The 72,089-nt window shown below is 42.8% G+C and overlaps 2 protein-coding genes and 3 long non-coding RNA genes across 5 annotated transcripts in view; 2 read left to right on the forward strand and 3 right to left on the reverse strand.

Annotated features, from left to right (window-relative positions):
- The window catches only part of LOC306919377 (uncharacterized protein), a gene marked incomplete at its 3' end in the record, with an annotated part of 19,924 nt that extends 17,400 nt beyond the window's left edge, over window positions 1-2,524 (forward strand). The window contains exons 7-10 of the mRNA XM_079532167.1: window positions 1-33; window positions 796-849; window positions 1,101-1,887; window positions 2,332-2,524. The exon at window positions 1-33 is cut by the window's left edge and continues 279 nt beyond it. Of these exons, the coding sequence (XP_079388293.1) occupies window positions 1-33; window positions 796-849; window positions 1,101-1,887; window positions 2,332-2,524 (1,067 nt within the window). The remainder of the gene's footprint in view (window positions 34-795; window positions 850-1,100; window positions 1,888-2,331) is intronic.
- A 4,449-nt stretch (window positions 2,525-6,973) lies between these two features.
- On the forward strand, window positions 6,974-7,737 carry LOC306919315. Its single transcript, XR_013789511.1, has 3 exons — window positions 6,974-7,168; window positions 7,260-7,325; window positions 7,416-7,737. It is a non-coding gene; the product is annotated as an uncharacterized lncRNA (long non-coding RNA).
- A 22,822-nt stretch (window positions 7,738-30,559) lies between these two features.
- Window positions 30,560-36,497, reverse strand: LOC306919327. The gene is made up of 4 exons (XR_013789517.1): window positions 36,104-36,497; window positions 32,107-32,199; window positions 31,724-31,855; window positions 30,560-30,676 (listed from the first exon to the last, which is right to left on the reverse strand). It is a non-coding gene; the product is annotated as an uncharacterized lncRNA (long non-coding RNA).
- Window positions 36,498-48,196: 11,699 nt separating this feature from the next.
- Window positions 48,197-53,085, reverse strand: LOC306919378 (uncharacterized protein; the record flags this gene model as incomplete). The annotated part of the gene is made up of 4 exons (XM_079532168.1): window positions 52,671-53,085; window positions 49,481-49,597; window positions 49,109-49,237; window positions 48,197-48,348 (listed from the first exon to the last, which is right to left on the reverse strand). The coding sequence occupies exons 1-4, from the start codon at window positions 52,963-52,965 to the stop codon at window positions 48,197-48,199; spliced, it is 693 nt and encodes a 230-aa protein (XP_079388294.1). The 5' UTR covers window positions 52,966-53,085.
- A 7,955-nt stretch (window positions 53,086-61,040) lies between these two features.
- The window catches only part of LOC306919489, a 14,318-nt gene continuing 3,269 nt past the window's right edge, over window positions 61,041-72,089 (reverse strand). Inside the window, exon 3 of the long non-coding RNA XR_013789555.1 lies at window positions 61,041-62,244. This is a non-coding gene — a long non-coding RNA (uncharacterized lncRNA). The remainder of the gene's footprint in view (window positions 62,245-72,089) is intronic.

Here is a 72,089-nt window from a genome sequence, read left to right on the forward strand (position 1 = left end):
CTACCATGAACACTCACAACTCCACCATAACAGGTGTGTGAGGTCAAAAATGGTAAATGGTGCATTTATATAGCGCCTTTATCCAAGGCGCTTTACATAGTGTGCATCACATTCACACACCTTTACATAGATTGTGCATTACATTCACCCATTCACACACACCTTTACATAGATTGTGCATTACATTCACCCATTCACACACACATTCACACACCTTTACATAGATTGTGCATTACATTCACCCATTCACACACACATTCACACCCCTTTACATAGATTGTGCATTACATTCACCCATTCACACACACATTCATACACCGATGGCGGAGGAAACCATGCAAGGCACCAACCTGCACATCAGGAGCAATGAGGGGTTCAGAGTAGCTTGCTCAAGGACACATCGACACTAACCCTGGGGGAGCCCGGGTTCGAACTGGCAACCTTGCGGTTACCATCCGGCCACTCTACCGCTGATCCACCGCCGAGGTCAACACTACTCTCCCACCAACACACACACAATATCGACTATCAAACCATGTCCTTGACACGGGAGGTAGAGCAGGCCGCCTGGCAACCGTTAGGTTCCCGGTTCGATCCCTGTGGGCTCCCCCAAGTCCAAGTGTCCTTGAGCAAGACTCTGAACCCCTGATTGCTCCCGATGTGCAGGTTGGTGCCTCGCATGGTTTCCTTTCTTCCTCCGTGTGTGTGCGCGTGCGCGTGTGTGCGTTCGCTTGTACAAAGTGCCTCGGATTATTTCAAGTCTCATTGGTCTAATTGTCTCTCTGCTGTTTCCAGTCACCATTAAACAGGAAGTGAAACAGCAAGACCACACCCACCGCTGTTTCTCTGGTAAATAATTATAATAATATTATTTCTCTGGACCTCCTGGTAAATGCTGATGTCTTTTACTCTTTACTATCGTAAAGTGCAGAGGAAACAATCTCACTATTAACAATTTGAATGTGTTAATTACACTTCATTTAAATGTCCTGTGCAGTCTTATATCTGTATGGAAGTCATGTTGTGACATGCTTGCATGTGTATTGAATCTGGTCTGGTTTTTTCTTTCCCCACCTCCCCTCTCCTCCTCCCCTCCCCAGAAATGAGGACATCAGAGAAACGCGTCTTGGATCACCTGTCCTCAAACGAAGACGCAGAGACCACGGGGAAACGGAGGAGACTTTCACCGTGTCCCGACGGACGCAAGCTAGAGTTGGTCCTGAACTCGCTCAAAATACTCGCTTCCTCCAACTTCAACCTGGAGTCTCCGCCACCGAGCCCAGACTCTGCTCCCTGGTCCAGGGGACACAGCACGGCCCCTGCTGTGTCTACGGAGCCCTGGTCCAGGGGACACAACACGGCCCCTGCTGGGTCTGTGGAGCCCTGGACCAGGGGACACAACACGGTCCCGAAGCCTGCCGACGACGACCGCGAAGTCTATGCCGACCAGCAATACATGTCGCAGGTCGACGTCATCGATCGTGACCGTCCTCCGAGACGCCACTACGGAGCAGCCGCCGCCGCTGTGGGTGAGGAGGACCTCCTCCCCGTTACCGCCAGCCCGCGGCGGCTGGACTGTAACCAGAACCTCCTCCCCGTTACCGCCAGCCCGTGGCAGCTGGACTGTAACCAGAACATCCTGAACGAGGCTGAAACCGGCACCGTTAACCCAAACCCTCTGGACGTCGGCGCGGTCGGCCCGACGGACCACACGGCGCAGCACCAGCGGTTTGCCGAAACCGCCGACGATCGTGGCTCCGTCGACCGGCCCTCCGTAGCCGCAGTCGACCCCAGCGTCTCCCTGTGGCCAGCCGCTGCCGCAGGCTGCTTTGGGACGCCCGTGTATCCTTACAGTCAGCTCTTCCAGAACGCTTACTTCACACACGGGTTTCCACCCGGGACCGCGACCCAGAACCCTTACTTTTTTTTAGGTCCAGTTCCGTATGGAACTGGACCTGAGGGCGTTGTTTCTCAGGTTCCAGGGCTGCGGCACCAGGCTGTGTTCTCACAGTATTTCGCCTACAGTGACGATGATGATGGTGGTGGTGGTTCTACTGCAGGATTAGACCCAGTCCCTCAGCGGTGGGGGGATGGTGGTGGTTCTACTGGAGGATTAGACCCAGTCCCTCAGCGGTGGGGGGATGGTGGTGGTTCTACTGGAGGATTAGACCCAGTCCCTCAGCGGTGGGGGGCAGGACAGGATGGGACGTCTGGAGGCACGTCAAGGACTGCCAAATTGACACTTCTATTAGCCCCACAGACCCCCATTTGAAAAGCTAGTTTGCGTATGTGACTGTGAAGTGCGTAGGAGAAGCCTGTTTTGCTTCTCAGGGAGCTGACAGAGAGGGAGAGCAGCCTCCGCAAGCTGACAGAGAGGGACAGGGAGCTGACAGAGAGGGAGAGCAGCCTCCGCAAGCTGCCTGGGATTGGCTGGGATCCAATGCTTCAGTTATCGGATGCTACGGCCAAACAGCTCCCCTGGGAACCAAAAGTCACCGCTTCTGGAATGAAATCAAAGAAATGATTTTGAGCCGACAAAACGTGAATGTGCTTTAATATTCTAATAAGTCGATTGATGAATTGGTCAACGCTGTACACTGCCCAGTTTAAGGAGAAGAATGTCATTGTCAGTTGTTTGAGACAGTATTGATGAAATAGAGAATCTGTGATCGAATCTGTGATCGAATCTGTGATCGAATCTGTGATCAAAGCAGTCCACGCACACTACGGTTTATTATTTTGGCATTTTCAATTATTATTAGTTGCATGTTTCACATCCTCTACAATAAATAATACAGGTTTGTTGACACGGTTCATGTCTTTACTTGTATGCATAAAACAAAGGCTTCTCACTCTCTGTATTTCTGTTATTCATAAATTGTGACCGTTCTTTTTTTTTATGTCATATGAAAGCAGGGAATCATAGCTTCAAATTGACATAAACACAGGCATGAAAGGTTCACTTCTGTGGACTTTAACATTACACCTAGCTACATGTTTAAGCATTTATTTCATATTTACATGTCTTCTGTGGACTCTAACATTACACCTAGCTACATGTTTAAGCATTTATTTCATATTTACATGTCTTCTGTGGACTCTTAACATTACACCTAGCTACATGTTTAAGCATTTATTTCATATTTAGAGGTCTTCTGTGGACTCTAACATTACACCTAGCTACATGTTTAAGCATTTATTTCATATTTACATGTCTTCTGTGGACTCTTAACATTACACCTAGCTACATGTTTAAGCATGTATTTCATATTTAGAGGTCTTCTGTGGACTCTAACATTACACCTAGCTACATGTTTAAGCATTTATTTCATATTTACATGTCTTCTGTGGACTCTTAACATTACACCTAGCTACATGTTAAAGCATTTATTTCATATTTAGAGGTCTTCTGTGGACTCTAACATTACACCTAGCTACATGTTTAAGCATTTATTTCATATTTACATGTCTTCTGTGGACTCTAACATTACACCTAGCTACATGTTTAAGCATTTATTTCATATTTAGAGGTCTTCTGTGGACTCTAACATTACACCTAGCTACATGTTTAAGCATTTATTTCATATTTACATGTCTTCTGTGGACTCTTAACATTACACCTAGCTACATGTTTAAGCATTTATTTCATATTTAGAGGTCTTCTGTGGACTCTAACATTACACCTAGCTACATGTTTAAGCATTTATTTCATATTTCATATTTACATATGTCAATTTCAGCTCTGACATTTATTTCAGACATGTCGTCACAAGATCACTTTTTCTCCTCTCCTGAACATAACTTTTAGTCTTGCCGCCATGACTGGGATTAAAGGATTGGTGTTTAAAACTTTCAAAATAATTCAAAATGTGTCATTTGTTCACAACAATATATATTTTAAAAAAATATTTTAACTGCATGTTTTGCATTTTCTTTGCATCTTCGTTTGATGTTTAATCCGAATTAAAGCAGGCAGCGTGCTAGGACCTTGTCTATGTGATCCAAAGGTTGTGGTTTCAAATCTTTCTGCTTCTGTACTGTGAAGTCATAATGTGGCCGGTTTAAGACTCAGCCCATGGCTCCAGACATAATGTGGCTGGTTAAGACTGACCCGTGGCTCCAGACATACGTGGCCGGTTAAGACTCACCCGCTTCCACGTGCGGTTACGGTTAGTAACGTCAGATTATTGTGACCTTGATATTAGGGATGGGAATTATCGATTAACCGTTAGTTCATAAGCGGCATTTTCTTTTCTTAATTTTGCCGCACCCACAGCTGTAGTTGTATGATAAAGGGGGAGGGGTTAGGCTGATAGTGTGGTGTCACTATATTACTGTTTATTTCATTGGCCCGTTAGACTGTCAAAGGTTCAGCCTCCAGGAAGAAACCCTAAATATAAAGTTAATAGACCAATTATTTGTTTACAAACATTGGGACTGGGCGCACGGGTGACTGTTTCATGTAATCAATTCCCAACAGATCTCCAAACCTGTTTTGGGGAGCGCTGGTTTCAGTCCATTCAATCTCTCTTGTGTGGCTAGTGAGATGCACCCTAGGAGACATTTATACTTCAAAGCGCAACAGTATTGCGCACAGAGAACAGCTGATATACAAGGCAAGCGACTGTTGTGAGTGTAGAGGTATGCGTGCGCGACACCATCGCGGGACGATGCATAGGTTATACTTGATGGGCTGCAGGTGCGCGTGCAGCCATGGACAACCAGGCTGCTGCCGTGATGAGCGCACCTCCTGTTCTTATGACAGCGACTGGAGGTGTGGTTTTGAGGACAACTGATTTGAATTGCTATTATTGTTCAAACACAACAGAAACCAATGGATTATATATTTGAAGGGCGAGAGATCACAATAAAAACCCTAATCATTCTTCCTCCACACTGGGATAAAACCATCATCTGAAAGTTTGATGGGGCATTTTTTACACGTGCAGTTAGACATTTTCCATTGCATCTTATGAGAGGTGGTGCTCTTCTGCTGCCGTTATGCGCGTGCATGCTGTCATCAGTGTGACGTCGTCTGTTAAGGCGTCTATACACCATTGCACATAAAAACAACTCCAGGGTGTCTAATGAAGTACTGTCACCTCATAGACACATGAAAAACTGGAAAAATACAAATATTGTGGCACTCCATCTTTAAGCTTTTTCTCCGCACATTTTGGGAAATATGGTAATGTGAGGTCATTTTGAACACGCTAAATAACCCAGATCCTGATTTAGATGATGGTTAATTCGTTCAACATTGATGAAGTGTTGAATATTTATTGATTCACTCAAATTGTATAGGGTTCTAGTGGCTAATGTTGATGGCCCAATATAATATTTGATAAATTGTGCCAATATTTGATCAAATGTGCCAAAGAGGGGTACCCAAGTACATTATCATGAATTTAGCCTTTTGGTATGCACATCAGCTGATGCAGGTGAAGTGGGGCCATACTGCATCGGAACCATTATGTGTTGGGAATGGGGTCAGACATGGGGGGATTTTATCCATGTACAGATTTATTTAATCTGTACATGATGATCTATCTAGTAACCTGAACCTCTGTAAAACTGGCTGCATGTGTTACCGGTAATCCTGTTGTGAACCTTCTTATGTACGCGGACGACTTGGTTATCATTTCCCCGTAGTGCAGGCTTACAGGAGCTTTTGAGGATTTGTTCCCAGTATGGTATTGACTTTAATATTAAGTATAATGCCAAGAGGAGTAGCATCCTGATTGTGCTGAAGTAAAGAGGATAAAAATGCAGTTTTTCCTAACTTTATTCTCAGTGATAACATTCTCCTTGTCTGCAGTGAGATTAAGTACCTCGGTCACTATATCTCTGATGACCTCACAGATGATAAAGACATTCATATAGTCCAGTTCCCTATGTTCAGCCATATGAGTTCGTAGGCTGAAGACGAAGATTTTTATTTTTCGAGGTCGGTAAAGCAGCCATCTTGGAGCTTTAAAAATGGCTACTTTCAAAAACGAATTTCTCAATATCTCGCCTCCTAGATGACCTAAAATCAAGATTGCAGTGGTTAAATCTACATGTTTGGGGGCAAGTAATCCAATGGAGCTGATTACATTCTATATGAGGCATGTATGGGTGGGTATTTCACATTTTGACATGATATATCACGTAAAAATGCTAATTTCCCACATTGGGGAACCCCCTTTTTTAGATTTCTTCATTTGCCCTGCTATAAAAGGTTGGCCACCAAAAATTCAAAAAATATTAAAAAAAAAAAAAAAAAAAAAAAAATTCTCAAAATTATCTCACGGGCCAGATATTATTTCTGGGGGGCCAATTTTGGCCCGTGGGCCGCCTGTTGCCGACCCCTGGCAGAGGTGGGCAACTTTGACGATGGCGAGGGCCAATATAATTCCACACTCACTCCAGAGGGCCACATTGCATAATACTTAGTACATAGTAAAAATAGCCTATCTACAAGCTCAAAACGTCTCGCACTGCGACGCGTTTTGAGCTTGTAGATCGGCTATTTTTGCTATTATTTGAATTTAAATCCTGAATAAATTGTTGCTATTTTTGAATTGGAATCCTGAAAAGTAACATTTTTAATTGTGGGAATCAAGGTAAATGGTGCACCTACTGCACCATTCATGTGACCTAGTCACATGACCAGCAGGAAGTACAAAAGGCTGGTTCCTCCTAGTAGAGAGCCATTTTGACTCTGCTGCAGAAACTGGTGTTCATTCTCATGGAGGAAGCATGGTAGGCCAAAGCTGTTTGTTGCGGCACATGCTACGTTTGGCCATTGTTTTAGTATTTTAGTCTTTATCGATGTTTTATTTGACCTTATTTAAAATGTGGGAATCAAGGTAAATGGTGCACCTACTGCACCATTCATGTGACCTAGTCACATGACCAGCAGGAAGTACAAAAGGCTGGTTCCTCCTAGTAGAGAGCCATTTTGACTCTGCTGCAGAAACTGGTGTTCATTCTCATGGAGGAAGCATGGTAGGCCAAAGCTGTTTGTTGCGGCACATGCTACGTTTGGCCATTGTTTTAGTATTTTAGTCTTTATCGATGTTTTATTTGACCTTATTTAAATGTATTTATTTGTATTTCAGTCTTTAACTGACATTCATCATACACAAGTGAAGTGACCTGCTGCTGTGCTCAGACCGAGAGACTGGTAAAACAGTACACATTTCTATGCACTGCATGTGTTTGTATTTGTGTATTTAAATGCAGCTTTCTAATCACTTCACTGTCTTCTCTTGTAGCTGTGATGATGTTGATGTCCCCCTTGCCCTCACATTGATTGCACTGTTAATTCACTGCAAATCAAAGTAGGTTTTATTGTTTGTTCTTTTAATGATGTGAATACAGTTTGTGTACTACTAGGGCTGGCACTAATGTGTTTTTATGTTCCCTTAAAGGGACCAGTCCAGCCACTGTTTTCCACTGTTATTTTACCCTTTTGTTTTGTTTATTTGAAGTTTGTATTTAGTTTATAGTTAGGGCACTGTATGTTTGGTTCGCTTTCCTATTGGCATGTGTTAATTGTTTCCTCTATTGTCTGTTACAGTGTAACCCTGTTAAAGGCCGGGTCCGCCCTGCTGCACACGACACTTTCTCCTCCTTTGGGACTGCACTGTGGGACCTTTGGGTTTTTATTGGTGTGTATTTGTTAACCCCCTGCACTGCATGTTTTGTATTGATTTTATTGTTTGATTGATTTGAATTAGTTTGGTGCTAGGCCTGTCCCCTTTCTTTCCCCATTTTATTGAGTTAGTTCTACTGTGTGCACGGGCCGACCCGCCCTTCTTTATGATAGCTAAATACTTGTCACTTTATCATTATCTTGCCTTACTTACAGATTGCCCTAACGTTTTACTGTGAATAAAGTGTTTATATGTTTTCCACAAATGCCTCTTGTACTTAAATTGTTCCTGTTAAAGGGGAAGTTGGTCAGTTATACTAGATAAGGTGTACATCTTTTAGGGGTTCCTCCTGTCCCCCTCATCCAAGCGGGAGGTGGCGTAGTCAGGCTATTTGTTCCAGTTACTACATAATGAATTTCAAATGCCTTTAATTATAGTTATGTTAACATTATGAACTAAATACAAATACATTGGACATAAAAAAAAGACGATAACATTTTATACTATATAATACTCATTAAGATACTAATCTACTTATCAGTATTCCTGGTATTAACTTGAAGGCAACGTATTAAGTGAAGGCAACTGGTGGCCCCCGGGCCGCCAGTTGCCCATTCTAGACCGACTACACAGAATCTGCACCTGGCTCGCTGATAACAAACTATCTTTACACCTGGGAAAAACTGAATCCATTCTCTTCGGATCTAATAGTAATCTCAGCAAGGCAAATGGCTTCTTGGTTAGAGTGGGTGACAATGTTATCACACGTAAAGATGAAATTACCTACCTAGGTTCCATCCTGGAGGCTAATCTTTCTGGTGATAAAATGGCCACCAACGTAATCAAAAAAGTCAACCAAAGAACAAGATTCCTTTACAGGATCTCCTCACTGGTCAACAAAAACACCTTGAAGACCTTAACAGGAGCCCTTGTACAAGGTTTCTTTGACTATGCATGCACCTCCTGGTACCACAGCACCTCAAAGGCCCTCAAAACTAGGCTCCAGACTTCCCAAAACAAACTGGTCAGGCTCCTACTTGGCCTCACCCCCCAAACCCACCTCACCCCTGCCCACTTTGACAGGCTGGAATGGCTTAGGGTCGACGTACAGCATCTTGCAATGGGTCTGGTCCACAAGATTCGATACACCACCAAGATACCCATGTACCTGTCTAGATACTTCCTTAATGTTACCGAAGTCCACACCCATAACACCAGAGGAAGTGCAACGAACCATGTACAACCCAGATTCGGCACAAACAAGGGACTAAATTATTTTCGCTCCTATGCCACCAAAATGTGGAACGCCCTACCAACAGTCATTAAGACATGCAAATCCCTTGACTCCTTCAAAACCACTCTCAAAGGGCACCTACGGACGGCTGCAATTCAAAACTGGCCTCCGTAAAATCTGAATCCACCGCCCACCCCTTTTTCCCCTCACTGTATATGTTTCTTTTCCCTTTTTACCTCCCTTATGATGAATTCCTGTTCTGTTCTTTGACTATATAGAAGTGTCTATTTGTACGTCTCTAAATGTTGATGAATTGAACAAGGTGGACCCTCTTGTAAACAAGTGTAATGCTTAATTGGGTCGTCCACTCACAGTTAACAGTCTTTGTATTGAGTTTGTGCTTGAAATGTACTGTAATTCTGCAAACTGTTAATAAATATTTCAATCAATCAATCTACATGTCACTGTAGAGAAGTGTGTCAGACAAATTGGGCTGGTCTAGTTCATTGAAATAATTCCACGACTGCAGCTTTAACTTAGAGGCATTATACAGGTCATTCATTCACATGAAGGATGGATGGACAGGAGGTGATAGGATGAGGTTTGCTCTGAAAGCAAAACCTGTGAAATATGGGGTTTCCTGAAGTAACGATAGCTCGTAAGGGGGCATGGTGGCACTTTGTCGAGCTTGGGCGGCCAATCGCGGTCCTGGATTTTCGCTGGGACCGAGAACGCCTGCACTGAGAATCAGCCAATCACAACATGCCTGCGCTGGAATGAGAAACCAAAAGCCAATCACAAAAGATTCCGGCTGCAAGAATCTCAGAGAACGACATGGCTGGATAAAAACAAATCACACGTGACCACAACACGACAGCACCTTCAAGACAACGCAACAACATAACAATAACAATGTTTGCTTCGATCATCAAGTCAGAATGACCGTGAGTTAAATCTATATTGTTATTGTTTTGTATAATGTGACACGTTGTGTCTTTTGCATAGCGTATTGCATAGCCCATAGCGTATAAATGACTAGAATGGACCATCAGAGCGGGTGAGGGCCCGTGGGGTTTGCCACATTATAAACTCAGGAGTTTTAATTCAGCACAAAAGTTCGGTGCAATAAACGGAGTTAACAATGTGACGTTCTAGGAGCCTCACATAGCCAGCCTTCATCTGCCTGTGCAATGCATGTCCACGCATGATATGACCCTTGTAGTATATTTGTACGTCTCTTGTTATGATGAAATGAAAATGGTGCACCCTAGCCCAAACATTTAGACTCTCGTAGGTTTTTTTCGATTCTGACGAATCTCTCTACAGAATGGAAAAAAACCTCTACGAGAGTCTAAATGTTTGGGCTAGGTGCACCCTATTGTACAAGTGTAATGCTTTGTGTCGTCCACAGTTAACAGTTTTTGTACTATTGAGTTGTGCTTGAAATGTACTGTAAATCTGTTTACTTCAATCAATCAATCCCTCCCTACGAGTCAGTTAATGTAGGCCTAATTTACGTTGCCTGATCGATATCTGATCCGTAACATTACAGGCCATCAATGTGATTACTGGACTCTCGTTGTAATGTTACTCAAGACCTGATGTCTGTCTGATTATCTGATGTGATTAGTCAGTCGCAGGTCGAGTGGGCACCCTGTATATTCTGGCTACACCGTGCTTTGTGAAGTGGTTGGGCAATGTAAAGTAGGCCTATAGGCTATGCAAAACATGATCAATGCTTTACATATTATTCAATCTATCAATCAGACATAAATGTAAAGATAGGCTACATGGACTGCCGTTATATCATCGTAATTGTACTAGGCTAATGTTCCTGAATCAATAGGTGTCCCCAACTGTAGGCTACACAACACAGATTTCAATTTCAGTTATTTTTGTTAGATTTGTAGCTCAGTAGCCTATAGCAGAAGACAAAGGCTTAATAGTCAAAGTTTAATGCAGTGGGTTTCAACCCATCAAGGCCCATTATTTAGTCAGCATTTGAGCCACGGACCACCATTTGATGACATATAGCCTCTCAGACCCAAAAAAAGAATATTTGTTATTGTTGGATGAGATTTTGTCCACAAGTCCATGCTGTATTGATGTTGCTACCATTAGGAGAGATAGCAAACGTTGATCAAAATAACAATTGTTCTACATTCTCCAATTGTGTAGACGTCAGATTTTTAACAAAACTGTAACTCTTGAGAGTGTAAAACACATACGGGTCCTTTTGGTTTCATTTTACACTCTCAAGAGTTAAAGATCTCTCCATTTGGTTACCAACTCTCCATCATTTAGCTGGGGACCACCTGGAACCCCCTCAAGGACCACTGGTGGTCCCCGGACCACTGGTTGAAAACGCAGTGCAGTTCTTCGTTTTATAGCCAGATCTGATCACCTTTCAATGCAATGGCAGGCAGAGATTCTTGACTTTTACACAGGCTCCATTCATGCAGCATATTGAGGTAGAATGTAAGAAGGGAGAATATGCTAAAGTCCAGTAAAGAGTTCATACCAAGCATATTCTAACTGTTGGTTTGTTTGTTGTTGTTGTTGTTGACTTCGCTGTTTTCTTCAAGCATGCAGAATGGATCCTTCATTCAGAAAGGAGAGGGATGGCTATCCGTGTCTCGTAGACTCTTGGCCAGCCACAAAAGCCAAACGGGAGAGAAGGCCATGGGTTCGATCCCTGTCACCAGAGAGAGTAAGGCAGGCTGCGCTGGATGCTGTTGTGCGTCTTGGTGGGGACACCAACAACAAAAATAATGTTCTGGGGCAATACGTGTTGACATATGGGGTTTACAAAGGCGAGACATTTAAATGGTTGGCTGAAAATGCTCTTGGCTATGCTGCGTTTCTGGTGAATGCTGTGCGACTGGAGCAGTCGGGGGAAAGAAATAAAAGAAACGAGGACATAAAGAAGGAGAGCAACCAACGTGCACTCGCCGAGTACATCTCATCGTATGCTGAGGGCCGTTGGGCCATTGAGAAGAAGAGGAAGGAAAATGGCAATAAGATGAGAAACACTCATCTTATTGGTTCAACCTCATCACAAGCAGCAACCTCCTCGTCACGGCAAGCCTCAGTGTCCACACAAGGTTCAACAGCCTCAGTATCCACACAAGGTTCAACCTCATCACAAGCAGCAACCTCCTCGTCACGACAAGCCTCAGTATCCACACAAGGTTCAACCTCATCACAAGCAGCAACCTCCTCCTCACGACAAGTGTCAGTGTCCGTATCCTCACTGCGTTTCTTACTGACAGGGAGTAGATCTCAGCAAAACATTGACAAATCTGTCAAGCAGCTGTTATCACAGAAGAAAAGTTTAAGCCTTGTAAGTTTACAACTAAAACATTGCTTTTGTTTAACATTGAGTACATTTTCCCCATGGTCTTCCCATGCTCAACTCATCCAATGTGTATCCCGTGTAGTCCTTGCTATAGTGACTCATATACTGTTGCCATGTCATCCTTTTTAAGCTGTTCCTACCACGTCCACTGTGAAATCCACCACAGTTCTAGGGGATGTCTGTCTGTCTGACAGCGAGATGCTATTAATCGATGAGGCAGGCATATCACGTATGTTTTTTATGAAATTGCACGCACGCACATACTCTCTTTCTTTCAGGAGATGTATGTAGAATCTGCTGCTGCTACAGGTACATCAACCATGGCCATAGCAGAGGTTTTCCCAAGCCCTCAGCAGACAGAGTCAATCACAGCACGTATGTATTTATATCAATACCTGGACTGTCTCTCTCACACACACACACACACACACACACACACACACACACACACACACACACACACACACACACACACACACACACACACACACACACACACACACACACACACACAATCTTTCCATGGAGGAGTTGTAGATGTTTTCATATTGTAAAATCTTATTTTAATCTTTTTCAGCTGTTCCTCCTGCTACATCCTCAACCACAGAGGCTGTTTTTCCAGTCCCTCCACAGACAGCAAGTATGTATTTATATCAATATCCTTCTATATATCTCTCTCGCAGACTCATTTATTTATTTCTTACGATACATATATCCTCAGGCTCATAGTCATGCATGTGATTTGAACATGCATGTGTACATATCTATTTGGCCAAGTAATCAGCAGTCGAGATATTAGTCTTTATACCGGTAGTTTAGTTTATAGACAGGACCATGATGATATCCTGAGTTTGACACCCCTTGAAGTAGCCAGGCAGGATACATTAATGTTTGTCTCACTACCATCAGACAGGTTAAAAGTAAAAATAAATAAAAAAAATAAGAAAGAAAAGGCAAAGAAAAAGTTCCACTGCAAGAGTGTACATTGTTACTAAATGGACCCTGATTTACACTTCAGTCATACCTTTCTTACTCCCCAAATGGCCAATTTACTCTACAAGTGTAGATCGGCTATTTGATCAGTGTATGATCAGTGTCATTTTATTAGTATAATGGTGAGGTAGCCTTGTCTCCACTCACTGGAGCTCGTTCAAAGATGTATTTCCAACACAACTGTCATGCAGAAACCCCCAGTAGCTATAGTCAAATGTTGGTAGATTTAATAAATGAATGTGAAATGGCTATTTTTTTATGACTGTGACTTTTGTGCCCGGACAAGCAATGTGGTAAATTATATTTACTTACGAAGTGACTCAATACGTTAATTAACTCTTTTTTTTATATATATAGACTATGGGTTTATGTATGTCTTCATTCGTTCCTTCATTTTCTATTCTTCTTATTATCTGCTTCATAGAGAGCGGAATTTGCCTTTATGCTGGTTGGAAACCCCCCCTGCCTAAGTATGACCAGCATTGGATCTCCAAGGCCTTGTTCCGGTGGACCAAAAGACAATGATGCCCTGTCCAGAGAGGAGGTGGACAAAGTCTGTAGCCTATGGGAGTGTTTGTCAGAATATGACAAAAAAGGTGCAAAGTTCCCAGAAATTTTCCCACACACACTCAAAGGGAGTTTCAGAGCTACAAAAAGAGTGGCTGTGCCTTCTGTGGAGTATACAAAACGGTATGTACAGTACTATGTTATGTTGAGCAAAAATGACAATGTTGCATGCTATTATATAATTTCTTGTACTAGCACTAATGTTGCTCAATACCATTGCAGGTCCTTTGCAGGGCCGGGCACACCAGCTGCGTCACCTACATGCACCCGGTACTGTGAGGCACTTTGGGTCAAAATCTCGGAGGAGTTCCCTGGAGACAGGCGTGAGGGTGGAAAAAGGATTCCACGTTGGAATTTGGCACACAGAGCATACAGGCGCATCCGGGAGCTCATTACAGACAATCACAAGGTGAAGCAGAGAACCTCTGTCCAGCTCCCATTGATGAATACTAAAACTGTTGGTACCTGGTGAGTTGATGAACACTTAACCTATAGTGAGGCAACAAATGACTTTCCATGCTATTTTCTGTGTACTGTACATAGGCTATATAAATCACAGTGTGGGGAAGGACATGATAAAAGACCTGTGAAAAGGGATACCTCAAGGAAGCTATTTAAAGAAGGTGGCGACTTACATATTACACAAAAAAATTATACTATCAATATTTTCAGGTACAAGGAACGACAAGATAGACTGGACAGGAGTGTGCTGGAACAAGGCATCCCTAGGACAACAAACCCAGTTGTGAGCCCAGAGAGCCGGCCTCCTGCAGTTCAGAGGAAAGACAGACCCTGTATGCCGACCAGTGCTGTAGAAAATCCACATGTGTTTGCTCTCCCCCTGACACTACAGGGACAGCCCTGGGAAAAAAGGAGAAAGGGGTCAGTGGCTCCATGCGCCAGTGTTAGGCCACCTTTCCTTGCAGGCCTTGAGGACACTATCCCGACACCCACACCAGCTGTCCAACCTCAACCACGCGTGCAGCGACGTCTCTTGCCAACTCAACCTCTCCTCTATCCCACCCAGTTTCTGGTTCAGGTAGCTGGTCCAAGAGCTGCAGCTTCCACAACATATGTGCCTCATACAATCTTAGTTGCTCCACAACCTCTACTCTCTGCCTCCCAACCTCCCATTCCTGTGGCTATCTCCCAACCTCTCCTTCCGGTGGCTACCTCACAACTTCTGCTGGCTCCTGCACCTACCTCCCAACCTGCCGTTCCTGTAACTTCCACAAAAAATTTGCATTACAGCACCCTGCTCTACCGTAAGAGGAAGTTAGAGGAGGAAGCAAGTGGCAAAAAGAGGAGACAGTACACCAAGGAGGACTGACAGCATCACATGCAAGCAGTGTCAGATGGAGCGGGACCCTGCAACCCACAATAACTATTATGGCAATTGGTACTGCCAGGCCACAGCCACCACAACTCTGGCTGAATGGAAGGCTGAACTTCAAGCTGCAAAGGGGTATGGCCGAAAAAAAGGACAATGATGCGATGACACCGGCCACAAGGCCCAAATATAGGGTTACTTTCAGCACAATGTCTCTTCTCAGGACATGTTCATGAATCAATTCCACAAAATATCTGTTACAGACAAAAGAGGACATGTTCATTAATCAATTCCACAGACAAAAGTTCATAAATCAATTCTACAATACTAATAGTATTTTAATTGATTCAAATTATAACAGTGTTGGCATCATAATATACTTAGAGTAGGCTGAGTAGTACTCAACTTGTTTACAAGCTTTAAAAAAAAAAGCACAATAATGATGTTTACAAGCTACGATTGTAAAAAGCACAATAAGTAAAAACTACCTCAAAAGTTGTATTTTATATTATGTTTACAAGCTAAAAAGCACTATTTCTAACTATTTTAAGTAAACCTACCTGGTTTAAAAATGTAAGTAATAGGTTTTTTTTATTATGTTAAATGTTATAGGCATGTTATATCGTTGCTGTCAGGCATAAATATCTCATCAGTGGTTTTCAACCTTTTTCATATCAAGGCCCACTAGCTGTTCAACAGACATTATGAGCCACGGACCACCATTCCATTAGATCTAGCCTCTATCAAGGCCCACTAGCTGTTCAACAGACATTATGAGCCACGGACCACCATTCCATTAGATCTAGCCTCTATCAAGGCCCACTAGCTGTTCAATTGACATTATGAGCCACGGACCACCATTCCATTAGATCTAGTCTCTATCAAGGCCCACTAGCTGTTCAATTGACATTATGAGCCACGGACCACCATTCCATTAGATCTAGCCTCTATCAAGGCCCACTAGCTGTTCAATTGACATTATGAGCCACGGACCACCATTCCATTAGATCTAGCCTCTATCAAGGCCCACTAGCTGTTCAATTGACATTATGAGCCACGGACCACCATTCCATTAGATCTAGCCTCTATCAAGGCCCACTAGCTGTTCAATTGACATTATGAGCCACGGACCACCATTCCATTAGATCTAGCCTCTATCAAGGCCCACTAGCTGTTCAATTGACATTATGAGCCACGGACCACCATTCCATTAGATCTAGCCTCTATCAAGGCCCACTAGCTGTTCAATTGACATTATGAGCCACGGACCACCATTCCATTAGATCTAGCCTCTATCAAGGCCCACTAGCTGTTCAATTGACATTATGAGCCACGGACCACCATTCCATTAGATCTAGCCTCTATCAAGGCCCACTAGCTGTTCAATTGACAGTATGAGCCACGGACCACCATTCCATTAGATCTAGCCTCTATCAAGGCCCACTAGCTGTTCAATTGACATTATGAGCCACGGACCACCATTCCATTAGATCTAGCCTCTATCAAGGCCCACTAGCTGTTCAATTGACATTATGAGCCACGGACCACCATTCAATTAGATCTAGCCTCTATCAAGGCCCACTAGCTGTTCAATTGACATTATGAGCCACGGACCACCATTCAATTAGATCTAGCCTCTATCAAGGCCCACTAGCTGTTCAATTGACATTATGAGCCACGGACCACCATTCAATTAGATCTAGCCTCTATCAAGGCCCACTAGCTGTTCAATTGACATTATGAGCCACGGACCACAATTCCATTAGATCTAGCCTCTATCAAGGCCCACTAGCTGTTCAATTGACATTATGAGCCATGGACCACCATTCCATTAGATCTAGCCTCTATCAAGGCCCACTAGCTGTTCAATTGACATTATGAGCCACGGACCACCATTCAATTAGATCTAGCCTCTATCAAGGCCCACTAGCTGTTCAATTGACATTATGAGCCACGGACCACCATTCAATTAGATCTAGCCTCTATCAAGGCCCACTAGCTGTTCAATTGACATTATGAGCCACGGACCACCATTCAATTAGATCTAGTCTCTATCAAGGCCCACTAGCTGTTCAATTGACATTATGAGCCATGGACCACCATTCAATTAGATCTAGCCTCTCAGACCCCAAACTAAAGAATATTTTGTTGTCGTTGGATAACATTTCGTCCACAATTCCATGCTGAAAAGTAAGTTTTGGACATATGGTTTGGACATATATTTAATAGGCCTACATGCACAATTGTTGTAATATAAAAAATATTACTGCACTGTTTTTTTTGTTGGTTTGTTTTTTTGCATTTGCATTTGTAATAAAATATCACTGATATCACATGGTGTTCTTTTATGGTATGCAGCATCACACTTGTATTTTATGGTAGTATGTTATTATTATCAAATGTATAGTTAGATTATGTAGTATGTTATTAATTCAAGTCAAGCATCGTTTGTAAGTAATGTTTGTATCATCTCACTCACATTAATGTTGTCTTATCTTGTCTTATCTGTTATCTGACATGCAATGAAAACGAGTAAGCTATGTTATGTTACGCATTGTGCACCTCTTTCCATGTGGCATATGCCGCATGGCTAATTTGTATACGATAGTCCTAATTTAAATATATGTTAATTAGCCATGTGCTATCGTGGATCATTCGTGGTAGGCTAGGCCCACTGCCACTGGCTGGCATTATAGGCTACAAGTCGAGCATGTTCGCTTTGATTATAGCCGTGCTGCTTATTGTTGACATTCTAATAAGGGCACATATTACGAAGGAGAGAGAGCTATAGCTAAACAAACAATTAACAAGAATACACTTGTTAAGCAGTCCAATAGCATTGGACTGCTTGTCAGAATGAAATCCAAGGATGCGCAAATTACGCAACGTGCATCATTGAAAGAAAGAGTGGATCTAAATATATTATGGTAGGCTAATGCTTTTATCTCATGTCAATTTTAGCGTCGTATATATAGGCCTACTCTTATACAGCATATACAAGTTAGACAACCAACGTTATGGTAGGATATATGCTAAAGTAATGCTATACAGACTATGTTTAACAAATTGGCTCAGGCTGGAGTCGAACTCATTCTGGCCAGTACAGCCAATGCGCGTGGTTTTCTGTGATTGGACAAGCGTTGGTTTTCTAGCGTCGGGACCTCGACAATTGGGCGATACCCTTGGCACAGTCGGTAGTGCTGTCGCTTCACAGCTAAAAGGTCCTGGGTTCGATTCCCGCTGGGGACACTAGGGCGTGTTCTCTCCTCTGCGTCATCAGTGCGCATACCCGAGGCGGGGTTGGCGAAAGGGCCTTTCTGTGTGGAGTTTGCATGTTCTCCCCGTGTAGGTACACGGGGAGGTACCCTCACAAAACAACATGCAGTAATCCTAGTCTCTAAACTACCTCCCCCTGGCCAGCCGGGGCGCCTAATGGAGGGAAAGGAACTGGTCGGAATAACGTGTTCCTTCCATGTGCTACATCCGGCCAGGGAAACTCCCCCCTGTCAGGTGAAAAGCAGCAGCTTGGACTCCTCATGCATAGAAGGAAGGATGAGGTCAGTCCGCTGCCCCCCAACCCCCAGGTTGGCAGAGGAAGTGTAGCGCCCAGGATTACATTAGATAATTGACACTGGGTGAAAAAATGGGTTGCAAAATCGTGGGATATATTTTTTTTTTAAGAAGGTTGGGGACCACCTGATGACCTCTCTTCCAGGCCAAGGCTTTATCCATTATGGATCTTTGATGTATTAACAAACAAACTTAAGCCTTTAAAATAACATGAGAAATATCCCCTAGGCTGCAGTACCAAGTCAGCCATACCACTTATGACCACATTGCTTTAAAAAAAACAAATGTGAGACTGAGGGGTTTACTGGCGCGCGCACGCGCGCGCACGCACGCGCGCACGCGCACACGCACACACTCTTATGTACCTGAAGTGAACACAAAATGTAACAATAAAGAACTTGAAGCCACTGGGAAATGTACTTCAGTTCAGCTAGCATGATGCTACTTGTAGGCTAGCTGAGCTGGTGTTGTTCAGAGTTTACCAACCTGCAGTGTGTAGATCGATGTCAACATCAATGTCCAGCACTTTGTTTTGTTTCTCCAGCAGAGTTTCTAGTGTCTCCATCTCTCTCTGAAATAGGTTGCACATGACCTGAGCAGCCAAACTGAGGCGCTCCAACACAAACACTCTGACATCAAGCTTCACACAACAAACATCAGCACCACCACTCTGCTGCTGTTTGTCCAAAACACACAATATGTCCTCTCCCACCGACGTCATGTGTTCATGTATCTTCAGCCATACAGACTCCATTTGACACGTTTTGACCTCCATTATGAGACGTTGTTTTTAGCAACAATCCGTTTATTTCACACCACGATGAAAAACAACCACAGAGCTAAAGGCTAACAAACTCCATGCTGCAGTGCTAAACGCTGTACATGCACAGCCACAACCCTGCTTCTGGGTCAAAGTGTTTACGCATGCGCTACAAACGATCCATGCACTGTTGACTTAATGTCTTTCGCCCCCTGGTGGTGGAGGTGTGTAACTGTCACTAGATTAAAATGATAGGCCTACATCTAATATGTAACAGGGGTTGCGTTTTGCAACTGCCTTCAAATCCCACTATAGTAGGGCCGTGCAGAGAGCACTGAAGGAGCAGGGGCTCAAACACCAGAAAAGGGCACATGTGTGTGTGCGCGTAGTGCGCCGATATTTGGGGGTGGTCTTTTTGTGGGGTCCGTCCCTTGTGCCATTTCATGTCATTGGACAGTAAAATAAGCAATACGTTAGTCTGAAACTAAAATAGCAGGGCAGATAATGGAAATAATCGTTCACTTGCAAATAAAATGTCAAGATGGCTGCCATTTTCCAAGATGGCCGCCATTGAATATACAGTAATATTGCATTCCGCAATAAAATCCCATAGACTTGTCCTGTTTGAATGATCTTGGTGTCAAATCATACATTTTTCACTATGTAGAATCCAAATTTGGACCCATGGACTTACTCACTAGTTTCCTTGTACCATATAGCAGTCCCGGAATCCTAATATTCTGCTAAATTAGAGGTTTGTGTTATGTCTGACTCGGGTAAAATGGATGGTAGTCTATATCTTAGTATTGTATTGAGGTTTAGTATGTGTGTGTGTGTGTGTGTGTGTGTAAGTGTGGGGTGGGGGGGGGTAATGTAGTAGCTCAACAGAGCAGATGTCAACGTACAGCCAGGGCACACTGGTGGCACCGCTCGCACCGTTCAGTATCAGCTGAGTAATTTGTTTGGTGTAGCTAAATAAACCGTTGCCCAGGTGGAGCCTGCAGAACCATTGCGGCTCAAGAAACCACCACTCCTGAATGAAGTGTCTGGTGCTGGGACTCTGGTGCAACGCACAGGTCCTGGCGGTACTCCTGGTGAGACGTAGGAGCCCGGACAGGAGTCAACCCACAGAGCCTAGTCCCTCCACATGCCAGAATTGTGCCTCCCAGTCCCGGCAGAGCAGTTCCGGAGTGGTTCCAATGGATTGTGTGGCCCTGGTCTTTCCCTAGTGGGTCTGATCGAGGGTAGCTACTGAGATGTAAGTCGGGACTTGATCACCCCGGCTGGGTCACCCGAGTGAGGGGTATGATGTTCGTGAGACCCGAAACCCTGATGACGAAACTGGAGAGTGAGAACCACAAAACGAAAAGCAGAGAGTGAAGTAGAACCAGCATTCAAAGCCAACCATGTTTCAGATGTGACAAAGATGCCGCATACTCTGAACTCACAGAGTGCGTCGTCATAGAAAGCTATGACGATGAATCTCAATAAGAGTTAATGAATGTGCTTGTGCCCAAACTTTAAATGACGGAAAACTTCTTGCAAGACTCAGTGGTGGAGATGTTATTGCACAGGAGCTCCATGTTGCATGCTTGGCAGACCTGTACAATAGAGAGGTTGTACCTCACAACCACAAAGAGACTGGAAAAGGAACATTCAACCGAAGTTGCCCAGTTGCCCACCTACAGGAAATCTCAGAGCTAGTCACATATCTAGTGGAGACCACCAGATCTGGTGAGGGTCCTTCAGTCCTTCGACTTGCAGACATATAGTTCACCTGTACGCCCAGTGCCTGGAACAGCTGGGTGTTGATGGACCAGCTGTCAACTCCACATGACTGAATGAAAAACTGCTGTAAGAAATACCTGATTTGGAGGGACTTGTGGTCCAGCATATATGTCGTTGCAAGATGTTAGCTGCTTTGCTAAGGACAATAGCTTCACTATAAGAGTCAGAGGCTTCTGACAAGCCAAAGCCTACATCTTTCTGGAAAGCCAAATGAACATCCCTTCCCTGCTTGTGAGCCTCCAACTCAGGTATTTCATCTCCCGCCTGGACTACTGCAACTCTCTCCTTGCTGGTGCTCCGGCATCTGCCATCAGACCTCTGGAGCTTGTTCAGAAAGCTGCGGCTCGTCTGGTGTTCAACCGCCCCAAGTTCTCCCACACAACCATCCTTCTCCGTTCTCTACACTGGCTCCCCGTAGCGGCCCGCATCCAGTTCAAAACCCTGGTGTTAGCCTATAGGGCAGTGAAAGGAACAGCTCCTTCCTACCTCCGGGCTATGGTCGATGCCTACACCCCTGCCCGACCACTTCGGTCTGCCACCTCGGGGCGACTGATTGCCTCGTCACTCAAGGGTCCTTCTGGCCGATCCACACGGTCACGACTCTTTTCTGTTCTGGCCCCACAGTGGTGGAATGAACTCCCCACTGATGTTAGGACAGCAGAGTCACTGCCCATATTTTGCCGCAGGTTGAAAACCCACCTCTTCAGGAAACACTACCCTTCCTCTCTGCCTGACCTACTTGTTGTTAACTAGTTGTACGAACGCTTGTTTTCTATTGTTGTATTGTTTATTGGATCTTGTTTAGTCGATACACTTAATTGTTTTAGCTCATGCTCATTTGATTTAACTATTTTGTCTCATCTGTTTAAGGAAATAGGTAGCTGATATATTGCACTTTTACCTTAGCGCTAGGTATACTCTTGGTTGCTTGTTTTTGCAGAAAATGCACTAAAGACTTCTGGTGATTAGTAGTTTTTGTTCCCTACCTATGTTGAATACACTTATTGTAAGTCGCTTTGGATAAAAGCGTCTGCTAAATGACTGTAATGTAATGTAATGTAATGTAATGTATTTCTGACAGCAGTTTTTCCTTCAGTCTTGTGGAGTTGACAGCAGATGCATCAACACCCAGCTGCATTCCACTGGCTGAGCGCACTCTGCTTTTTGTTTTGTGATTCTCACTCTCCAGTTTCGTAATGTGACAACTTTTGTGATATTGCGCCTTGTTCCTCCTCAGATTTTCTTCAATGCCACCACGATCATCAAGTCTGTCTGGATCAATTTTATTAATATGCATCTCATTCATTGTGTGAAAGAGGGGAATATTAGTTGCAATCATAGTGTAGCCATCATGTTGTGATTGTTATGCATGTGGTGATGAGAGCTTTACTATTCTTGCTCCAGTCAGTCTTGAAATTAGACGGTCCTGGGTCTATATTTGCAATCTTGGTGAATGGTAATCAAGGTATCACAGTATGACCATTATCTGTATTCAGTGAATCAAGGCAGAGGGGTTATCCTTTTACCGCCATCATGCACAATAAGGTATGGGATATGACTAGGTTCGACAATACAATATATGATCTACACCTAGCCTGATCGTTCATCCAGTATCATTTAAGTCCAGTGTGATCTGTACACCATGTTGGTAAGTCCATAAATAAGTCATGTATAGCCCCCTTACCATTGGCTCGGCTCTCCCCTGCTGGCATACCCTGTCAATTCAGGCGTGGCTGTCTAACTGAACATCATACATGGTAAACTACATGTAATCTACACTAGCTAAAAGATGCAGGGCTTATTAGACAACATTTGGGTCACTGAAGTCATTATTTAGCTACACCAAACAAATTACTGCATATACTTGCTGATACTGAATCCCATGCTGAGTTTCACCGAGGCAGACATAACACAAACCTCTAATTTAGCAGAATATTAGGATTCCGGGACTGACATATGGTACAAGGAAGCCAATGAGTAAGTTCATGGGTCAAAATATGGATTCTACATAGTGAAAAATGTTTGATTTGACACCAAGATCATTCAAATAGGACAAGTCTATGGGATTTTATTGCTAAATGCAATATTACTGTATATTCAATTGCAGCCATCTTGACAAATGGCCGCCATCTTGACATTTTATTTGGCACAATGGTTTTATCAAAAGAGCAATCCCTAAGGAGTATGTGTGCCAATGTTGGTGCTTGTATCCGCAAGTGAACGATTCACCTGTAATTTGCATGTTATCTGCCCTGCTAAAACTGACTGATGGCAGCCAGCACATTTAAAGTATAATTATAAATAATAATTATGATAGTGGAATTATCATTAGGCCTACTTGTCAAATGTTCGTCTTGAAGGGCCAATGGCCCTAATTGGCTCCCCACATAAGCCCTTGTTGGCCCCCACATAAGCCTTATTGGCCCCCTGGGGCCCCCCATTGGCCGCCCACATGCCCTTATGTGGACAGAAAAAAATAAAAATAAATCTTATGATTTGTTTTTTTGTTTTTTTTATTTGGAAAGGGCACTTTGAGGCAAAAGGGCAGGGGCTCAAGCCCCCCTAGCCTGAGGTGTAAAAACAAATCACACCTGTGTGAAGTGAGGTGCGCTCTTATCATCGTACGAATCATCTTATACTGGCAAATCATTCAGAATGCCTGTTGCCACAAATTTCACCTAATTTCTCCTTTCATTGTCAATGGCAAATATTGGGATGTGTGGTGTCAAAAGCTGTAAATAGGAGGCCCTCAAAATATCACACCCATGTGAAGTGAGGGGTGCTCTTATCATTGTACATCATCATACATCATCTCATTCCGGCTAATCAGAATTTACGTCCCCACCTTCGTCTTCAATGTTTGTGTTTACGCAATGTTTGTGTTTCCACAAACACTCAAAGCTGGCCATTCATTATCAATGGCATAGAATGTGTATGTTGGGACAAACACTCAAAACTAGTCATTCATTTTCAATGGCATTTAATGTTTGTGTTGGGACAGTTTGTGTTCCGCAGAACAAACTGTGTGTGTGTGTGTGTGCGTGCGCGCCAGGGCCGTGCAGAGAGCACTGAGGGGCAGTGTTGGGCATAACGGCGTTTAAACAAACGGCGTTACCTAACGTCGTTATTTTTTTCAGTAACGGGTAATCTAATTAATTACAATTTCCATCGTTACAACGCAGTTACCGTTACTGACAATGAAATGTGCTCCGTTACTATGTCAAGCGTCTTTCTGTTACCACGGGCCGGCTGACAGTGTGTGTGTGTGTGTGTGTGTGTGTGTGACTGTGTGTGTGTGTGTGTGTGTGTGTGTGTGTGTGTGTGTGTGTGCGTGCGCTACTACAGGCTGGGGCTGCTGCTCCTCTTGCTGCAAACATGACACGGTTAGAAAAAAAGAGAGCGGTCGTCGGTCCATGCGTGACTAATTATTTGAAATAAAACATTTTTTCTGTCCACACACAGTCCTATATGACAGTCACATGACATAGCCTACCTTTTCACTTCACTCGAGTGACTAGTCGTTTTGTTTGTGAGCGGAGCTGCACGAAACTAGCCTACATGTGTTCAGTTTGTTTTTGTTTGGTTCCATTGTGTGTATAATTCGACTGCGTTGCGCGGTGGTGCGGCCGATCTACAAACTCACAACGCGTCGCGCTGCGACGCATTGTGAGCTTGTAGATCTGCTCTAATTCTGCACGGCAGATGGGGGAACAGGGGGCCCCACGACGGGACGGTCGGGCGTCGCTTAACGGGAGGATGAAGTGACGCCGGTTTGGAGGAGGAGGCGACGCGTGGCCGTCGGAGGCTCCCCTCGGGGGCTGCCCGGCCCCAAACCGACCGTAGCTTATCAACTTCGACGGAACGACATGTTTTCAGAGAGAACTCTCGGGGCCTCTAGCCGTCTTGCGTAGCGCTAATAACCGCCCCTGCCTATTTTAGCTCCAACTCTGAAATAAAACGCTGCCTAGCGCGAGGCCCTGTGTGGCGGCACCATTCGCACCCTAAATGCGGCCCTGAATACCAGTTGTTTTGTCTGAAGTTGTAACTAAGACAGTTTTTCTTTAATTTACACTAAAAGCACTGTAGTGTAGTCCAGTGTTTTTCTTTATAGTTGACAAATGTATGTGAACATGTTGCTCTGTAAAGTTTTAAACCAAATTAAGGAAGCATTTTGACTAGCACAACTGTCACTGAATGGAAAATAGGTTACTTACTTTTATTTCAACATATTGAGACTTAAAAACTGGACTTGCAATACATATATTGAAGTTGAAGTTTATTTCTCCCTCAAATGGCAAAGGTTATTATGTGTAAGTTGTAAGTAGCCCTACCTGTCTATGCTGTTCTACTCTATGCACCTGGCTTGTGAAACCTGCTCCCAAAAACAATCCAAATTCTTTGACATATTACAACTTTTTTACGCAAATAGTTACTTTTCCTAGTAACTAGTTACTTTTACAATAGAGTAATTCAGTTACTAACTCAGTTACTTTTTTGGAGAAGTAACTAGTAACTATAACTAATTACTTTTTTAAAGTAACGCGCCCAACACTGCTGAGGGGGCAAGTGATCAAATCCCACAAAAGGGCACATCTGTCGGCTTTTGGGGTGGTCTTTTTGTGGGAATACCTTGTCATTTGACACCAGAAATGTTGTACATTGGGGGCTCAATTTTCATCCATGCTATACCCCTTTTCCCTAAACTTCTTTGCCTTTTTTTATTTATTTATGTTTTTACCATTTTGAAAAACTTTTTGAATAGTTAAAAAATAAAAAGTTTTTCAAAATAGTAAAAAGAAAAAAAAAGGCAATTAAAATGGGGAAAGGTGATATTAAATGACGATTAAATAGAATTGTTTAAATGTGATGCATATGTGGCTTCATGGTCCGATGGTACATCATGTAAGATGTAGCTGACAGGGGTGTCAGCTACATCTTACATAATCCCAAACCCGGGAGCTTGTGAGCACTTTACTGCATATCAATGAACATAATGATTGCAATGAAAATGCATATGATTTGTTAAATACTGACAAATGTGGACACAGACTGATGCTCATATTGTGCTACCAGAACATATGAGCTGGAGGGAATAATGCAAGATAAAATGAAGTTCCATCATGTTGAATAGAAAACAAGATCCATACACAAGATAAAATTAAGCTCCATCACAAGGAACTATTAATGTGTATTTTATTCAGTCATGTTGATATTGTCAGAATATACATATAATTCAGATAAAGAAAGATAGAACAAGTGTGCTTCCTCTGGAGACTGCCCTTTGTTTAGGTGCTCAGCTTTGAAAATAACTTAACTCATAAACCAACTAAATGGAAGAAGCAGCGCTCCAAAATAACAAAATGCTCAGATGCTACAATTTCTCATGTTTATTTGAGAATGCTGACACGTAAAAGGTCTGACATTTTTTTAAATACTTTAGTGAATTAGACCGACCATATGTCTTAAACTAAAGGCTTTTCGCCTGTATGAGTCTTCATGTGTCTTTTCAGATAAACCGCATGAGTAAAGCCTGTACCACATACTGTACAAGAAAATGGCTTTTCGCCTGTATGAGTCATCATGTGGGTTTTTAGATTACTGGTGTTAACACAGCCTTTACCACATACTGTACAAGAAAATGGCCTTTTGCCTGTATGAGTCATCATGTGGGTTTTTAGATTACTACAGCCTTTACCACATACTGACCCGTGGCACTCACTCCTCTCCCTGCTAAGTGTTTAGAGAGACTGGTTATGAAGCACATCACATCCATCATACCAGCCTCTTTTGACCCATACCAGTTTGCCTACAAGCGGAACAGATCGACTGAGGATGCCATTGCCATTGTGCTACATACTGCCCTGAAACATCTAGAGGGGAAAAACACCTATGGAAGAATGCTCTTCATCGACTACAGTTCCGCCTTCAACACCATCTTACCTCGCCAACTCATCTGCAAACTCCGAACACTGGGTCTGTCTAACACACTGTGCAATTGGGTACTGGACTTCCTCACAAACCGCACGCAAGCCGTCAGGCTGGGCAAATTCACCTCATCCACTCTGTCCCTCAGCACTGGTGCTCCGCAGGGGTGCGTGCTCAGCCCTCTATTATACACCCTGCTCACACATGACTGTTCTCCCTCCTTCTCCTCCAATCACATCATAAAATTTGCAGATGACACCACAGTTGTGGGGCTCATAAGGAAAAACGATGAGTCTGCCTATCGGAGAGAGGTGGAAGGCCTGTCAGCTTGGTGTGCTAATAACAACCTACAGCTCAACATAAAGAAGACAAGGGAGATTATAGTAGACTTTAGGAAGTCAAGGCCGGACCACTCCCCTCTGCTCATTAACAACGAGGCAGTAGAGGTGGTCACAGAGTTGAAGTTCATGGGTCTCAGTGTGAGTGAGACCCTGTCCTGGAGCACCAACATCGCTTCAGTGATCGGGAAAGCTCAGCAACGCCTATACTTCCTACGGAAGCTGAAAGAAGCTGACCTGCCAAGAAATCTACTTGTAAACTTCTACCATTGTGCTGTCGAGAGTGTACTGACTTACTGTGTGTCTGTGTGGTTCTCCAGCTGCACAAAGGCAGAGCAGGAGGCCCTACAGAGGGTGGTAAAGGCGGCAGGTAGGATCATCGGGTCCCCTCTACCATCTATCACCTCCGTCTTCACCTCCCGCTGCCTCGGCCTCTCCCACCGTATCATCAGAGACCAGTCACACCCAGCACATTATCTCTTTCACCTCCTCCCCTCAGGGAGGAGATACCAGTCCATCAGTGCTAGTAGCTCAAGACTGAAAAACAGCTTTTTCCCCTACGCAGTCAGACTGCTAAACGAACGACATGAGCATTGACTGTCCCCTCATATGCATCATGCATTCTGTCTCTAATTGGACTGTGTTAATTTATTGGTTCCCTTCTCATCCATCATGCACTTTATAATATCACCATGCACTTTACTTCGTGTTGTATGTTATGTGTTATGTTGTATTTATGTACTACGGTTATGTGGGAGCTCCCTTGAAATTTCGTTGTATGCTCAGTGTATGCTTTGTGTGCAATGACAAATAAGTCTATTCTATTCTATTCTATTCTGTACAAGAAAATGGCCTTCTGCCTGTATGAGTCATCATGTGGGTTTTTAGATTACTGGTGTTAACATAGCCTTTACCACATACTGTACAAGAAAATGGCCTTTCGCCGGTATGAATCCTCATGTGTGTTTTTAGATCTCTTGTGGTAACACAGCCTTTACCACATACTGTACAAGAAAATGGCCTTTCGCCTGTATGAGTCATCATGTGGGTTTTTAGATTACTGGTATTAACACAGCCTTTACCACATACTGTACAAGAAAATGGCCTTTCGCCTGTATGAGTCATCATGTGGGTTTTTAGATTACTGGTATTAACACAGCCTTTACCACATACTGTACAATAAATTGGCCAATTGCCTGTATGAGTCATCATGTGGGTTTTTACAACACCCGGCCGAGTAAAGCCTGTACCACATACTGTACAAGAAAATGGCCTGTCGCCTGTATGAATCCTCATGTGTTTTTTTAAACTCTGCTTTAGATTAAATATTTTGCCACACTCACAATTAAAACTTTTCTTCCCTGTGTGACTCCAGGACTTCAGGTCCTGGGACAGCTTGTGCTGTCCTCCCACATTTTGTGTGTTTTGTGATTTCAGTGTGTTTAAAGCTGACTGATCTCCTCTAGTCTCCTCCCAATCATAACTGTCTTCGGTGTCAGATTCAGAACAGTGTGAAGAAAGGAGCTGGTTGTCACTAGTTGGTCGTGATGTTCCACAGTCCTCTACATCAGCTTGTGTTTTCATGTGTACAGTTGAGGTGCCGGCTACAGGCTCTGTCTCTCTGTCTTCATCATCTTCTTCACTTTTCACTGCTAGTAATGTCAACGCTGATCCACCAGCCTCTTGTCTTTGAAGTAGGTCCTCTTGTTCCTCTTTAATCTCTGGAGCTTGTGGTTCCTCCTGGACCAGACTGGAGCTCCTCTCCTCTTCATGTGGAACCTCCTTTTTACACACAGGGACGTGCAGAAAGTCTACAAAAATAATACAATGTGTTACGAACCTTATGGTCTAGGACAGGGGTTCTCAATGTTTTTGGCTGGAGACCCCCGGAAATGCTTTGGCCATGTCTTCTCCCCTCTGGCTCCAAAACTATGGAATGGGCCTGGGCCCATAAAAATATCAGCCATAAAAATGCCATATCGGTATCAGAATGGTCTCATATCCTTTCTTTTTTTTCTCAATAGGCCTACCAATTTGTACAGCATGCCTTTGGCTGTATACATATATTATTTATATTTGTATATTTATTATAATGATTAAGAATTATTATTATAATGATTAGGAATGAATTTGCCTTTTGTGCGAACCTGTGCCTAGCTGAATAGGACTACATTTTAATAACAAGTAAGACGCGCGAACGCAGCTCGTAAATTGCAATAACAATTAGAATAAATTAACTACTTTTTTAAAGGTTTTTTTTAAGTTCTCTTTTTTTGGTGTGTGCGTGCGTGCGTGTTTTTTTCTTTTTTTTTTAATGTTCTTTACGTTTTCTTTTAAGTTGAGTTATTTTTTTAGTGTGTGTATGTGTGCGTGCATGTGTGTGTTTGGTTCTCTTTTTTTAAAGTTATCTTTAAGTTTTTTTCTTTTTAAGGTTTTTTTTTAAGTTAAGTTTTGTGTGCGTGTGTGTGTGTGTGTGTGTGTGTGTGTGTGTGTGTGTGTGTGTGTGTGTGTGTGTGTGTGTGTGTTTTGAGTGTGATACAGCTGCGCCCTCTGGTGGCGGGCCGGTGGTGTTACAGCGTGACACACACAGACAGACACACAGACAGACAGTTTAGGCCAGCTTCTATAGTTAGTGCTCACTGCGTTCGCAATCATAATCATAATGTTGGTACTTGAGAGCCAAATATTTTCTGAGGTGGTACTTGAAAACTTGTAAAAAGGTTGAGAACCACTGATTTAACAATATTTTCTTAATTTCATATAGGCTCAACATTCTGCTCTGGTTATCAATGGTAAAACTTGTTTATCTAATTAAATAGAGGTTTGATTAAAAGTAATCCAAAGGTAACTGAAAGTAACCAGTTACTTTTTAAATTGTGGTACTCGGATTACGTTACTGACTACAATTTATAGCAAGTAACTTGTAACTGTAGGGGATTACTTTTTAAAAGTAACCTTCCCAACCCTGATTGTAAATGGTATTCAACTTGACTACATGTTTAAACCACAGTAAATAAAACACTACATACCTATCTTGTACAATTTTACTACAGGTTGCATCCTTGTATCAAACAGTCCATGTCTCTGGTCCATCTCTGGCTGTTCCTCTGACAACGTTGAATGTCTTTTGGATCCCATCTCTCTAGATACTGTAGACCTCTCCCTGTGGTGCTCTGTGGAAATCACCAGTAGAAAGCCCTTTCATTATACCACATAATCAAATCAAACTTACTTTCAACCTTTTCAGTTGAAAGGAGCAGTCACTAGTTGTTCTAAGTGCTAAAATAATTGTCCTCATCCTGAAGTAAACATCAGATGAAAATAAAAATATTGAATTTGTAAAAGGGAAACAAAGGTCAAAAAGTAACACAAATAGCCAATCTACAAGCTCACAGAGGACACAGGCTGGGGCACCAACCAAGGGACCAGTGAGGCACTCCAACGTTGAAGCACTGGGCCCTAGTGGTAAGAGGAGGGACTACAGGCGGACCCGTGGATTCATGACCAGGAAACTGGGCTTTAACATTGAGCGCTCGGTTGCACTTCCGCATTTGACCACCAAAATTTGGTGGTCAAATGCGGAAGTAGACGTTTTGAGACGGTCCTTCCGGGTGCTTCAAAAACGCCACAGAGCAACTTCCACTGACATGAATAGCGGAGGGGGCGGAGCTTCGCGCCAGATCAGTATCTATCCTTTTATATACTCTATGGCGCCAACCCATACTGCTCCCAGTGCCGTCTACATTCCTCCTGTCACCAGTCTCTCCGGTGGTCTAATGTTCATGAAATACCACTTTTTTTTATCCTACTTGGCCTGTGTCTCATAGGAGGGCTGTGGGCAGTTCAGAAACCCATCCACCAGTGACATCATCGTTAGGCAGATTTGTTTTTAAACAAGATTTAAAATAGAAAATATTTCGATTTGTATTATTGTGAGACCAAAGAAAAATCATTTTCGCATTGCAACTTTTCAGGAATAGAAAGCCCGCAGTTTCTATTAGTTTGGAGTCCCCATCGATGATATCACTGGTGGATGGGTTTCTGAACTGCCCACAGCCCTCCTATGAGACACAGACTGAGTAGGAAAAGAATGGTGATATTTTATCATGAACATTAGTGAGAACCAATTATATGAAGATAAGTTGAAAAGTGGTGAAGTGGTCCTTTAAGTAGTATTATTTGATTGTGTATTTGAAAAAAGTCAACAGTCATTGACCCACCAGCCTCTCTTTGAAGTAGCTCCTCTTGTTCTTCTTTAATCTGTGGAGGTTGTGGTTCTTCCTGGACCAGACTGGAGCTCCTCTCCTCTTCAGGTGGAACCTCCTCTTTACACACAGGAACGTGCAGAAAGTCTAGGATTAATACAGGTTAGTTAATACTGAATTTAATACTGTTAATACTGAAGTAGTACTGTAAAGCTTCAGTGAACCCATTAATACTTTTACTGACGAACCATCGTCCCATTCATAATACATTTTGATCAATGTAGTCACATTGTTAATGCTAAAATCGATAACAGAGTCATATCGGTTCATCTCTACACTCTCAGTATCGACCCACTTTCACCAATAAAACAAATAAAGACAGAGTGATTTAAACTTACTGAGATCCAGGTGGTCTTCAGGTTCCTGTTTAATAGAAAAAGTTGTGGCTGGAGAACTGATCTTCACCTGCAGACTGGACTCCACACACTGGTCTGGAATGAAGACATATACTGTAATAAACACTTTAATAAATACTTTGATGTGATATTATTAACTTTAATAATAAGGCTGTTCATGTGTCACAAATAAGGACTACCATAGACTATATAGAGACCAAAGGACTACAGAATAACACTCCTGTAGAAAACTGAATCAGACTAAATTAATGTATACTATGAACCAGAATTTTTTTTAAAACAAAAAACGAATTTAAAATGAAAAATGAAAGAACAAAATGAAAGAACATCTAGCAAGCAGTATTTTTGTCATTGCATAGGCCTATTTGAAATAGCCAAATCAGTTTGATAACAGATTAATGATCCTGAAATAGATAACACGAGTAGGTATAATATTGTTGCCGTCAGGTGGAGACTAGCCTTGGAAACCCAGACGTTTTTATTTCCAGGGAAAAAAGTCTGGACCGAGTCCATTCAAGTGGAACGAGTCCACTTCAATTCGGCATACAGTAGCCCAGTAGATTATCCCGGTGGATCCTGCCGGGAGCTGCCTATGAGCATAGGTGGACCCCAGGCTAGGTGGAGACCTCTTATGTCCAAAACTGTTACTTTTCAGAATTCTAGTAGGAAAAATCACAGTGAGTGGTGCAACTCTGTGTGGGCGTCCCCAGGGAGTTCCCGGAAGTTCCAGACCCACAGGAATGTTACCAGGGTACCGGCCCGGTTCCGGCGAGCCGCCCCACGTCCAAAACGGTCGGGAAATGACAGAGTTAACGTGTGGGGGTCCCTCTACTGTACTGTCACAACCGAAATCATCATATATACAGTGTGTGTGTGTGTGTGTGTGTGTGTGTGTGTGTGTGTGTGTGTGTGTGTGTGTGGCTGCACAACAGTGACACTTGGCGGTGAAAACCTACCAAACGCTATTTTCGTGCTCGGACACAGCCAGCCAGCCAGCCAGGGACCCAGGGACACACATAGCTGTCTATAGGAGAGGTTGCACCACTCAAAAATATCAGATAGAAAGCTTGTAGATCGGCTATTTTGGTTACTTTTGGGAGAGAGTGCATTTTCCGGCACCTGCGGCAGCAGTCCGACACCCTACCCCAAACCCTAACCTCACAGGGAAGACACAGGTAATTTTTAACCGGCAACGCATATCAGCTGTTATCGGCAGTTGCGGCGTCGGCCACGGAATGGACCGACATTGCCGCGGAACTCCACTAATCCCCCCACCTTCCTGGGCAGGTGCCACCCCTCAGCCCTGCAGTGCCACGTCTGATGGCCGGGGACGGAGAATGCACTCTCTCCTTCTGAATTACGGAGATACAAGGTTTCTCTGCCCGGCAGCAATAATAAAAAAGTAAACCCAGCTGCTATAATAGAACAGTGAGAATCATGTAGATCTCAGGATTCACATGGAAACAGTGAAGGCCTCACAGAACGGAGACCAGGTGTCTCCCTTTGCATGGGACAGTCCCTCATTTCCAAGACTTTAAGCGTCCCACAAATTGAAACCCTGTCGCACATTGTGACTGACAAGCATTACTGTTCAAATGCCCTAATATAGTTAGTCCCCTAATAGTTGGCTTACTGTTGTAAAGCTCTAACATTGTATATTTTCCTGAATCCTGATGGATGTATATCGAGCAATATCCCCAGAGTCTCAGAGGAGGAGGAAGAGAGGCTCACTAGGACAGATTTAACAGCAACAACAACAACGACACAGACGCAGAGAAGGCTCAAACAACCCACCTTGACTCAATAACACCAGAGTAAGGCCAGGTGTGGACAAGGACAGATGCATGCACAGTTGCACACCGCACAGACTTATAGTCTGGTGAGACGTAGGACCCTAGGCAGGTCACAAACCACAGTCCTAGAAACCTCTAAGTGCCTGCAATGCCAGAAGAACACACAAGGCAGGTGGAGCCTCCTGTTGGCTCTGGCATAGAGAAAGGACAATAGCTGGAAGCCTGGATGAGAGGGCCAGTGATTTGGCCAATCACTGCTGACCTTGTGGTTGTCGAAACACTCTAAAAAGTTTGGGGACGGTGGCACAGTCGGTAGTGCTGTCGCACAGCTAAAAGGTCCTGGGTTCGATTCCCGCTGGGGACGCTAGGGCGTGTTCTCTCCTCTGCATCATCAGTGCGCATACCCGAGGCGGGGTTGGCGAAAAGGCCTTTCTGTGTGGAGTTTGCATGTTCTCCCCTGCCGCAATTTGCAACTCTAGATTTTTTTATAATGGGATGAATCTAGAGTTGCAATACCCTCCATTGACTCCCCACTCATCATTTTGCGTTTGCGATCTGCTTGTCTTAAACGACGTTAAACTCACCAACATTGCAGCTGTAGTCCAAGCTTGAATTATTCTCTTTCAATCTGCAGAGCTTGTTTTTCATAAAAATCCCCCGTAGACATGTTATGAGCTACTTTCTGTCAAGAAATTCTGTGCAAGTGATTATTTTTCTAAGTGCTGGAGTTTTGAAGCGCTCGTCGTAAGTCACTGAACGTCCCTGCATGCATCTGTTTCGCATTTGCACATAATGCAGGAGGCAGCAGCGCGACCCCTTAATACAAACGAGCGCTTCCAAACTCCAACATTTCTTCTTCTTGACAGAAAGTAGCTCATAACATGTCTACGGGGGATTTTTATGAAAAACAAGCTCTGCAGATTGAAAGAGAATAATTCAAGCTTGGACTACAGCTGCAATGTTGGTGAGTTTAACGTCGTTTAAGACAAGCAGATTGCAAACGCAAAATGATGAGTGGGGAGTCAATGGAGGGTATTGCAACTCTAGATTCAAAATCTAGAGTTGCAAATTGTGGCTAGTTCTCCCCATGTCTGCTAGGGTAGGTACCCTCACATGTTCTCCCCGTGTCCCCTAGGGTAGGTACCCTCACATGTTCTCCCCGTGTCCCCTAGGGTAGGTACCCTCACATGTTCTCCCCGTGTCCCATAGGGTAGGTACCCTCACAAAACTACATGCAGTAACCCTGGTCTCTAAACTACCTCCCCCTGGCCAGCCGGGGCGCCTGATGGAGGGAAAGGAACTGGTCGGAATAACATGTTCCTTCCACGTGCTACATCCGGCCAGGGAAACTCCCCCCTGTCAGGTGAAAAGCAGCAGCTTGGACTCCTCATGCATAGAAGGAAGGATGAGGTCAGTCCGCTGCCCCCCACCCCCCAGGTTGGCAGAGGAAGTGTAGCGCCCAGGATTACATTAGATAATTGACACTGGGTGAAGAAATGGGTTGCAAAATCATGGGATATATATATTTTTTTTAAAGAAGGTTGGGGACCACCTGATGACCTCTCTTCCAGGCCAAGGCTTTATCCATTATGGATCTTTGATGTATTAACAAACAAACTTAAGCCTTTAAAATAACATGAGAAAAAGGCTGCAGTACCAAGTCAGCCATACCACTTATGACCACATTTCTTTAAAATAAAAATCACACCCGTGTGAACTGAGTGGTGTAAGGTATTATATAGCCTGATCAGCTCTGATCTGACGTAATGAAATCACACCTGGATGTGATTTCACAACTGGCTTTTTTTGTGCAGAGAAAATGACCACGGTTGCTACGGTCATCCAGTTCACCCGGGTGTGATTTAATTACGTCAGAAATTATTTTGAACATAGCAACCATGCTCATTTTTTTCTGCACACAAAAGCCAGTTGTAGGAGTGGTTTACACCACTCAAAAAACAAATGTGAGACAGAGGGGTTTAATGACCAAATGATAGGCAAGGCCCATCAGACACACACACACACACACACACACACACACACACACACACACACACACACACACAAAACCTGAAGTGAACACAAAATGTAACAATAAATAACTTGAAGCTACTGGGAAATGTACTTCAGTTCAGCTAGCATGATGCTACTTGTAGCTGAGCTGGTGTTGTTCAGAGTTTACCAACCTGCATTGTGTAGATCGATGTCCATATCAACATCAATGTCCAGCACTTTGTTTTGTTTCTCCAGCAGAGTTTCTATTGTCTCCATCTCTCTCTGAAATAGGTTGCACATGACCTGAGCAGCCAAACTGAGGCGCTCCAACACAAACACTCTGACATCAAGCTTCACACAACAAACAGCAGCACCACCACTCTGCTGCTGTTTGTCCAAAACACACAATATGTCCTCTCCCACCGACGTCATGTGTTCATGTATCTTCAGCCGTACAGACTCCATTTGACACGTTTTGACCTCCATTATGAGACGTTGTTTTTAGCAACAATCCGTTTATTTCACACCACGATGAAAAACAACCACAGAGCTAAAGGCTAACAAACTCCATGCTGCAGTGCTAAACGCTGTACATGCACAGCCACAACCCTGCTTCTGGGTCAAAGTGTTTACGCATGCGCAACAAACGATCCATGCACTGTTGCCTTAATGTCTTTCGCCCCCTGGTGGTGGAGGTGTGTAACTGTCACTAAATACAAATTATACATCTATGTAACAGGGGTTGCGTTTTGCAACTGCCTTCAAATCCCACTATAGTAGGGCCTGTGCAGATAGCACTGAGGGAGCAGGGGCTCAAACACCAGAAAAGGGCACATGTGTGTGTGCTCGTAGCGCGCGCCGATTTTTGGGGTCTTTTTGTGGGGTCCGTCCCTTGTGCCATTGCATGTCATTGGACAGTAAAATAAGCAATACGTTATCATTAGTCTGAAACTAAAACTGACTGATGGCAGGCAGCACATTTAAAGTATAATTATAAATAATAATTATAAATAATAATTATGATAGTGGAATTATCATTAGGCCTACTTGTCAAATGTTCGTCTTGAAGGGCCAATGGCCCTAATTGGCTCCCCACATAAGCCCTTGTTGGCCCCCACATAAGCCTTATTGGCCCCCCGGGGCCCCCCATTGGCCGCCCACATGCCCTTATGTGGACAGAAAAAAATAAATCTTATGATTTGTTTTTTAGTTTTTTATTTGAAGGGGCACTTTGAGGCAAAAGGGCAGTGGCTCAAGCCCCCCTAGCCTGAGGTGTAAAAACAGAGTGAGGGGCGCTCTTATCATCGTACATCATCATGAATCATCTTATAGCCTGCTACTGGCCAATCATTCAGAATGCCTGTTGCCACAAATTTACATCATATTTGGCGGACATTTCACCTAATTTCTCCTTTCATTGTCAATGGCAAATATTGAGACGTGTGGGGTCAAAAGCTGTATATAGGAGGCCGTCAAAAAATCACACCTGTGTGAAGTGAGGGGCGCTCTTATCATTGTACATCATCATACATCATCTCATTCCGGCTAATCAGAATGTACGTCCTCACTTTCGTCTTCAATGTTTGTGTTTACGCAATGTTTGTGTTTCCACAAACACTCAAAACTTCATTTTCAATGGCATTTAATGTTTGTGTTGGGACAGTTTGTGTTTACACACAACCTCACAGCTGGACATACCGTAGGACGGGCTAGCGCCCCTAAAAAATACAAAAATAAAGATACAAGTTGCTCAGGACGTCAGCTAGAGTGAGCAACCTCACAGACTCCATATTTGGACTTAATCTTCGACACAAAACTCTTTATATTCTTTATATCGACTTCCTTCTTCACACTTCACCTCGGACTCAAACACTCAAAGCTTTGAGTGTTTGAGTCCGACGTCACGCTGACACCGTTATGGTGCGGGAGCGACATGGTATAAGAATGTCAAGCGGAGTCACAGAGCTGGACAATGTGGGAGCAGCGAGCTTGAAGCAGCACAGAGACAGACATTCTTTAAGAGCTCTAAGCAGCACAGAGACAGACATTCTCCAAGAGCTCTAAGCAGCACAGAGACAGACATTCTCTAAGAGCTCTAAGCAGCAACAGAGACAGACATTCTTTAAGAGCTCTAAGCAGCACAGAGACAGACATTCTCTAAGAGCTCTAAGCAGCAACAGAGACAGACATTTTTAAGAGCTCTAAGCAGCAACAGAGACAGACATTGTTTTAAGAGCTCTAAGCAGCAACAGAGACAGTCATCCTTTAAAGGACCACTTCACCACTTTTCAACCTATCTTCATATAATAGGTCCTCACTAATAATCATGAAAAAATGGCGCAATTATTTTCTACTCGTTCTGTGTCTCATAGGAGGGCTGTGGGCAATTCAGAAACCGTCCTCCAGTTATAGATTAAGGCTTATAGATTATTAGTGAGGACCTATTATATGAAGATAGGTTGAAAAGTGGTGAAGTGGTCCTTTAAGAGCTTGAAGCAGCAACAGAGACAGACATCCTTTAAGGGGCGATTCACACTATGGTCCCGGGTGTGCACTCGGGACCACTTGGCAGATGTTGTGGTAGTGTGTATGATGCGTACCGTTCCCGGGAGCGGATCGCCCAACCGTCCCCGGGACCACATGAAGTATATTCAGATACGGATCAAGATATGGGTCCATTTGGTTTCATCTTATGCACTCAATAAATATATTGTTGTTAAACAACTGCATTACTTAATTTACAAGAAGTCTACACAATTAGAGAATGTAGAAGAATTGTTATTTTGATCAATGTGTGCCCATTGTCTCTTACTGCTGAACAAATCTTATCCAACGACAATAAAATATTTCTTGGGTCTTGGGTCTGAGAGGCTAAATGTCATCAAATGGTGGTCCATATGGCTCAAATGCAGAATAAATAATGGGCCCTGATTTAAAAAGTGTTGAAAACCACTGATTTAAAGGATAAGCCTCTTGAGATGCATCATCTCGTTTTAGAGGGGGTCCTCGGGCATTTGTCCGTAACGTCGACATTAATGTTGTAGTTCTTGCGATCCACTTATTTGAGACATAAAGCATCACAGAGCTCTACTACTATAACTACTGGGACATTCCTGTTCATGAGATCTGCAATGCTCCTGGTCTCCAGAACTACTGGGACATTCCTGTTCATGAGATATGCAGTGCTCCTGGTCTCCAGAAGTCACTGGCTTTCACTCACTGCAGGTGACTGTGCTTGTTCAGATTGCTCCTTTGTCCAGATTGCTCCTTTAGGGGGAGAGGATTTTGGCCTACTGTATGAGCTCAAACAAAGTGTTGTATAAGTGTATGCAAAGTAGTAGTTATCATAAGCAGGACTAGCTGTGTATGAAGCCCAACACACACCGTCTGTGAACGCCGCGCGTCAAAACAGCCGCCTCCGTTATTTTCAATTAACCTATCCCACACCGGCGGCCTCCTGTGTGTCCTCATTGGTGAGTAGGCTCTTCAAAGCTTATTTACAAGGACATATGGCAGGACCATGGATAAGAGTTCTTTAAGGTTTTCTATATTTTAGGACCCACAAAGCACTTCTACTTCTTCTTTTCTGATCAATATGGCAGGACCACATTTGATCCGATTTCACTCAGCGATGTGAGAAACGAATTATCTTCAAAATGTCACCAACCACGCATTTTCATCTGAACTAAACGCATCACTATTGATGATTGACCTAAAACTAATCTGAATTTGGGGTTTGTGACTAGTTGTATTTATTTGGATCATATAATGTCAATATTTGACACTGTGTTGTGTATGTTTCAGTGTTGGCTGCTGTTTTTTGCGGGGAGGCTAACTGCAGGAGTAAGTAGGCTACTGTTGCAACGGCTTGAAAATTGATGCTCTTCAATTTAATTCAACCTTAATTATGTTTTATTTATTAGTTGTATTACTTTCACTGAGCTATAGCCTATATGATTAAAATAATTGAATATAGATCAATCGTGTAAAGGAAGGACATTATAATTAAGAATTCAGATTAACGTGTGTGTGTGTGTGTGTGTGTGTGTGTGTGTGTGTGTGTGTGTGTGTGTGTGTGTGTGTGCGTGCGTGCGTGCGTGCGTGCGTGCGTGCGTGCGTGCGTGCGTGCGTGCGTGCGTGCGTGTAAACATGCATGCGTGCACACAAAAATGATTTCATTTGTCAGATGGTTGGGGATGTGGTAACTTCAAGATACGACTCTTCTGTGGTAAGATGGAACTGTACATTACCAGCTTGAAGCTAAGCTTAGTGACCATATACACTATAGCCTGGTAACTTGACCACTCCCCCTTGAGAGTAAGTAGTTTACCAGACTATATACACTACACGTGTATGCCTATTTTCCTTAACGGATATTTTCTGAACTGACCTCAATATATCTTTTTCTTTTTAAACATACACCATTAATAATCTATCTATAAATGCATCAGGTCTCTGTTTGTACGTACGTGACACACGCGTTCCACACCCCTACAGGGAGTGCAGTTGCAGGATAGCCGGTTGTCCAGAACCAGCACAAAAGGCCTCTGGCCGGGCTCTGGACCTGATCATCGACACAGGCTGTCAAACTAAAATATGATTTAAAAGGTTATCTAACGGCGTACTTTCTTTCTTTTTTACCACCACGTCTTTACTATACCACGTTCCAAAAGGTTCCGAAATCGGCCATTTTGATTTAATTGAATAATAGGCTATAAGCGACTGTAAGGCCTATTCAACGTGGAATATTTGATTGATAAAATAATAAAAGACTATATAAGAAGAATTTCATGTGTAATATGTTTGATGGAGTATAAGTGTCTATAAGTCGTATTTAATGCGAAGTGTTTGTTGGGATTGTTTTACTATTAGGATGGGGACATCACATGAAGCTACAATCGGTTCAGTATGCATGGAAGTTTAGTGGGTGGAGGCAAATTACCCCAATGGACCCAACATGTTTGTGCATCACGTGCATGGAGTACTGTGTACGCACACATGCATGCACACACACACCAGTGTTGATGTTGACGGCACATTTTGATTTAGTTTTAATGAATAAAATTTCCATTTAGTTTTAGTCATCTGAAACGTTTTAGTTTTAGTCCAGTTTTAGTCGACTTGATGTAATGTTAATTTTGGCCGGCCTAGATGGTGGCTTAATGCTAGCCTGGCATGGCCAGACTAAAATCACTGCGCTGTGGCAGATTTCAGTCAGGACAACTCAAGAATGGATGGAATATATATTTATTGAATATAAAATGAGCAATATATATATATATTATGGTTTGGTGATGAATTGGATCTGCTTTTTTGGTACTGGGATCAAGCGCATCAGTCCCCGCCATAGACCCACCGAATCCCTTGTACCAAATCAGCAGATCCAAAACGACAGGTTGGTAGCTGGGGTGATGGAGGGTGAGCAGCAACAGAGAGACATTTCTCCTATTGTAAAATGACTCCGTGTAGGCCTACTTTTTCATAGTCAAACATAAAACAGCACACAAATATGCTTTTTTTTATTATTCTTTTTACTGTAAACCAGCCTGCTCAAAGCCGGCTCTGTGGGTTCCGTTCATATACCTTCTACCTCCAAGCTGAAAAGAACTCCTCAATAGGATTCAGGAAAGGAGAAGAAGGTGGAAGGAATAGAACAGAAAAATGTTCTAATGATGCCAGCAACTGTGTAGTGGCTGAGATTGGGTTGGACCCTCTGGCTCATGGTCAAACCATGATTGAACACATGGTCAACCACAGACAGTTGCCCGAATCTCATTAGATATGACCGTTCTCCTTCTTCTTTCTCCTCTTCCTCTCACTCCTCCTCTCTGTCCACCTACTCCTCTACTCATCCTCCTCTCACTCTTACCCCTCTCCTTCTCTGGTTGTCGATCTCTTCAAGGTTCTCCATTGTTCACCCAACAAAACAGAGGCTCTCAAAAGGCTCCCTTTTATGCTGCAGTCCTGATTGCAAATTGCTCACCAGATCTGAATGTATAGAGATTTGACTATTTGTGTGTTGTAGGTTGATTGTATGTGAGAAGTGTGTGCAACAACTGAACATTGTGTGTAGTGTTTGGACAACAAGGTAATGTGTTTATTGACATCAGTGTAAAGAAGGAAAGTCAGAGTCTGCAGCGATCTGGTTGGTCAGTAAGTTAAGACTCTTTCTTACTAAGGGCAGACTCTCGGGCCCAGATGACATCATTGATAAACTTAGTTTGTATTTAAGCAGTCAATTTCTGTTAGTCAGTGTGATTTTTGCCCCTCGTCATTTTGGATTTAGACTTGTTGGGTTATATCTCCAAATTGCATGTGACTTTTCCATGTATTTCTGTAATGTTATGTCTCGCTGGGAATAAATGTATCCCACCTAGATAATTTGACAAAGTTTCTGTCTCCGTTTATTTGCGCAATCTTTACCATTCAAACTATTACAGTAAATTCACATCACACCAAAAGGGGTTCCCGCCCAGAATGGGTTAAACATGATTTGTTCAGTTTTAAATTTCACCAAGTCTGGGAACTTTAGAATATAAGATTTTAAGAACAGGTTATAGGTATGATCAAGGTATCCTTATTATAGGTTTGCCCCATACTTCTACACAGTACGATAGATAAGGGTCAACAAGTGAATTGTACAGTGTGTCATTGAAAACAAATGGTGAACATTTGAGTCCATATCTTGATAAATAGGTTGACAAATCATTGTAAACCAATCAGATCATCAGACACGGGTCTCCTAACTGTACCTAGAGTAACATGTACATGTGCTGAAGGTGGATTTAGTCCCTATGGTCCTACTCTATGGAACAACCTTAATGACCTGACATCTAGCTGCTACAACTGTCATCTTTTAATCTCGTCAGCCCTAGTTACTTCATGTGTCAAATCGTGAAAATAGCTGATCTACAAGCTCACAACATGTTGCGATGCAATGTGTTCTGACCTTGTAGATTGCCTATATCCGCAGAGCAAACATTGTGTGTGTGTGTGTGTGTGTGTGTGTGTGTGTGTGTGTGTGTGTGTGCGTGCGTGTATGTGCGCGCGCGCACGTGTGCGCGTGTATATGTGTGCGTGCCAGGGCCGTGCAGAGAGCACTGAGGGGGCAGGTGCTCAAATCCCACAAAAGGGCACATTGTTGGTTTTTGGGGTGGTCTTTTTGTGGGAATACCTTGTGCCATTTCACACCAGAAATGTTGTACATTGGGGGCTCAATTTTCATCCATGCTATACTCCTTTTACCTAAACTTCTTTGCCTTTTTTATTTATTTATGTTTTTACCATTTTGAAAAACTTTTTGAATAGTTAAACAAGAAACGTTTTTTCAAAATAGCATGGACAAAAATAGAGCCTTATTTTTCTAATGGGGAAATAAAAGGTGTTCCACAATAACTTGGTCCATGTCAGTGGCCTACGTTCTCATTACCATGTCAAAATGAAAAGGGCCACGGATGTTGTGTTAACACTTTCATCGCCCTCATGTGATGTTACCGCAGGCAGACAGGCAATATCTGTGAATTTGCGCCAACTACTTCCGTGGCACACAGCCCAACACAGCGAGAGGAGCAGCAAAAACCTCTGGCGGATTGGACAAAAACAACAACTTTCCTCATAATGGGAAGAATGTAGGCTGTGTGTAGCAGCCTGGACAGCACGAAAGGTTAGTTAAGAGCTTCGGCTGCTTGGAATTGATATAAACCTATATAACCCGCCATATTTGTTTTACCTCAAATGTCTGGTTTGGTAATGTGAAATAATTCCTTTTGTTCACAGCACACACCTGACAAAGGAGCATTGATATTAAATGACGATTAAATAGAATTGTTTAAATGTGATGCATATGTGGCTTCATGGTCCGATGGTACATTATGTAGGATGTAGCTGACACCCCTGATCTACACAAACCCAGCAGCTTGTGAGCACTTTACTGCATATCAATGAACATAATTATTGCATGAATTGTAATGAATATGACTTGTTAAATACTGACAAATGTGGACACAGACTGAGGCTCATATTGTACTACCAGAACATATCAGCTGGAGGGAATAATGCAAGATAAAATTAAGTTCCATCATGTTGAATAGAAAATAAGATCCATACACAGGATAAAATTAAGTTCCATCACAAGGAACTATTAATGTGCATTTTATTCAGTCATGTTGATATTGTCAGATTATACATATAATTCAGATAAAGAAAGAAAGAACAAGTGTGCTTCCTCTGGAGACTGCCCTTTGTTTAAGACAGTGGGTGCTCAGCTTTGAAAATAACTTAAGTCATAAACAAACTAAATGGAAAAAGCGGCGCTCCAAAATAAAAAAATGCAAGACTGGCTAAAAAGTCTGAAAAAAATGTAAATACTTTTTAGTGGATTAGACTGACCATATGTCTTAAACTAATGGCTTTTCGCCTGTATGAGTACTCATGTGTCTTTTTAGATTACCCGCCAGAGTAAAGCCTGTACCACAAACTGTACAAGAAAATGGCTTTTCACCTGTATGAGTCATCATGTGGGTTTTTAGATTACTGGTGTTAACACATCCTTTACCACATACTGTACAAGAAAATGGCCTTTTGCCTGTATGAGTCATCATGTGGGTTTTTAGATTACTGGTGTTAGCACAGCCTTTACCACATACTGTACAAGAAAATGGCCAATTGCCTGTATGAGACATCATGTGGGTTTTTAGACTACCCGCCTGAGTAAAGCCTTTATCACATACTGTACAAGAAAATGGCCTGTCACCTGTATGAATCCTCATGTGTTTTTTTAAACTCTCCTTTAGATTAAATATTTTGCCACACTCTGTACAATTCAAACTTTTCTTCCCTGTGTGACTCCAGGACTTCAGGTCCTGGGACAGCTTGTGCTGTCCTCCCACATTGTGTGTGTTTTGTGAATTCAGTGTGTTTAAAGCTGACTGATCTCCCCTAGTCTCCTCCCACTCATCACTGTCTTCAGTGTCAGATTCAGAACAGTGTGAAGAGAGGAGCTGGTTGTCACTAGTTGGTTGTGATGTTCCACAGTCCTCTACATCAGCTTGTGTTTTCATGTGTACAGTTGAGGTTCCGGCTACAGGCTCTGTCTCTCTGTCTTCATCATCTTCTTCACTTTTCACTGCTAGTAATGTCAACACTGATCCACCAGCCTCTTCTGGTCTTTGAAGTAAGTCCTCTTGTTCCTCTTTAATCTCTGGAGCTTGTGGTTCCTCCTGGACCAGACTGGAGCTCCTCTCGTCTTCATGTGGAACCTCCTCTTTACACACAGGGACGTGCAGCAAGTCTACAAAAATAATACAATGTGTTACGACCCTTATGGTCTAGGACAGGGGTTCTCAATGTTTTTGACTGGGGACCCCCGGAAATGCCATGTCTTCTCCCCTCTGGCTCCAAAACTATGGAATGGGCCTGGGCCAATTTAGCGGTCCAGGCACCTTGGCTGGTAATCCAGCATGACATTGCGTCACGGGTTCGAGTCCAGATCCAGTCAAATTGTGTGTCTTCCACCGCATCTCCCTCCCCGTTTCCTGTCTACCTACTGTAAATCCATCAATATATATATATATATATATATATATATATATATATATATATATATATATATATATATGGCTATATATATATATATATATATATATGGCTGTCAAATTAACTGAGTTAATTCATTTGTGAGATTAATTTGATTAAAAATGTTAACGCAATTAATCCATGCTTGGATGACCCGCCCCATACATGCCAAAATCCCATCGACTCTGCACTATCTAGCCCTATCTGGATGGCAATAATAGTGCCATAAAAGGCTGCACAGTTTACATAGGCAGAGGCTCAAATCACATAGCACGACAACGGGTGAAAGACACCATCCTACCACACTGGGTTTGTTATAAAGAATAAAATATACATACATATGCATGTTAAATGTATCCGCCTTCTGACAGTTATCTTACCATTCCGACAACAATATACAGAAAAACATGGCATATTTTGGACATTTGATTAATCATGATTAATTCATTTTCAAACTGTGATTAATCTGATTAAAATTTTGAATCGTTTGACAGCCCTAATATATATATATAAATATATATTTGGTGGGATGCACGATTAATCGGTAGCATAATCAGAATAGGCCATATCGGTATCGATGAATTTGCCTTTTGTGCGAACCTGTGCTTAGCTGAATAGGACTAGATTTTAATAATCATAATGTTGGTACTTGAGAGCCAAATATTTTCTGAGGTGGTACTTGAAAAACTTGTAAAAAGGTTGAGAACCACTCATTTAACAATATTTCTGTAGTTTTTTTTTAAATTTCATATAGGCTCAACATTCTGCTCTGGTTATCAATGGTAAAACTTGTTTATCTAATTAAATAGAGGTTTGCTTAAAAGTAATCCAAAGGTAACTGCAAGTAACCAGTTACTTTTTAAATTGTGGTACTCGGATTACGTTACGGACTACAATTTATAGCAAATAACTTGTAGGGGATTACTTTTTAAAAGTAACCTTCCCAACCCTGATTGTAAATGGTATTCAACTTTACTACATGTTTAACACTAGCGCGTCGGAGCGGTCAGGCTGACCGATTTTGAAATTTTGAAGTGGATTTTCTTTGCCCATGAAGTCCTGAGAAAGTTCCCCTTGCATGACTTTTTCTAAATGTTCGATTCAAACCATCTCTGTTTTTTTTTTCATCTGAAACGTTTTGGAAATATGATTTTAGACATAATTCTACTAAAATGTCTGCTCTTTTTCGGTCCGTGGGACCGCTCTTAGAGCCCTCACCCTTTCTCCCCCACAAGCAGTGCTTTTCACACCTCCCTCCCGGCTGGAGACGGGCATTGTTCAAGCTAATGTGTCATTTGCATTCCAACTAGCCTTCCACATGTAGGCAAACTTACATTACAAACTTACATAAACTAAATGTTGTTTTAGATGTTATATTTGTTATATGCGGTTTGCAGAAATAACGATGTCTGCCTTTATTTCTCGAAACGGAAAAAGAAATATGGTGTGTGGTATTGTTTCCACCAAGCGCATAGCTCAATAGATATAAATACATGTTGACTATACACGCCATCTTTAGCATAATTATGTTGGAATAATAAAGTTTATAGCATTGTGACTATGTCGCGCATATTCATTTCATATATCAGCGCATCAAAAATATGGTGAAATATGGTGTATTGACTGACTGGCGTATTGTTTCAACCAAACGCATAGCTCAATAGATATAAATCCATGTTGACTATACACGCCATCTTTATAGCATAATTATGTAAGGTGGCGATGATCAAAATGAATCAATTATCCTGGAATAATAAAGTTTATAGCATGGTCTGTTTGACCCGACCGACATTTCCTTGGAGCGAGAATGTTCGCCGATGCGCGAATCAGCGCGATGCCAAATAAAAATGACAGTGTTTGAAATCAGTCCAACCCGATAGACGTCCCGAACTTCTAAATGTTTTGTCAGTAAGAAGAACAGTTCTGTCCGTCCTTCGTCTGTAAACTTTTCTGCACGCGACCAGTGGAACTGATTTCCACGCATCACGGCTCTCTTTTTTTCTCTCTCCCTCTCTCTCTCCCTCTCTCGTGGAGAGGGAGAAAATATCCAAGTAACTGACGGTGAGGTATGCGGAAGTGCATTTTAGATAACGCTGTAGCACTATTTGTGGCGGTGATGCGTCACATGACTTGATCTATCCTATGGTGTATATATAAACCGTGCTGCTGCTACGGACCTTTCTGCTGGCACAATAAATCAAATATATATAAATGACATCGATCATAGGCGGCGGGTATGTAAGGCTAGGCCAGGCTTAGCCTTCCCAAAAATTATGCTGGGTATTTTTTAAATATATATAGGCTAATATGTGCGCAGCATTATATAGAAGGCTAGCCGATCCCAAACTCCCAACTCCTTTGTCTGTAGCCTAAACTTTTCTGATTTGCACGCACGCACAGCTCTTTCCTTTTTTTGGCACAATCAATCAAATATATATTAATTACATCGATGTTTCCCCCTCTATATAAAATGACAATATATAACTAATGTCGTATTTCGTCTGAGCAATGAATTCGTTGGAATGTAACATTTAGAAGACAATGGCAAGCCGTCAACGGGTGCAGAGAGAGGTGTGAAGATCATTAGACAGTGGGGGAGACAATGGCCAATCAAATAGCACGAAAAACACCGGTCAGCCTGACCGTTAGCCGTCATATTAGTAGTGCATTTTTTTCAGACATCCTAGTGTTAAACCACAGTAAATAAAACACTACATACCTATCTTGTACAATTTTACTACAGGTTGCATCCTTGCATCAAACAGTCCATGTCTCTGGTCCATCTCTGGCTGTTCCTCTGACAACGTTGAATGTCTTTTGGAGGCCATCTCTCTAGATACTGTAGACCTCTCCCTGTGGTGCTCTGTGGAAATCACCAGTAGAAAGACCTTTCATTATACCACATAATCAAATCAAACTTACCATTTCAGTTGAAAGGAGCAGTCACTAGTTGTTCTAAGTGCTAAAATAATTGTCCCCATCCTGATGTAAACATCAGATGAAAATAAAAATGATATTGAATTTGTAAAAGGGAAACAAAGGTCAAAAAGACAGAAAGACAAAACACAAATAGCCAATCTACAAGCTCACAGAGGACACAGGCTGGGGCGCCAACCCATACTGCTCCCAGGTGCCGTCTACATTCCTCCTGTCACCAGTCTCTCCGGTGGTCTAATGTTCATGAAATAGGCCTACCACTTTTTATCCTACTTGGCCTGTGTCTCATAGGAGGGCTGTGTGGGCAGTTCAGAAACCCGTCCACCAGTGACATCATCGTTAGGCAGATTTGTTTTTAAACAAGATTTAAAATAGAAAATATTTCGATTTGTATTATTGTGAGACCAAAGGAAAATCATTTTCACATTGCAACTTTTCAGGAATAGAAAGCCTGCAGTTTCTATTAGTTTGGATTCACCATCGATGATATCACTGGTGGAGGGGTTTCTGAACTGCCCACAGCCCTCCTATGAGACACAGACTGAGTAGGAAAAGAATGGTGATATTTTATCATGAACATTAGTGAGAACCAATTATATGAAGATAAGTTGAAAAGTGGTCAAGTGGTCCTTTAAGTAGTATTTTTTTATTGCGTATTTGAAAAAAGTCAACAGTCATTAACCCACCAGCCTCTCTTTGAAGTAGCTCCTCTTGTTCCTCTTTAATCTGTGGTTGTGGTTCCTCCTGGACCAGACTGGAGCTCCTCTCCTCTTCAGGTGGAACCTCCTCTTTACACACAGGAACGTGCAGAAAGTCTAGGATTAATACAGGTTAGTTAATACTGAATTTAATACTGTTAATACTGAAGTAGTACTGAAAAGCTTCAGTGAACCCATTCATACTTTTACTGCCGTCCCATTCATAATACATTTTGATCAATGTAGTCACATTGTTAATGCTACAATCGATAACCGAGTCATATCGGTTCATCTTTACACTCTCAGTATCAACCCACTTTCACCAACAAAACAAATAAAGACAGAGTGATTTGAACTTACCGAGATCCAGGTGGTCTTCAGGTTCCTGGTTAAGGTGGTCTTCAGGTTCCTGTTTAATAGAAACAGTTGTGGCTGGAGAACTGATCTTCACCTGCAGACTGGACTCCACACACTGGTCTGGAATGAAGACATATACTGTAATACACACTTTAATAAAGACTTTGATGTGACATTATTAACTTTAATAATAAGGCTGTTCATGTGTCACAAATAAGGACTACCATAGACTATATAGAGACCAAAGGACTACAGCATAACACTCCTGTTTTAAAAAACAAACTAATTAAAAATGAAAAATGAAAGAACAAAGTGAAAGAACATCTAGCAAGCAGTAATTTTTTCATTGCATAGGCCTATTTGAAATAGCCAAATCAGTTTGATAACAGATTAATGATCCTGAAATAGTAGGTATAATATTGTTGCCGTCAGGTGGAGACTAGCCTCGGAAACCCAGACGTTTTTATTTCCAGGGGGGAAAAAAAGTCCGGATCGAGTCCACTTCAAGTGGAACGAGTCCACATCAATTCGGCATACAGTAGCGCAAACGTCGATCACTCTGCTGATTTCTGATCGTCTGCACCTTTGTTAAATTGACGCACACACGTACACACACTCCTCTCTCTCTGTCGCTCTAATTAATTAGTCTCATGTCGCGCAGCTGCGTCTAGATTATCCCGGCGGATCCTGCCCGGAGCTGCCTATGACATAGAAAGCATAGGTGGACCCCAGGCTAGATGGAGACCTCTTATGTCCAAAACTGTTACTTTTCAAAATTCTAGTAAGTAGGAAAAATCTAAGTGAGTGGTGCAACTCTGTGTGGGCGTCCCCGGGGAGTTCCCGGAAGTTCCAGACCCACGCCAGGGTACCGGCCCGGTTCCGGCGAGCCGCCCCACGTCCAAAACGGTCGGGAAATGACCGTTGTACTCTAATGTACTGTCACACCCGAAATCATCATATATACAGTTAATATGTGTGTGTGTGTGTGTGTGTGTGGCTGCACAACAGTGACACTTGGCGGTGAAAACCAACCAAACGCTATTTTCATGCTCGGACACAGCCAGAGAGCAAGCCAGGGACCCAGGGACCCAGGGACACACATAGCTGTCTATAGGAGAGGTTGCACCACTCAAAAATATCAGATCAAAATCTTGTAGATCGGCTATTTGTTACTTTTGGGAGAAAGTGCATTTTCCGGCACCGGCGGCAGCAGTCCGACACCCTACCCCAGACCCTAACCTCACAGGGAAGACACGCTGTTTTAAACCGGCAGCACACGTAGGGAGCCATGGGTGAGTTTTAACCAGCGACGCTGACACCCTACCCCAAACCCTAAACTCACAGGGAAGACACAGGTGATTTTTAACCGGTAACTCATATCGGGAGCCGCGGCTGTTATCGGCAGTTGCGGCGTCGGCCACGGAATGGACCGACATTGCCGCGGAACTCCACTAATCCCCCCACCTTCCCGGGCAGGTGCCGCCCCTCACCCCGGCAGTGCCACGTCTGATCGCCGAGGACGGAGAATGCACTCGCTCCTTCTGAATTACGGAGATACAAGGTTTCTCTGGCCGGCAGCAATGATAAAAAGGTAAACCCAGCTGCTATAATAGAACAGTGAGAATCATGTCGATCTCAGGATTCACATGGAAACAGTGAAGGCCTCACAGAACGGAGACAAGGTGTCTCCCTTTGAGTGGGACAGTCCCTCATTTCCAAGACTTTAAGAGTACCACAAATTGAAACCCTGTCCCACATTGTGACTAACAAGCATTACTGTTTAAATGCCCCAATACAGTTAGTCCCCTAATAGTTGGCTTACTGAGAGGCTCACTAGGACAGATTTAACAGCAACAACAACGACAATGACACAGACGCAGAGAAGGCTCAAACAACCCACCTTGACTCAATAACACCAGAGTAAGGCCAAGTGTGGACAAGGACAGATGCATGCACAGTTGCACACCGCACATACTTATAGTCTGGTGAGACGTAGGACCCTAGGCAGGTCGCAAACCACCGTCCTAGAAACCTCTAAATCCCTGCAATGCCAGAAGAACACACAAGGCAGGTGGAGCCTCCTGTTGGCTCTGGCATAGAGAAAGGACAATAGCTGGAAGCCTGGTTGAGAGGGCCAGTGATTTGGCCAATCACTGCTGACCTTGTGGTGGTCGAAACACTCTAAAAGGTTTGGGGACGGTGGCACAGTCGGTAGTGCTGTCGCCTCACAGCTAAAAGGTCCTGGGTTCGATTCCCACTGGGGACACTAGGGCGTGTTATCTCCTCTGCGTCATCAGTGCGCATACCCGAGGCGGGGTTGGCGAAAGGGCCTTTCTGTTTGGAGTTTGCATGTTCTCCCCATGTCCCCTAGGGTAGGTACCCTCACATGTTCTCCCCGTGTCCCCTAGGGTAGGTACCCTCACAAAACAACATGCAGTAATCCTAGTCTCTAAACTACCTCCCCCTGGCCAGCCGGGGCGCCTAATGGAGGGAAAGGAACTGGTCGGAATAACGTGTTCCTTCCACGTGCTACATCCGGCCAGGGAAACTCCCCCCTGTCAGGTGAAAAGCAGCAGCTTGGACTCCTCATGCATAGAAGGAAGGATGAGGTCAGTCCGCTGCCCCCCAACCCCCAGGTTGGCAGAGGAAGTGTAGCGCCCAGGATTACATTAGATAATTGACACTGGGTGAAAAAATGGGTTGCAAAATCGTGGGATTTTTCTTTTTTTTTAAAGGTTGGGGACCACCTGATGACCTCTCTTCCAGGCCAAGGCTTTATCCTTTATGGATCTTTGATGTATTAACAAACAAACTTAAGCCTTTAAAATAACATGAGAAATATCCCCTAGGCTGCAGTACCAAGTCAGCCATACCACTTAAGACCACATTGCTTAAAAAAAACAAATGTGAGACTGAGGGGTTTAATGACAAAATGATAGGCAAGGCCCATCACACACACACACACACACACACACACACACACACACACACACACACACACACACACACACACACACACACACACACACACACACACACACACACACACACACACACACACACTTACTCTTATGTACCTGAAGTGAACACAAAATGTAACTATAAAGAACTTGAAGCTACTGGGAAATGTACTTCAGTTCAGCTAGCTTAATGCTACTTGTAGCTGAGCTGGTGTTGTTCAGAGTTTACCAACCTGCAGTGTGTAGATCGATGTCCATATCAACATCAATGTCCAGCACTTTGTTTTGTTTCTCCAGCAGAGTTTCTAGTGTCTCCATCTCTCTCTGAAATAGGTTGCACATGACCTGAGCAGCCAAACTGAGGCGCTCCAACACAAACACTCTGACATCAAGCTTCACACAACAAACATCAGCACCACCACTCTGCTGCTGTTTGTCCAAAACACACAATATGTCCTCTCCCACCGACGTCATGTGTTCATGTATCTTCAGCCATACAGACTCCATTTGACACGTTTTGACCTCCATTATGAGACGTTGTTTTTAGCAACAATCCGTTTATTTCACACCACGATGAAAAACAACCACAGAGCTAAAGGCTAACAAACTCCATGCTGCAGTGCTAAACGCTGTACACGCACAACCCTGCTTCTGGGTCAAAGTGTTTATGCATGCGCAACAAACGATCCATGCACTGTTGATTTAATGTCTTTTGCCCCCTGGTGGTGGAGGTGTGTAACTGTCACTAAATTAAAATGATACATCTAATATGTAACAGGGGTTGCGTTTTGCAACTGCCTTCACATCCCACTATAGTAGGGCCGTGCAGAGAGCACTGAGGGAGCAGGGGCTCAAACACCAGAAAAGGGCACATGTGTGTGTGCTCGTAGCGCGCCGATTTTTGGGGTATTTTTGTGGGGTCCGTCCCTTGTGCCATTTCATGTCATTGGACAGTAAAATAAGCAATACGTTATCATTAGTCTGAAACTAAAACTGACTGATGGCAGCCAGCACATTTAAAGTATAATTATAAATAATAATTATAAATAATAATTATGATAGTGGAATTATCATTAGGCCTACTTGTCAAATGTTCGTCTTGAAGGGCCAATGGCCCTAATTGGCTCCCCACATAAGCCCTTGTTGGCCCCCACATAAGCCTTATTGGCCCCCCGGGGCCCCCCATTGGCCGCCCACATGCCCTTATGTGGACAGAAAAAAATAAATCTTATGATTTGTTTTTTAGTTTTTTATTTGGAAGGGGCACTTTGAGGCAAAAGGGCAGTGGCTCAAGCCCCCCTAGCCTGAGGTGTAAAAACAGAGTGAGGGGCGCTCTTATCATCGTACATCATCATGGATCATCTTATAGCCTGCTACTGGCCAATCATTCAGAATGCCTGTTGCCACAAATTGACATCATATTTGGCGGACATTTCACCTAATTTCTCCTTTCATTGTCAATGGCAAATATTGAGACGTGTGGGGTCAAACGCTGTATATAGGAGGCCCTCAAAAAATCACACCTGTGTGAAGTGAGGGGCGCTCTTATCATTGTACATCATCATACATCATCTCATTCCGGCTAATCAGAATGTACGTCCTCACTTTCGTTTTCAATGTTTGTGTTTACGCAATGTTTGTGTTGTATAAGAATGTCAAGCGGAGTCACAGAGCTGGACAATGTGGGAGCAGCGAGATTGAAGCAGCACAGCGACAGACATTCTCTAAGAGCTCTAAGCAGCAACAGAGACAGACATTCTTTAAGAGCTCTAAGCAGCACAGAAACAGACATTCTCTAAGAGCTCTAAGCAGCAACAGAGACAGACATTTTTTAAGAGCTCTAAGCAGCACAGAGACAGATATTATCTAAGAGCTCTAAGCAGCAACAGAGACAGACATTATTTAAGAGCTTCAAGCAGCACAGAGACAGACATTCTCTAAGAGCTCTAAGCAGCAACCGAGACAGACATTTTTTAAGAGCTCTAAGCAGCAACAGACACAGACATTTTTTTAAGAGCTCTAAGCAGCAACAGAGACACATCCTTTAAAGGACCACTTCACCACTTTTCAACCTATCTTCATATAATAGGTCCTCACTAATAATCATGAAAAAATGGCGAAATTATTTTCTACTCGGTCTGTGTCTCATAGGAGGGCTGTGGGCAGTTCACAATTCTTTTCTACTCGGTCTGTGTCTCATAGGAGGGCTGTGGGCAGTTCAGAAACCGTCCTCCAGTGACGACATCGATGGCGAATACAAGCTAATAGAAAATGCAGGCTTTCTAGTCCTGAAAAGTTGCAATGCAAAAATGGAAGCCACCGTTCTCACGATAATGAAAATCTAAACATTTTTGTAAAAATCTTGTTTAAAAAAAAATCTGCCTAATGATGATGTCACTGGAGGACGGTTTCTAAACTGCCCACAGCCCTCCTATGCGACACAGACTGAGTAGAAAGAAATTGTGCCATTTTATCATGATTATTAGTGAGGACCTATTATGAAGATATTGAAAAGTGGTGAAGTGGTCCTTTAAGAGCTTGAAGCAGCAACAGAGACAGACATCCTTTAAGGGGCGATTCACACTATGGTCCCGGTTGCGCACTCGGGACCACTTGGCAGATGTTGTGGTAGTGTGAATGATGTGTACCGTTCCTGGGAGCGGATCGCCCAACCGACCCCGGGACCACATGAAGTGTATTCAGATACGGATCAAGATATGGGTCCATTTGGTTTAATCTTATGCACTCAATAATTATATTGTTGTTACAAAACTGCATTATTTAATTTACAAGAAGTCTACACAATTAGAGAATGTAGAAAAATTGTTATTTTGATCAATGTATGCCCGTTGTCTCTTATTGCTGAAAAAACCTTATCCAACGACAACAACATATTCTAAGTCTGGGGTCTGAGAGGCTAAATGTCATCAAATGGTGGTCCATATGGCTCAAATGCAGAATAGATAATGGGCCCTCATGTAAAAAGTGTTGAAAACCACTGATTTAAAGGATAAGCCTCTTGAGATGCATCATCTCGTTTTAGAGGGGGTCTTCGGGCATTTGTCCGTAACGTCGACATTAATGTTGTAGTTCTTGCGATCCACTTATTTGAGACATAAAGCATCACAGAGCTCTACTACTATAACTACTGGGACATTCCTGTTCATGAGATCTGCAATGCTCCTGGTCTCCAGAACTACTGGGACATTCCTGTTCATGAGATCTGCAGTGCTCCTGGTCTCCAGAAGTCACTGGCTTTCACTCACTGCAGGTGACTGTGCTTGTTCAGATTGCTCCTTTGTCCAGATTGCTCCTTTAGGGGGAGAGGATTTTGGCTTATTTGGGCGCCATCTTCCTGCCTACATGTAGGCTAGTAGGATGCTATGCTACTTGGCTGCCAGTCTGTCGTTTGTAAGTTTGCTTGACAGTGACGCTGGTGTCATGTGGCGCGGTAGTTTCCGTTCTTTTTGCATGTGCACAAATGGTCCCCCCACCCATGTTTCCTTTTTTATTTTCTTTAACTGTATATATGATGATTTCCTGTTTTTCATAGAAGTGTATATTTGTACATCTTTAATGTTCTGATAAATTGAAAATGGACCCACCGAATCCCTTGTACCAAATCAGCAGATCCAAAACGACAGGTTGGTAGCTGGGGTGATGGAGGGTGAGCAGCAACAGTTTAAGCAGACAGCAGTGCAGCAGCAGTATCAGTGTGCAGCAGCAAGCAAGCAGGATGAACAGTGCAAATTAGTTCCAGTTTAAATAGCCGGTATGAAACTGGAATGAGTGTGTGATTGCATGGATGAAGTGAATCATGTGAATGAGAACGTGACGCTGAGGCAGCCCAATTTACGGCCGGCAGCAACTGCACTGAGTTTCCTGACTGAACTTGCTGTATGTGACAAGCGCGATGCGCGCACACGCCACACACACACACACACACACACACACACACACACACACACACACACACACACACACACACACACACACACACACACACACACACACACACACACACACACACTGTGCTGTCTGTGTGTCTTTTTACAGTTTTTCACGATTGTTAACACACATTTTAACACACGTTTCTCACAACCTAACGACATTCTCAAAACTGCACACACAAAACTGAAAACCTCACACACAAAATGCTAAACCCTGACTCTCCTTTCCCATGATGACTCTTTGCCATCAAATCTCATAACTGTTCCCAAAATGGAACTCGTGTTTTCATTTGGTACACACAGCCCTATTTTCAAATGACACACACATACCATTTATTGAGTACACACAACTAAGCTTTGGCTACACACTACGAAGCATTTACAGCACAATGAAGTGAAAAATTGAAAACACAATCATAGAAATGGAACACACATGAATGACAATGACTCTAGAGAATGAGCCATTTCTCCTATTGTAAAATGACTCCGTGTAGGCCTACTTTTTCATAGTCAAACATAAAACAGCACACAAATATGTTTTTTTTTATTATTCTTTTTACTGTAATCCAGCCTGCTCAAAGCCGGCTCTGTGGGTTCCGTTCATATACCTTCTACCTCCAAGCTGAAAAGAACTCCTCAATAGGATTCAGGAAAGGAGAAGAAGGTGGAAGGAATAGAACAGAAAACTTTTCTAATGATGCCAGCAACTGTGTAGTGGCTGAGATTGGGTTGGACCCTCTGGCTCATGGTCAAACCATGATTGAACACATGGTCAACCACAGTTGCCCGAATCTCATTAGATATGACCGTTCTCCTTCTTCTTTCTCCTCTTCCTCTCACTCCTCCTCTCTGTCCACCTACTCCTCTACTCATCCTCCTCTCACTCTTACCCCTCTCCTTCTCTGGTTGTCGATCTCTTCAAGGTTCTCCATTGTTCACCCAACAAAACAGAGGCTCTCAAAAGGCTCCCTTTTATGCTGCAGTCCTGATTGCAAATTGCTCACCAGATCTGAATGTTTAGAGATTTGACTATTTGTGTGTTGTAGGTTGATATGAGATTTTATGTGAGAAGTGTGTGCAACAACTGAACATTGTGTGTAGTGTTTGGACAACAAGGTAATGTGTTTATTGACATCAGTGTAAAGAAGGAAAGTCAGAGTCTGCAGCGATCTGGTTGGTCAGTAAGTTAAGACTCTTTCTCACTAAGGACAGACTCTCGGGCCCAGATGACATCATTGATGAACTTAGTTTGTATTTAAGCAGTCAATTTCTGTTAGTCAGTGTGATTTTTACCCCTCGTCATTTTGGATTTAGACTTGTTGGGCTATATCTCCAAATTGCATCTGACTTTTCCATGTATTTCTGTAATGGTATGTCTCGCTGGGAATAAATGTATTCCACCTAGATAATTTCTATAGTTTCTGTCTCCGTTTATTTGCGCAATCTTTACCATTCAAACAGAGAACTATTACAGTAAATTCACATCACACCAAAAGCACCCTGGCCAAGACCTACGCTGAAAAGACTATCAGCGGAAGTGGCGGAAGTGTTGCGTGTAAGATAACTACGTCACGCGGTGCGGCTGTATTTACTAGTCCCCACCCAATGATCATTTCAGCGGGAATACATTTTCGGGAACACAACGCTGCGATTGGTCAAAAAACGTTAACTTCCGGGGGGGGGGTTACACGGCGGAAGTGTCGCCTTTCGATAGCTTCTCTGCCTTAGGTTGTGACCAGGCTCTTCTTTTTCGCAGTTAAGTGAGCCTGGGACCGAGGCTACACCAAAAGGGGTTCCCGCCCAGAATGGGTTAAACATTTATTTTTATTTTTTTATTATTAAGCTTAAGCAGATACAGGCTATGAGAATTAATACATTCAAAGAGCCTATCAGTGATCTGCAGCTACTCAGTCAGGCGTACAGTATGTCTAAACTGAATGTTGGATGAATGACAGTCCTTGCGCTTTGTGGGATTACAGTCACATACTGAGGAGGTGTTTGTTCAGCCTCTTCTTGAAGGCATGAACACTGTTAGATGTAATGTCTCCAACAACCACAGGGGGAAGGCTGTTCCATCTCCTTATAGCAGAGTGGAGCAAGCTCCTATCAAGGCATTTGGTGTTTGACTTGGGGGCTTCCAGGGCGTGGCTTGGTAGTACTCTCCGGGTGATTCAACCTGAGGTGTGAGCTTGAGGTAGTAGTGCTTTGAGGTCCACTGGCCAGTTGGGAGTGTGCATCTTGTAGAGAACAACTGTTCGGCGATGACTCAGCTTGCTGATGGCGTACTGCTGTAGGGCAAGGTCCTCATCTACCCCAATGATTTTTAAGGCCTTCTTTTGGATGAAGTCTAACTGCCTGAGAGTGGTCAGAGAGGCATTCATCCAGGCTAGGCAGGAGTACTCCATGATGCTCCTGACCTGGGTTTTGTAGATGTTGGCCCTGCCTTTGGCATCAAGCTTGTTGGCCAGCTTGCGCAGTGCTCCAAGACGTTGGCCAGCGCGTCTGCAGATGTTGGACAGATGGCTGGTCCACGTAAGTTTGCTGTCTATGCAAAGACCCAAAACCTCCATCTGCACGCTGAGTGTGATCTTGGTGGTGCCAAAGAAGAGATCCGGTCGAGATGGATTCTTCTTTCTGGACAGGATTATGGCCTTGCACTTGCTGGGCTCGAAAGTGACCTTCCAGGCATCAGCCCACTTCCGAATGTTCTCCAGATCTTTGTTCAGGGACGCAGCCACCTCAGGCCCATTTGACGATGTTATTGGTGTGAAGATGGTGGAGTCATCCACATACAGGAAAATGGTGTTCTCGCACTGTTTCACAACATCATCAATGAAGATGGAAAATAACAATGGGCCCAGAATCGATCCCTGAGGTACAGATGCAAATGCACATGATTTGTGCAGTTTTAAATTTCACCAAGTCTGGGAACTTTAGAATATAAGATTTTAAAAACAGGTTATAGGTATGATCAAGGTATCCTTATTATAGGTTTGCCCCATACTTCTACACAGTACGATAGATAAGGGTCAACAAGTGAATTGTACAGAGTGTCATTGAAAACAAATGGTGAACATTTGAGTCCATATCTTGATAAATAGGTTGACAAATCATTGTAAATCAATCAGAACTCTCAGATCATCAGACACGGGTCTCCTAACTGTACCTAGAGTAACATGTACATGTGCTGAAGGTGGATTTAGTCCCTATGGTCCTACTCTCTGGAACGAACAACCTTAATGACCTGACATCTAGCTGCTACAACTGTGACATCTTTTAATCTCGTCAGCCCTAGTTACTTAATGTGTCAAATCATGAAAATAGCTGATCTACAAGCTCACAACATGTTGCGATGCAATGTGTTCTGACCTTTTAGATTGCCTATATCCGCAGAGCAAACAGTGTGTGTGTGTGTGTGTGTGTGTGTGTGTGCGTGCGTGCGTGCGTGCGTGCGTGCGTGCGTGCGTGCGTGCGTGCGTGCGTGCGTGCGTGCGTGCGTGCGCGCGCGTGCGTGTGTGCGTGTATATGTGTGCGTGCCAGGGCCGTGCAGAGAGCACTGAGGGGGCAGGTGCTCAAATCCCACAAAAGGGCACATCTGTCGGTTTTTGGGGTGGTCTTTTTGTGGGAATACCTTGTGCCATTTCACACCAGAAATGTTGTACATTGGGGGCTCAATTTTCATCCATGCTATACTCCTTTTCCCTAAACTTCTTTGTCTTTTTTATTTATTTGTTTTTTGAAAAACTTTTTGAATAGGTTTTATAAAATAGCAAAAAAAAAAAAAAAAAAAAAAAAGGCAAATAAGTTTAGAGATAAGGGGTTTAGCATGGACAAAAATAGAGCCTTATTTTTCTAATGGGGAAATAAAAGGTGTTCCACAATAACTTGGTCCATGTCAGTGGCCTACATTCTCATTACCATGTCAAAATGAAAAGGGCCACGGATGTTGTGTTAACACTTTCATCGCCCTCATGTGATGTTACCGCAGGCATACAGGCAATATCTGTGAATTTGCGCCAACTACTTCCGGGGCACACAGCCCAACACAGCGAGAGGAGCAGCAAAAACCTCTGGCGGATTGGACAAAAACAACAACTTTCCTCATGATGGGAAGAATGTAGGCTGTGTGTAGCAGCCTGGAAAGCACGAAAGGTTAGTTAAGAGCTTCGGCTGCATGGAATTTATATAAACCTATATAACCCGCCATATTTGTTTTACCTCAAATGTCTGGTTTGGTTATGTGAAATAATTCCTTTTGTTCACAGCACACACCTGACAAAGGAGCATTGATATTAAATGACGATTAAATAGAATCGTTTAAATGTGATGCATATGTGGCTTCATGGTCCGATGGTACATTATGTAAGATGTAGCAACACCCTGATCTACACAAACCCAGCAGCTTGTGAGCACTTTACTGCATATCAATGAACATAATTATTGCATGAATTGTAATGAATATGACTTGTTAAATACTGACAAATGTGGACACAGACTGAGGCTCATATTGTACTACCAGAACATATGAGCTGGAGGGAATAATGCAAGATACAATGAAGTACCATCATGTTGAATAGAAAATAAGATCCATACACAAGATAGAATTAAGCTCCATCACAAGGAACTATTAATGTGTATTTTATTCAGTCATGTTGATATTGTCAGATTATACATATAATTCAGATAAAGAAAGAACAAGTGTGCTTCCTCTGGAGACTGCCCTTTGTTTAAGGCAGTGGGTGCTCAGCTTTGAAAATAACTTAAATCATAAACAAGCTAAATGGAAAAAGCGACGCTCCAAAATAAAAAAAATGCAAGACTGGCTAAAAAGTCTGAAAAAAAATTAAATACTTTTTAGTGGATTAGACTGACCATATGTCTTAAACTAATGGCTTTTCGCCTGTATGAGTACTCATGTGTCTTTTTAGATTACCCGCCTGAGTAAAGCCTGTACCACAAACTGTACAAGAAAATGGCTTTTCGCCTGTATGAATCCTCATGTGTGTTTTTAGATAGCTTGTGGTAACACAGCCTTTACCACATACTGTACAAGAAAATGGCCTTTCGCCTGTATGAATCCTCATGTGTGTTTTTAGATAGCTTGTGGTAACACAGCCTTTACCACATACTGTACAAGAAAATGGCCTTTCGCCTGTATGAGTCATCATGTGGGTTTTTAGATTACTGGTGTTAACACAGCCTTTACCACATACTGTACAATAAAATGGCCAATTGCCTGTATGAGTCATCATGTGGGTTTTTAGATTACTCGCCTGAGTAAAGCCTGTACCACATACTGTACAATAAAATGGCCTGTCGCCTGTATGAATCCTCATGTGTTTTTTAAAACTCTCCTTTAGATTAAACATTTTGCCACACTCTGTACAATTAAAACCTTTCTTCCCTGTGTGACTCCAGGACTTCAGGTCCTGGGACAGCTTGTGCTGCCCTCCTACATTTTGTGTGTTTTGTGATTTCAGTGTGTTTAAAGCTGACTGATTTCCCCTAGTATCCTCCCAATCATCACTGTCTTCAGTATCAGATTCAGAACAGTGTGAAGAGAGGAGCTGGATGTCACTAGTTGGTTGTGATGTTCCACAGTCCTCTACATCAGCTTGTGTTTTCATGTGTACAGTTGAGGTGCCGCCTACAGGCTCTGTCTCTCTGTCTTCATCATCTTCTTCACTTTTCACTGCTAGTAATGTCAACGCTGATCCACCAGCCTCTTCTGGTCTTTGAAGTAGGTCCTCTTGTTCCTCTTTAATCTCTGGAGCTTGTGGTTCCTCCTGGACCAGCCTGGAGCTCCTCTCCTCTTCATGTGGAACCTCCTCTTTACACACAAGGACGTGCAGAAAGTCTACAAAAATAATACAATATGTTACAACCCTTATGGTCTAGGACAGGGGTTCTCAATGTTTTTGGCTGGGGACCCCCGGAAATGATTTGGCCATGTCTTCTCCCCTCTGGCTCCAAAACTATGGAATGGGCCTGGGCCGACTTAGCGGTCCAGGCACCTTGGCTGGTAATCCAGCATGACATTGCGTCACGGGTTCGACTCCAGATCCAAATTTTACTGTGTGTCTTCCATCGCATCTCCCTCCCCGTTTCCTGTCTACCTACTGTAAATCCATCAATATCTGTCAAATTAACTGAGTTAATTAATTTGTGAAATTAATTTGATTAAAAATGTTAACGCAATTAATCCATGCTTGGATGACCCGCCCCATACATGCCATAATCGACTCTATCTAGCCCTATCTGGATGACAATAATAGTGCCATAAAAGGCTGCACAAATCACATAGCACGACAACGGGTGAAAGACACCATCCTACCACACTGGGTTTGTTATAAAGAATAAAATATACATACATATGCATGTTAAATGTATCCGCCTTCTGACAGTTATCTTACCATTCCCACAACAATATACAGAAAAACATGGCATATTTTGGACATAGTTCGAATGATGATTAATCATGATTAATTCATTTTCAAACTGTGATTAATCTAATTAAAATTTGTAATCGTTTGACAGCCCTATTATATATATATATATATATATTTGGTGGGATGCACGATTAATCGGAAGCATAATCAGAATAGGCCATATCGGCCATAAAAATGCCATATCGGTATCGGAATGGTCTCAAAATAATAAAATAATCTTAAATCAAAATAAAGTTTTTTTTTCTACATTTAATTTGTGTACTCGTCTCATTCAGTAGTCATTCAGTTGTGAAAACAGACACTTGTAAAAGGCTATTTATTGATTGATTTAATACTTTATTAACATGCTTTGGGCCAAGCCCCTAGGGCCTAGGCTTGTTTCCATTGTGGTCCTCTGTATAATATCAGAATCGGTCAGAATCGGTATCGGCAGATATGACTCTGCAAATATTTGGAGATTGGATATCGGTCATAATCGTGCACCCCTAATATATATATATATATATATATATATATATATATATATATATATATCACTCATTCTTGAGATGAGGGACAAAAGTGGAAAAAACATGTCCCACACATAAGAGCCTTATTTATGTTAAAAATAAATTAATTCATGAAAATAAAAGCACTTGCAAAGTTAAATGTAATACAGTTGTGTATTATTACACTCACTCATGTCAGCCACTAGAGGGATGTGACGAGACTCCGGTAGTTCACGAGACTTGGTGTGAGAATCAATGGCGGCGCCCTGCTGCTAGTAGCACTCAAACTTTAGGACTACATCAATTTTTTTTTTTTTTATAAACTTTTTATTCTCCAACCGGGAAAACTGGAGGACCTAGAACACTTCATCGATCAGCACTACGATCACCACCAACAGCTGGACATGGATAACCCAAAAGGAAACAAAGCCAGTAACAGTGGCTTCGTTTCCAAGGCAAACATTACACCAACAAACACCCTCAAACGCCCCCGACACGGCTCAAAGGACTCGCCCACTCAAACGGACTCTTCCTCTGAGGTCAGTGATACTCTCATTTCAATCAGCAATACTCTCTCATCCATGGACGCACGGATTGCTCTCATTGAGATCCTCCACAAAGAGTTTAACTGCCTACAAAAAAGCCTGGAGTTCAGCCAGGCACAAATACTCACTTTAACACAGGAAAACTCTCAACTTAAACAATCAGTTGACACCCTCACCCACCAAATGGCCTCTGTCTCTACCGAAAACAAAACCATGAAAGAAACAATACTCGACTTACAGTCTCGCTCCATGCAAGACAATCTAATTTTTTCTGGAATACCCGAGCCACCCAGCGGAATCACACCCGACCCCGAACAGGCGGTAAAAGATTTCATGACAACCTATCTGAAAATCCCGTCCGAAACTGTAAATCAGATCACATTCCACCGAGTCCATCGCCTCGGTGCTGTGAAAAAAGAAAGCACCCGCCCCCGACCCATCATTGCTAAATTTGAGCATTACAAACACAAGGAACAGGTCAAGCGACAGGGAAAGGAGCTCAAAGACACGCATTTCGGGATGAACGACCAGTTTCCTAAAGAAATAATGGAGAGGCGCAAAATTCTGTTCCCCATAAGGAAACAATTCATGCAGGATAATAAGAAAGCTGTCATCTCAGTTGACCGACTCTACGTTGATGGCCAACTGTATAAGGACAGTGAGACAACACCGTGGCTATACTGATGTTGACTGATCTATCTATCTATCTATCTATCTATCTATCTAAGCGCTACGCGCGTGCGCTCACACACACACACGCCGCCTCACCAAATGAACAATGATGAAACCCTTCATAAACTTTGCGGTAAAATCCCTCGTTACGATGATGGTGATGATAAACATTACAATAGCAATATAAAGGCATGGGTATGCTGTTGGGAAAGGACTCAAATGAACAATGCTCACGAAGAGAATTATCCCCGAGAATAAATGGTCACGCGCAAATCCTTGCTCCACCAAAAAAACATTCTTTTTTAATGGGAAGAAGCATTTTGCCTTCTATCTTTTTCATTTTTTCAACAGACTGTGCACACTCAGGCCACTTGACACGGACACCTCTGCTCTGTGTAATCAGTCAGACATACCAAAACTTATCTCATTCTGCCTAATCGCCTATATATATATCTCTCTCTCTCCCCCCTGTCACTCACTCATTCACCGCTGTGCATTGCGGGCGGGCGTGCACGCTCCTGCTCTCTCTCTCTCTCTCTCTCTCTCTCTCACTCTTCTCGCTCACACACACACACACACACACACACACACACACACACACACACACACACACACACGCTCACACACACACATCTCCTTCCGCCAAACGAACCAAAATGATCTACAGACTCTACAAGTCCCCATAATCTGAATTTATTTACATTAACAATCTGTTATTGCAATTTCTATGCTCTGCCTGTGATGATGATGATGGTGATGATGACAATGATGACACGTTCACAACAACGGTGGCTGCTGTTGTTGCTCCGCCAGGGCTATAGTCCTGCAGTTTTTCCCTTAAAAGAGTTAAAGTTTGATCACTTGACTTTGAGAGTTGTGTGGTGGTGGTGCTGGAGGCTGGGGTTGGGTCGGGGGGCTGGCGGGCGGCTGCCTGCTCCTGGTCCTCTCGTTGGCACAGCTGGGGCCAAGTTGTGGTTGGTGTGGGGTTTGGTGGAGGGGTCTTCTCCCCTCCGCACCCCTCTCCCCCCTCCCCTTAACCCAATACAAATACAAATAAACAACAACTGGTAATAATTATAACAAATTAAAATAAAATAAACAAATATGCAACTGTCCCAATAATACCAACTAAAATATTTGAGAGACCAAACTGGCACGATGCTATGGGCTGGCGCCCTCCCTAGGGTCTGGGAGCGGCTCATGGCAAAATACCAATACATCTCTTAAAGCTACCTCAACCTGAGGGGGAGGAGGGTGAGGGGTGGGGGGGTGGGAGGATCTGTCCCTCGCCGAATGTACCTCTATGCGCCGTCTGTCCACTGTGGCCTCTCTGTGCTGCTTGGGGCTTGGGTGGGGGTGTCCCTCTGTCTGTTCCTCAGGTCTCTGCCCTGTCTCGCTGCCCACCCCCACACTCTACTCTCACTGTCTCCTAACATTTAGACACTTAAAATAACACACCCTGTCTATTGAACACCACTACTCCGCTATTCTTGACAAATGAATAGCGGCCAAGTAACCGCGCCGTCGTGGATCGGCCTCACGTGGTATATTGTTGTGTTTTTTTTTTTTTTCTTGTTTTTGTCCTGTTTTTGTTTTTTGTTTTGCTTGCTGCTCACACTCCACCTGCACCTCCCCTTTCAACCCGACTGATCTGTCTTTCTCACAGGCACTATTGAAACAGCCAGGGGTTTAAAGGTAGTCCATCTTAATATCAGGAGCATCAGGAACAAAATTGACGCCCTTAGAACATGGGTTACTCTTTATAAACCCAATGTGAATATCCGAAACATGGTTACACAATTTAATTTCTGATGAGAGCATGAAAATTGACAACTACGTTCTCTATCGAGTTGATAGGGATGGCAACGGAGGTGGACTGGCCACATATATAGATTCCAATCTTGTCTCAGAACGTCTTACTCCTGCCATAGAGCCAGTACATTTTGAATGTCTTTTTATTAACATTAAGTTTCATGACAACAAACACTTAACAATAGGAAATATCTATAGGCCGCCATCAGCCCCGGCTGACTCCACCAAAAACATCCTGTCCACTATCAATTCTCTTGACAAACAAAATGAGGTTATAATTTTGGGAGATTTGAATAAAAACTGGCCGGGTCATGCCTGCTCAAATGACAGAAACCTATTTCGAAGTATAAATCTCACCCAATTAATTAAACAACCCACTAGAGTGGACCACCGGTCCTCATCTCTATTAGACTGGATACTCGTCACTAATCCTGGGAGGGTTATTAAATCTGGTGTCATGTCTGATTGTTTTAGCGACCACTCTGTTATATTCTGTGTCTGGAAAATTAAAATCCCAAGATCTCCCCCCAAATACATAACACTAAGACAAAGTAAAAATATGATTGTAGATTCCTTCATCCTAGATCTAACTAGAAATGACTGGAATAGACTTCAACTAATTCCATCTGTTGAAGACGCTTGGGACTATTTCCACTCTGAAGTCACTAAAGTAATTGATTTGCATGCCCCCCTCAAAACAATTAGAGTAAAGGGCCGCCACCTACCTTGGATCAGCCCACACCTCATTAGCCTTTTTAAAGAAAGGGATAAAGCCTGGGCCAAACACAGAACAACTAAAGACCCTGGTGATTGGGAACACTACAGATATCTGAGAAACTTATCAAAGACAGAAACAAGGAACGCAAAATCAAACTACTACAAAAACAATTTCAGCCACGATTTCCACAATCCTAAACAGTTCTGGAACAAACTCAACACCTTCCTTAACAAAACCGACAAAAAAACTATAAATCAGATACAAATAAATAATAATATTATCTCGGACCCTCCACTCATTGCCCAAGCCTTCAACAATCATTTCTCATCAATCGGTAGTTCCCAATCAACAAACTCCTATGTAACAACTAACCCCCAAGACCAAATGCTCTAAACTGTTATTCTGCCAACAGATGTCCTCCATGCTAAAGGTGAGCTAAAAGATAGCTGTGGTGCTGGTCCTAATGGTCTTGAAGCCAAGTACATTAAACTTGCTGCTCATGTACTAGCCTTTCCTCTTGCAGATTTGTTCAATTTATCCCTGTCTACCTCCTCACTCCCACCCATATGGAAATGTGCAAGAGTTACCCCCATCTTCAAAACCGGAGACCCAACTGACTTAAACAATTACCGACCTATTTCAATCATCTGCACCACCGCAAAAATCTTTGAAAAACTGGTCTTCAAACAACTATCAAAATACATCAATCAGGAAAACATCTTATCCCCCCTTCAATCAGGATTCAGACCACACTTCTCAACCACCACAGCAACTCTAAAATTCACCAGTGATGTGCTACTGTCTTTCGAGAAAAGACAGCTAACCGGTGCTATATTCATTGACCTTTCGAAAGCCTTTGATATGGTTGACCACTACCTCCTCCTTGACAAACTTTTTTCCATCGGTATCCAACGACATGCTCTTCTCTGGTTCAGTGCTTATCTTCACAACAGGCGTCAATGTGTTACATTACAAGGTTCCCAGTCAGATTTTTTAACTGTTGAGAATGGTGTCCCCCAGGGTTCCATATTGGGGCCACTTCTATTCACTATATTTATAAACGACTTACCTGATGTCTGTTCCAACTGTCAAGTCCAGCTCTATGCTGACGATACCGTTATTTATGCCTCTGATAAAAACATTCACCAAATTCAACACCTTTTACAGTCCGACTTCAACCCGGTCCAAAAATGGCTAAAAAATAACAAACTGTTATTGAATATGAAGAAGTCCTGTAGCATGTTGTTCGGCCACTCACGCAATGTCCAAAGCTCCTCCGACCTACTGATCAAATTTGATGATGGTTCTTACCTTGAAAAAGTGGACTCATTTAAATATCTTGGTGTCACTATGGACCCGGAACTTTCTTTCAAACACCATATTGATCTAACCGTTAAAAAAAACCTATGGCAGCCTGTGCTCACTCTACCCATCCATCAACTGTTTCTCCTTTCAAGTGAGGAAAAGAATAATATCTCAAGTATTACTCCCCATAGTAGACTATGCCGACATTGTATATCAAAACACCACAGATACTCACCTCAAGCCACTCAACATACTATGCAACTCCCTGTGCAGATTCGTTCTAAGATGCCCATACAGAACCCACCACTGCCAACTGTACAGCTCACTTGACTGGCTGCAGCCTAAGGGGCCATCCAGATGAGGACGATTTCGGTGTTTCTCGGGCAAGTAATTAGCCGATCTGCCCTTTTTGTCACACGGAGACGGCGTTTTGGGGGACTTTAACGGCTAATTTTGAAACTACCTTCCAGAGTGGGAAAGTTTGGAGACGCGACTTTCACGTCTCCGTGTGTACAGCGAATGCCGCCTAATTTGCTGAAACGGTGATGTCATAGTCCCCTCGCCCCCTCCAAACTAACTAGTGTTAATGGTTTATTTCACCATAACCACTTACATATAAGTATCACAGCTATTTTATATTTGCACATAATGTCTATAAATCTCTTCTCCAAAAATAGCCGATCTGCAGCCCACATGCACGAGCTTGTAGAGGAGCTATTTTTGGAGAACAGATATAAATTATGGTGATTACCAATCCGGAAAGACAAGAAAAAAAACGGATTTATTACGGATATTATTGTTACTATTAAATGGTGTAGTGTAGAATAGATTAGTATATAGGCTATACAAGATAGGCAGCACAGCCACCGCACGTTCCTCTCAGGCAGGTCTGACTGCGCAGTGCACAGTGCAAAGCATGCATGGGCCTCATCAAAGTGCTTCTCTTCTTGGGTGGAAATTAAACATTCTTTGTGTAACTTCAAAACGGCTTTGCATTGAGAGACCACAGGTAGGATAAACACATTGTTTACTGTCCATATCCCTCTATAAACGGCCTGTTTTCACTGTTTCCAATTGCTCTTTTTTTGATACTTTTGTAGGCTATAGCCTATGTGCAATGATTAGCGCTGTGCTACCAGCAGGTGAGCGCACCCCTTCTCTCGAGCGAGAGAAGGGGTGCGTGCGCTCTCTCTCTCTCTCTCTCTCTCTCTCTCTCTCTCTCTCTCTGAATGTGTGAATCACTTACTTTGTGCGTGCTGCTCGTTTTCAGAAGAATTAATCCAAGGTTTGTCATATTATGATTTTAAAGTAGGCATCAACTTTAGCTGGTAAATCAGTGTGTGCAGAGTGAGAAGCATCACTGCTCTGCAACCTCTGCTGATTAAATTGATATGACCTAGATAGCCTATGTCATATGCGCATCTGAGATAATTAGTTATTTGGCAACACCTGTGTGAAATACCAATAGTATAATTTATAAAATGCTTTCATATTGCCTTAGAATAAGCTTTTTCTTTTTTTTTTGGGTGGCCATCTACAGGCTGGCAATATGTACTACAGCTGTATCTTGAAAACGAAGCAGTTTACCGGTCTCGTCTAGACCCGTACATAATTAACATAACCGCAATGTAGACGCAGTAAAGTTTTATATCGTTCACAAAACTTAGGCGGGGAACAGCCCGCGACGTCCTCGTGTAGTGAGGCCATTAGGCTAGAAGGCAACACCACTGGTACCTATTTATTTTCAAATGCATCCACTCCAACTGCCCCTCATACCTAAAACAGTCTCTGAAACCATTCACATCCCCATATCCACTTAGACACACTCAACATCCCTATCTTATGGTTCCCAACAGAATATTTTCAGAATCTGGACGCAGGTCTTTCCACTACAAAGCCCCATCTGACTGGAATAATCTCCCGCTTCCACTCAGATCAATCACCTCTCTAGGCCGCTTCAGGACTTCCCTGTATTCACATCTTCAAACAACCTGTTCATGCTTCTAATGCTTGCTCACATGTTTACCTCTACTTTGAGACAGTTTATAATACCGTTTTCCCCACTATTCCCATATATAAACGAGTCGGGGGTCAGGGATGGGGTGGGGGTGGGAGAAAGGGAGCAAGCAAACTGTATGTTATCTTATGTTGTCATGTCATGTCATGTCATGTCATGTTATGTTGTGTACATGCACTGCTGTAATGTTGTATGTATAGGACCCCCTCTAAAACGAGATGCGACATCTCAAGGGGCCATCCTCTCAATAAACTTCAAACTATTATGCCATTCATTTCATTATATATTTTTTCATATGCCATCTAAATTAGTTAAAAGCAGGCACTGTACCCAAAAAGGCCTGTATTTAGCCTGTCCCCAGCAAGTTGTCACAATTTCAAACTGCCAAAAAATTGTCTAATACTGTCACAATCACATAAATATACATACTAAATGAAAGTAGATTGTCAACAACATAGCAAACAATATACACAGTTAATTTTAATTTATATTTTAAATTAAATATCTCATATCAAATGTGTGTCCCACGTCTCCGTCAACTCCGTCAGGTTTTTTGAAAGTCTTAAATTAATCAGAAAATATTGTCGACAGATTTAGCCTGAAGACTCCTTTTCCAAGTCCTGTTTATATTTGTTGCAACAGTGGAGCACCTGGTCTGACAAGCATTCAATGGTTTGATATTTTAAACAAACAATGTTGATATCAATGTGGTCACAGCTTTTACATGTCAACTCCGTCAGGACATTATTATGATCTTTAAGAATTCCAAAATAATGTTTAGTATTTTAGTTTAGGGTTAGGTTTAGCTAACAACTGAAGAAAAAACTAAATGACTAAATTGTACTACAGAGGGTTAAGATGAAAACAAATGCCATTTTGTCAACTCCGTCAGACGTCAACTCCATCAGGTTTTGTGTCTGACGGAGTTGACATGTATCTGACGGAGTTGACAAAAGTGTTCCCAAAACAATAAAATGATAGTTTTTGAATAATGGGAAGTATTCTAATTTGGCAGACAGTTAGAGCATGCCTTAAGGAACATTTTTGGCTATAGGGCCATCACAGTTTGTCTCGTGGTGACCATGGCAGCCATCTTCCAAAATGGCCGCCACCTGATGTTATTTTACAATAACTCAAGTTCTACACCACCTAGGATCTTGATTCTGGTGACTAATATTACATTTTCAAGGATGAGGGATACAGTGGTACAATTTAGATTTTCCCTATGACCATGGCAGCCATTTTTCAAAATGGCCGCCACCTGCTGTTATTTTACAATAACTCAAGTTTTAGACCACCTAGGATCTTGATTCTGGTGACTAATCATACATTTTCAAGGATGAGGGATACAGTGGTACTATTTAGATTGGTCCTGTGACCATGCCAGCCATTGTTTTTCAAAATGGCCACCAACCTGTTGTTATTTTACCAATAATTCAAGTTATAGACCACCTAGGATCTTGATTCTGGTGACTAATCAATGTAATCATACATTTTAAAAGATGAGGAATACAGTGGTACTATTTAGATTTGTCCTGTGACCATGGAAGCCATTGTTTTTTCAAAATGGCCACCAACCAGCTGTTATTTTACCAATAACTCAAGTTTTAGACCACCAAGGATCTTGGATCTGGCGACTAATCATTACATTTTCAAGGATGAACTTTCTCTGGGAGGGGTCAGGGCTTATTTCAGG

This window comes from Electrona antarctica, assembly GCF_951216825.1.
Source record: "Electrona antarctica genome assembly, contig: scaffold_25, whole genome shotgun sequence".
Taxonomy (NCBI): domain Eukaryota; kingdom Metazoa; phylum Chordata; class Actinopteri; order Myctophiformes; family Myctophidae; genus Electrona; species Electrona antarctica.